Source organism: Phoenix dactylifera, chromosome 3 (assembly GCF_051530095.1).
Source record: "Phoenix dactylifera cultivar Ajwa chromosome 3, Ajwa_hap1_PhDact_Kaust_v1.1, whole genome shotgun sequence".
Lineage (NCBI taxonomy): Eukaryota > Viridiplantae > Streptophyta > Magnoliopsida > Arecales > Arecaceae > Phoenix > Phoenix dactylifera.
The window spans coordinates 37,349,091-37,420,886 of record NC_143192.1 but is presented as its reverse complement, the minus strand read 5'-3'; the positions used below and the strand labels follow the sequence as shown (position 1 = coordinate 37,420,886).

Genomic DNA, 71,796 nt, shown 5'->3' with positions numbered 1-71,796 from the left:
AGGAGAGGAGGGGGGGGGGGGGGGGGGGGGGGCTGGGGTTGGGGAGGGAGGGGGAGAGAATAGGTCTCCGATGACACTTTTTAAAGCGTCGTTGCGGAGGGGGTGTTTTGGCGATGGGGATGGAGAATGGGTCTCTAATGATGCTTTTTAAAAGCATCGTTGGGGAAGGGGTGTTTTGGTGATGGGGATGGAGAATGGTCTCTGACAACGCTTTTTAAAGCGTCATTTTGGAGGAGAACTAAATCCTTGGCCTCTGACGACACTTTCTAAAGCATCGTTGGAGGAATCGGCCTCTAATGACGCTTTCTAAAGCGTTGTTGGAGGAATCGGCCTCCAACGATGCTTTCTAAAGCGTCGTTTCTATTTTGGTTTCCGACAATGCTTTTTAACGTCGTCTAAGTCAGGCTCCCCACTAAACCGTTGATATCTTCCGATGCTATTTAGAAGCGTCGACAAAATTTGGTGCTAGTCAAATTGCCGATACTTCTCCCTAGCGTTGGCAGTTGGGTGTCAGAAATAACTATTTTTTTCATAGTGCAATTGTTGGAAATCGTATCCTAAATGTCAATCGTCAGCATGTTGATGATTGAATTTTGTAAATGAATTGACAAATTAATAAAGTGTTATTTCGCATTATTCATCATTTCATTTTACATCTTCAAATGAACTTTTATATGATGAAGTTCTTAGAACTTGTTTTATGATAAAGGAGGATTTATCTTAAAGTCCTTAAAACTGTTCACGATCAAATGATATGCTGTTACTAGGACGAAAGCATTATTGAGATTTGGTCGTTGTGTGATATATACGTTGGTTGTCCTCTTAATCAAGAAGTGTGGAGACACTGATATGTCACACAGGTGAAGTGTAGGAGTATATTTCACTGAACGTGATCAATTCCGAAACGCTTTACTGTCAAGAGATGTTCCGAGTAGATATGGATATAAGTTTGGCCTTCTGACCTGAGACCGCAATCTGTGACTAGCAAGCAACTCACTGTACTTTGGTACCGGACTACCTAAATTTCTAATTTAGTGACGGAAGGTCACCGAGTACAGTCAAGTACTTACGTAGTCAGTTGTGAGTCCAGATAGAATTGACCCCTCCGAAAACAGGAGATAATGCCTTGTGTTCAATTTAGCAAAACCTTGGCCAGGATAATCCTTGTGAGGAGTCACAGAATTTCTAAAGTTGAATCACATCATGGATGCACTTATTACAGAGTTGACAGAACTCTGAAGTCATCCTGGCATTTAGAAGTCATAGGGATAAATTATACGGTAACTATAGTCCAAGGATTCTTGAATGTTGCTTTGTTATCATTCGACCTATCCGGACGTCGGGTACCATTGCTAGATGGTCATTTTGATTAGTACAAGAAGTTATTCTTATCCTACAGACTTAGGTTTGAACCTATGGGGTCAACCACATAGAAGTTTTTAGGTTGATCAAATGGCTGATTGATGATTAAGAATCATTCAGAGGTAATTTGGTCAATTCAATTGACAAATTATTCTAAGCAAAAGTTGCATTAAAATAATTATTGAATTATTGGAGGGTTAATTAGTAATTCGATTACTAATAAATTTAATTTGATTGAATTATTGAACTTTAATTAAGCCAAATTGAATTAGATTCAATTTGGGCTAAATTAGGGTCTGACCTAATTCGATCGGGTTCGACCCGAGCCGATTGGGCATAACCTAATTGATCGGGCTTGACCCAATTGGATTGGGATTGACTCAAGTCAATTAAGAGTCCTTATTTGATGAGGATTAAGAGTCCAAATAATCAAAATTTATTATGGAGAAGAATTTCTAAAATTTAGGATCCTAGTTTTCTTTCTTGGAGAAAAAAAATACCTTATCCTTATCCCTAAAAGCAGTGGTGCCTATCCTCTTTATCCCTCAAATCTTCCTAAAAATATAGGAATCAAATCCCTAATTTGTAGGGACCGCATGACACATCAAGCAGGGTGGCGTGCAGCTAAAGTTTGGGATGCAATAACCATCTAATTTTAGGGATTATTGGCACAAGATTAAAAGAGAATTTGTTTATCTCTTAGCTTCCGATTCACCAAAATTTTTTGAAAATTTTATCAGCCAAATTCGTTGGCCAAAAGAGGTGTGAGGCGTGGGGGGTCTTTTGGCTATAAAAGGACCCCCACACTTAGGGTTTGTTGAGATGGTCTTTAGAAAGGGTTCTAAATTCTGAAAAAATTCTGAGAGCCAGCCACTTTCTCTCCTCCTTCTTCTCCTTCATCTCCATCCTTCATCCTCTCGAAGAAGAATCAAAAGTTGAGTGCTTTGAGGAAGAAAAGTTCAGCCACTGCAGCACCTCTGCACGAGCTAGCACTCCTGCAGTTGTGGATCTTCCTAGAGCTTCGCGTGGACTATCCGTAGAGGCCGAACACGTGTGCGGCTATACAAGGTGATCAAGGCATCATCAAAGTTCTCAAAGCAAAAAGGTTGAGATCTGATTACATTAAAAATTAAAATTAGAAATCAACTAGGTTGCTTTAATTCTGCATGACTACATGTTTGACATAGAATCATGCCTACTTATTTAGGATAAATATTTAAAGTTCTGTATTTTTGTTGTAGAGATATGATCTCTAGCATGCATAGAAATTAAATAGTTTAATTCATGCTTCCATTGTAAAATTTTTAAAAAATATATGCATGCGACCACCAGGGTTTCCAACAGTGGTATCAGAGCCAGGTTCAAAGTAGTTTAAACATTTATGCCTAAAACAAGTTTTCTAATCCTATCACCAGGCCGTCCGATCATAGGAGAAAGAAGGGTTCATAACCCTCTTTTGCCATTCAATGGGATCTCTTATGGCGTGTAGGGGTGCCATTGTGATTCAATCCTTGAAGATGAATCACAAAAAGAAGATTAAAAGTAGTTTTAATCTTTGTAATTAAATCTAAAATAATGGATATATTTAGATCAGATTTAAAAGAGATTTATGATTGATTTAATTGCTATTTTTACATGATTAATTAGATCTGAAAAATAGAATGCATGTGATGCATGAGATCTAGGTAAATTCATGTTGATGTATATGTGATATAAAGAACATGAATAAATCTGAAATCATAAACTTGTTTAGATTAGATCTAAATAAAAATTATAATTCATTTATTTTCTGATTTTGTATGTCAAATCAAATCTGAAAATAAATGCATATGATGTATGTTGTTTAAGTTAATTCATATGAGTTTGTATATGTGATATATGGATATAAATCATCTAAGATTTAAACATAAATTAAATCTGAATTTTAACATGATTAATTACAAATCTCAGATCTGAAATATAAGTTTTAAGAACTGAAACTTTGTAGTTAGTATGTAATTAAGAATAATGTAATGATCTGAATTTTCATAAACTTATACTTAATTAAGAATTAAGTGATGATGAAAATCTAGATCTAGAATTGTGAACTCAATTCAATGACATTGCATAATTCATGGAGCATTTGGGTTAGCTCAAATCAAGTTATTAAGATTGGGTTAGACCTAGGGTTAGAATCAAACATGATTCAATTAGAGTTAATTGATCAAATCTAATTAAGTAGTAACTAGATTAGGTCAAGAAAACTCTAGGTCAAATACAATAGTTGTAGATTGATCAATTCCATATCTTCGATTAGACCAAGATAGAATTTGATTTAGGCTCTGTGGTTGAGCCCGAGTCATTAGGGTGGTTAAAATCAAAATTGATTAACCAATCGGTGTCTAAGGTAAGTTTGGCAGACTCGACCAGTGGTTTTTAATTGGAAGCTACTCGCATTGATGCGTTTTTATCGAGTTAATGGCATATCCGTTCCACCGATCTCACCTACCTGGCCGATTTGGTCAATCATTTTTGATTGGATCATTTAATGATTCGAGTTAACCCATGCCTGTAAGAAAAATTAGTTTGACTGATTTAGGTGCTTCCTTAACCGGTTTGAATCTAATTCTTTATAATCTGACTTGGTGAAGTCAGTGGGAGAATTTAGGTTAACCGGATCCTCTTATCTATCCTAATTTAATCCTTTAAAATTATTAGGTCCTTAAAATAAAATAGTTATGGGGATAACTAGGTTATAGCCTTTCATTAAATTAGATGATAATGAGTCCAATGTTTCGATAATCATTGGAGGCGCCACACGCCTAGTGTTTATCGGGCATTGGAATTGTCATTTGATATATGATGAGTCGAGTGTACCTTCAATAGGTGGTCAAGTGGGTTAAGCCACACTCAGGCTTGGTCATCTATTAGTTGATTATACGGAATCCTATTATTTAATGGTTGGACCTAACTAGAATCTTCGGTAGAGGTGCCACACGCCTGCCAAAGAGACTGAGGCAAAGTTATCACTAAAAATTATTTGGTAAAACAATTGGTTCAGAACCTACCAATAGGTGCATATGAGTTGGCCGAGCTACACTCGGGCCCATATGCGATCAATTGGGTTCTAGTGCACATTAAAGATTTAAGTGTAATTCTTCGAATTTGAGGTAGAGGTTACAAATTTGTATAAAATAGTGGGAGGACCTTTAAACTAAAGTCCAAATATTTAGGGTATTGTCAATTCATATACTGATAGCCAATTTTCTTTTTTTGCAGAAATTGCTACTAGTTTGTCACTTCGTTCATTGTTGGATAATAACAAGTTGACTAGACCTAATTTCAATAACTGGCTTAGGAAACTTAAGATTGTGCTAGAGCATGAACAAATCCTTTATGTGATAACGGATCCAGCACCTGAGCAGCCTGCTGGTAATGCACGGGGTATGATCAGAGAAACTTATCAGAAGTGGCTCAATGACCGTATCACTGTTCGATGCAGTATGCTTGCTGCAATGAACGACGAGTTCAGTTGCCGGTTCAAGAATGCTCAGCCCGAAGAAATTGTTCAAGTGTTGAATGAATCTTTTGGCACTCCCGATGACGTTGAAAGGCACAAGACTAGTTGTGTTATTTTCAGCGAACGGATGAAGGATGGGGCATCGGTGACTGATCATGTATTGTACATGATTGAGTTGATCGAGCGCCTGAGCACTCTCGATTTTTTCTTTCATGATCAATTGGGAAAAGATGCTATACTGAACTCTCTTTCTGGTTCGTGCCACCCATTTCTCACCAATTTTCGTATGATGAAACCGGTAGTAAATTATCACCAATTGTTGGGTTTACTACAAACTTTTGAGGAGAATCACCAACTCCTAAAAGGATCGGTGAATTTAGTGGGAGGTTCGTCCAAGGGTCGTGGTCTCTTTAAGAAAAGGAAGAAGAAAAACAAAAATCAAAAGAAAAAAGGTGCATCATGCTGCAGAGTCAGACTAAGAACAAGAAGGCTGATCAGAGTAAGGCAGAGTGCTTCTACTGTAAGAAGCAAGGGCATTAGAAGAGGAATTATCCTCTGTACATTGCATCTCTTGATCCAAAAAAACCTAAGAAAAGTGGAAAATCAGTTGCCAATCAAGGTATTTATATGATAACGTCTTGTAATTTTTCTATTTGTAATAATTTGACTTGGATATTGGATACCGGTAGTCTTTTTAATATTTGTAATTCGTTGCAGGGACTTCAGGTCAGTGAGAGGTTTGAAGAAGGAGAAAGATTTCTGAATGTTGGAGATGTAAGACCTGTTCCAGTTCTAGCTTTAGGAATTTTTAAACTTGTATTTAGCTCTCATGTAAATATCCTTAGTGATTGTCACTATTGTCCAAGTTTTTTATTGAATGTCATTTCTATAGGCCTTTTGGCCAAAAATGGTTATGAAATATCAATAAAAAAGGATTATTGCAATATCATTTGGAATGGTGTTGCTGTAATGAATGAAATTCTGAGTAATGGCATTTACATTTTGTCACAGCCTGTTCATATAATGTACAAGTCCAATAAGCATCCTAGAATAGATAATGTCACGGATGTTTACCTTTGACATTATAGGCTAGGTCATATTAACAAGAACAGGATGAACATGTTAAATAAAGAGGGAATCCTCAATGTTAATGATTGTGAATCATTAACAACCTATGAATCATGCTTTTTTGGTAAGATGACCAAGTCACCTTTTACTAAAAAAGATGAACGAGCCAATGACTTATTGATCCTAGTACATTCTGATGTATGTGGGCCAATTAGCACAAATGCTAGAGGTGGATATGCATATTTTATTACTTTCACGACCTTTTGAGGTATTGTTATGTCTATTTAATGAGACATAAATTTGAAGCATTTGAAATGTTCAAATTGTATCGTAATGAAGTAGAAAAACAAATTGGAAAGAGTATTAAAACTCTTCGATCAGATCGAAGGGGTGACATATCTGGAAGAGAATGGGATTCTTTCCCAATGGACTCCTCCTGGTACACCGCAGTATAACGACGTGTCAGAAAGGAGAAATCGAACTCTATTAGATATGGTTCGATCCATGGTGGGGTTTGCTGATCTGCCCATATCCTTTTGGGGATATGCACTTGAGTCAGCCTGTTATATACTTAATAAGGTTTCAAGTAAATCTATGAATAAAACACCACATGAGATGTGGACGGGACGGAACCGGTACTCTCTCACCTTAGGGTTTGGGAGTGTCCAGCGTACGTCAAACGTTTGAAGACAGACAAACTTGAACCCAAGTCTGACAAATATTTCTTTTTCGGTTACCCTAAAGAAACTAAAGGATATTATTTCTACCTTGCTGAAGAACAAAAGTTGTTCGTAAGCAATAGAGCTGTTTTCTTAGAGAAAGAATTTCTTAGTGAAGGAACAAATAGCTCTAATATTGAACTTAGGGAAGTTTAACATGTAGAAGATCTGACAACATCTACTGAACCAATTGAGTCGGATTTGATTAGATCAGATCCAGAACCCATCTTAGATGCACCATTAAGGCAATCAAGTAGAGTACCACGTCAGCCGGATAGATACTATGGTTTCTTGGTCCGGAATGGGGATCCTGTCGAACTTGATGAAAACGATGAGGATCCGATCACCTACATGGATGCAATGCAGAGGTATGACTCTGATGCATGGCTTGGAGCCATGCAATCCGAAATGAAATCCATGAAGGTCAATGATGTATGGACATTAGTTGACCCATCCGAAGGGATTAAACCCATAAGGTGTAAGTGGATTTACAAAAGAAAACGAAGCGCAGACGGAAAGGTGGAGACCTATAAAGTCCGTCTGGTTGCCAAAGGATATCATCAGCATTATGGTATTGACTATGATGAGATGTTTTCTTCCGTCGCAATGCTCAAATCTATTCGGATTATCCTTGCGATAGCAGCATATTTAGATTATGAAATCTGGCAAATGGATGTAAAGACCGCTTTTCTAAATGAAGATTTAGAAGAGGAGGTGTATATGATGCGATCTGAAAGTTTTATATCTACAGATAAGTCTAAGGTGTGCAAGTTTCAAAAATCCATTTATGGATTAAAGCAAGTTTCACGGAGTTGGAACATATGATTTGATAAGGTGATCAAATTGTATGGCTTCATTAAGAATGAAGAGGAACCTTGCATTTATAAATGGGAAAATGGTTCAGTTGTTATATTTCTTATTTTGTATGTGGATGACATTCTTCTAATCGGAAATGACATTCCTACATTACAAGGAATAAAGATTTGGCTATCATCTCAATTTGCCATGAAGGATTTGGGAGAAGCATCTTACATCCTAGGGATAAAGATTTATAGAGATAGATTTAGAAGATTGTTTAGATTATCCCAATCCACATACATTGATACTATACTGAAGAGGTTCATGGAATTAACCTCTCTAAGAGGGATTGTCCGACAACCCCTCAAGAAAGAGAGAGTATAGATAGAATTCCATATGCTTCGGCAGTGGGATCTATAATATATGCCATGACATATACTAGACCAGATGTGACATACTCAGTAAGAGTAGTGAGCAGATACCAGTCTGATCCAGGTAGCAACCACTGAAAGATTGTAAAAACCATCCTTAAGTATTTGAGAAATACTAAAGATCAGTGGCTTGTCTACGGTGATTCTGACTTAAAACTTGAGGGATATACCGATTCAAGTTTTCAGTCAGATCAAGATGATAGCAAGAGCGTGTCAGAATATATCTTTACTCTTAAGGGTGGGGCCATCTGCTGGAAGAGTTCCAAGCAGCATACAGTGGCAGATTCTATATGTGAAGCAGAATACATTGCAGCATCTGATGCCACCAAGAAAACTGTATAGTTGCGGAAGTTCATCACTGAGCTTGGAGTGACACCCTCCATTGATGGTCCAGTGACTGTATTTTGTGACAACACTAGAGCCATAGCTCAAGCAAGAGAACCCAAAGCACATCAGCGGACCAAGCATATTCTACGTCGCTACCATCTGGTTCGAGAGATCATCGAACGAGGTGACATTGATCTTTAGAAGATTGATACAAAAGAAAATCTAGCTGACCCATTTACCAAAATCCCATCAAAGAGTTCCACGAACACAAGTCGAAGATGGGTATTAGATACTGTGCCGATTGACTTTAGGCTAAGTGGGAGTTGTTGGAAATTGTATCCTAAATGTCAATCGTCAGCATGTTGATGATTGAATTTTGTAAATGAATTGACAAATTAATAGTGTTATTTGGCATTATTCATCATTTCATTGTACATCTTCAAATAAACTTTTATATGATGAAGTCCTTAGGACTTATTTTATGATAAAGGAGGATTTATTTTTGAGTCCTTAAACTTGTTCGCGACCAAATGATATGTTGTTACTAGGACGACAGTATTATCGAGATTAGGTCATTTTGTGACATATACGTTGGTTGTCCTCTTAACCAAGAAGTATGGAGACACTGATATGTCACACAGGTGAAGTGTAGGGGTACATTTCACTGAACGTGACCAATTTCGGAACGCTCTACTGTCAAGAGATGTTCCGAATGGATATGGGCATAAGTTTGACCCTCTGACTTGAGACCGCAACCTGTGACTAGCAAGCAACTCACTGTAGTTTGGTACCGGACTACCTGAATTTCTAATTCAGTGATGGAAGGTCGCTGGGTACAGTCAAGTACTTACGTAGTCAGTTGTGAGTCAAGATGGAATTGACCCCTCCTGGAAATAGGAGATAATGCCATGTATTCAATTTAGAAAAGCTTTGGCCAGGATAATTCTTATGAGGAGTCACAGAATTTCTAAAGTTGAATCACATCATGGATGCACTTATTACAGAGTTGACAGAATTCTGAAGTCATCCTGGCATTTAGGAGTCATAGGGATAAATTATACGGTAACCATAGTTCAAGAGTTCTTGAATGTTGCTTTGCAATTATTCGGCCTATCTGGACATCGGGTACCATTGCGAGATTGTCATTTCGATTAGTACAAGAAGTTGTTCTTGTGCTACCGGCTTAGGTTCGAACCTATGGGGTCACACGCATAGAAGTTTCTAGGTTGATCAAATGGCTGATTGATGATTAAGAATCATTCAGGGGTAATTTGGTCAATTCGATTGACATTATCTTAAGCAAAAAATGCATTAAAATAATTATTGAATTATTGGAGGGTTAATTAGTAATTGGATTACTAATAAATTTAATTTGATTGAATTATTGAACTTTAATTAAGCCAAATTGAATTAGATTCAATTTGGACTAAATTAGGGTTTGACCTAATTCGATCGGGTTCGACCCGAGCCGATTGGGCATAACCTAATTGATCAGACTTGACCCAATTAGATTGGGATTGACTCAAGTCAATTAAGAGTCCTTATTTGATGAGGATTAAGAGTCCAAATAATTAGAATTTATTATAGAGAAGAATTCCTAAAATTTAGGATCCTAGCTTTCTTTCTTGGAGAAGAAAGACACCTCATCCTTATCCCTAAAAGCAGTGGTGCCTATCCTTTTTTTTGGACAATTTTTGGCGTGAGGAAAGAGGAGGCGTGGGGCTATTTTTCAAAAAAATATGGCGCCTCAAATCTTCCTAAAAAGATAGGAATCAAATCCCTAATTTGTAGGGACTGCATGACGCATCAAGTAGGGTGGTGTGTAGCTGAAGTTTGGGGTGCAATAACCCTCTAATTTTTTAGGGATTCTTGGTACAAGATTAAAAGAGAATTTGTTTATCTCTTAGCTGCCAATTCACCAGAATTTTTTGGAATTTTATCAGCCAAATTCGTTGGCCAAAAGAGGTGTGAGGCTTGGGGGGTCTTTTGGCTATAAAAGGACCCCCACACTTAGGGTTTGTTGAGATGGCCTTTAGAAAGGGTTCTAAATTCTGGAAAAATTCTAAGAGCCAGCCACTTTCTCTCCTCCTTCTTCTCCTTCATCTCCATCCTTCATCCTCTCGAAAAAGAATCAAAAGTTGAGTGCTTCGAGGGAGAAAAGTTCAGCCACTGCAGCACCTCTGCACGAGCTAGCACTCCTACAGTTGTGGATCTTCTTAGAGCTTCGCGTGGACTATCCGTAGACGCTGGACACGTGTGCAGCTATATAAGGTGATCAAGGTATTATTAAAGTTCTCAAAGCAAAAAGGTATGAGATCTGATCTCATTAAAAATTAAAATTAGAAATCAACTAGGTTGCTGAAATTCTGCATGATTATATGTTTGACATAGAATCATGCCTACTTGTTTAGGATAAATGTTTAAAGTTCTAGATCTATTTTTGTTGTAGAGATATGATCTCTAGCATGCATAGAAATTAAATAGTTTAATTCAAGCTTCCGTTGTTAAATTTTTAAAAAATATATGCATGTGACCACCAGGGTTTCCAACAGCAAGCAATAAGCGCATCATGCTCTATCAATCCTATAATAGTAGATACAAACTACTATCAATAAAAGATGGATAGATGGGAATCCAAAAATAAAATATTTAAAAAATAAACAATAAGGGCACATAGCAAAATTCATAATGTTGGCGAGCCATGCAAGATATTATCCAATTCGCAGTACTATTTGCCTCTTTATAAACATTTGAAATGTCCGAAGCAAGCTATAAGTGCATCATGCTTCAACAATTCTATAATTCAAGACTAAGGTCATGGTGCAACTCGAACAACCCAAAGGTTAGGTGAAGGCGAGTTGAGCAGACTGGCGGAGGTGTAAAGAATTGGATCTCCTCCAAAGGTGGCTTGCAAAAAGTCTGCTTGCAAGAGAGTTTCCAACGGGAGACCAGCCCAAGCCTAAGTCAGATAGAGAAGCAACAATATGGAAAAAAGAGTTTTTAGTAGAGTGTGATTGTCCTTGGTTAGTATATAACCTCTATCCTTGAGGTACCCTGGCTGTCCTATTATATAAGTGAGCTCGTTTTGTTGTGATTTGGGCTGATGTGGCGTGCACGGATGGCTAGGTGACGACTAGTAGTACGGTCGCTCCGTGGGAGCCAATCCGCGAGGGCAGTGTGCAATGCTGGTCGGGCACAAGCTGTGGTGCTGCCAAGACTGGGGCTTGCCAGAGTTGTCGGTTGTTAAAACTGTCAATTTTTGTCGACATGTGCTGATTGTTATTCTCGGCTGATTGGCTTCTCGGCTGCTGGCTCTTTAGCTATTTGGCTCTTTGGCCGGGGGCACCTCGGCTCTTTGGCCTGCGTCGAAGTCATTCTCCACAAATTATGTTTGAGGTTAAGGAGGTCGGTCTGGCCCGAGGTCGAGGTGGCCAATATTTTTTTCATCACAAACCACTATCAATGAAAGATGGATTAGAAAGTCATCGAGCAACCATCATAGAATCATCCTCAGAACAAATTTGTGAAGCTCCTAATATGTATAGAGCATAATTCAGTCCTTCCTATGCAACATGCAACTCTGCCATTGAAACTGTAGTATTAAAAATTCTAACTCTATCTACTGCAATGTATCCATCATCAAAACTTTTGTGGTTTGCTAATGCCAAAGATACAAATTGTTCCACATTTTTCGCCCACTATTAGTCAGTCACTATAAATATTTTGACAATGTTACAACTCAAATGTTTAGATGGATCGACAAGAATGTCTACGGCTTCTCCTTCTCCCCTTACAGTAGTTACTTCGCAATTCTTTCATACGAGGAATTTATATGCTGCTAGGTGGATGTTATAATTGAAAGGTTCACTCGGTGTCTCTGTTCAAATTCTTGGTAGAAGGTTTTTGCAGTATTTCCAATGTCTTGTGTGAAGATGCCGCCAAAGCATTCTTCCCCAAGATGTGCATTTCTCAACGATTCGTAATTTAAAGACTCCTTTAAATCCGTGCACATGGGCTTCGTGGCATACATTATCTATCTTAGAAGATTTCCATAATAAGCATCCACGAGCGGCCTAATGTTTTTGGGGGTCTAAGGCCGTTTTGTTTTTAAGGCCTTTTCTATAGTAGGTTGGCCTTAGGCGAACTCACAGGAGGATCTTTTTTTTCTATTTTTTCTTTGAGGCTTTTTCTGCAGTGGGCCTTCTTTGGGCCGGGGCCATAGGCGACCGCTTCAGTCACCTAAGGATTGGGCCGGCCCTGTAAGCATCTTTTTTTCCCATTCAATCGCTCACATTGATGGAAAACATATGCATTCTTTGGCCAGACTTCCTATAAATGATAACTTTTGCAGATCGTGGAATTACACTCTTGAATTTTTTTCATTGCTGAACATATCAGACTGAGTTAAATAAGTCAAAGATCTAAATTGGAATTTGAGTCCTTTAATAAAAAGTCGAATAAGGTTGACTCATTTATGACTAGAATCTCCTAACCTGCTTAAGGCAGGTTGGCTGGCAGTTCGATCATAAATTGCCACCTTAATATAAATTGCCACCTTTTTAAGGTTTTTTCTTTGATTATCTTCCTTTTTATGTCTCGCTCGGACTTAAAATTTTATTCCATTGTATTGGTTTCCATGACCTATTTTCTTATAATACCAGATACATGTCTACATGTGTACAAACAGGGATAACTATGCAAAAAAAAAAAAGCCCCATCGTAATTGCGTGTAAAATACATGCCTAGTTGTAGGCAAGGGACTATTCTTTGACAAATAAGAATAAAAACTGCATAAGGGACCGAGCAGAAAATGGCAAACGTTGACAGTTCATTTACGACTCGTATAGGAAGACTAGGGTAAAAGTTACTAAATTAGTTGTAGTCTTCAAATTTTGTAATGATATTACAAACTTCTTTTGCAAACATCTCTACCATATGGAGAAAAGGCATTGCAGCAAGACGCAAGGCAATGCTTATGCTTGCTAATTACCATACCTATCAAAACCGTGGAAGACTGTTTGGCTGGCTGATTTTTCATTGACCCGGGTGGATGCTGCTTGTTTGCTTATTATGATCCATAGTTGCAGAGGCCATACTCATAGTTGATGAAAAAAAATCACTAAAATTTCTATTTTTTTAGAATCAATGTGGAAACTAAGCCTCAAAAATACTTGTGAGGGGCGTCCTGCATGTTTTCGACTAACACTTTGCAACTAACGTGGACGACCTCCAACCAGTTCAAAGTTTTTCAGTGATTCATCTCACCGTTCTATAGCTAATATCGAAGAAAGAGCTCGATCAGCTTTTAGGAGACACAGAAAAATATGGCATTAGGCTGAGGGACGGATCATCTAGCTCGAACAAACATGTCTTAAGCCGGCATCTCGCGCGGGAGGAGAAGAAAAGAGAAGGGGCCGGGGAGAGGAAGGAAGGAGAAGAAGAGAAGAAAAAAGGAAAAGAAAAGGAAAAGAAAAAAATTAGAAGAAAAGAAAAGAAAAAAAAGAGAGAAGAAAAGAAAAAAGAATTACATTATTTTATAACTTTATTATTGTATTATACTATACATATTATATTATATTACATTATATCATAATACATTAATATGTTATTTTAAATAATTTAATATTATGTTATATTATGAAAAATTAATTAATACTAATAATTATAATATTTTATATCTTTATTATTGTATTATACTATAAATATAATATATATTACATTATATCATAATATATTAACATGATATATTAAATAATTTAATATTATGCTATACTATGAAAAATTAATTTACTCTAATAATTGTATTACTATTATGCTATGCTATGCAATGTTATATTACTATATTATAATAATATTATTTTATATTACAGTAATATTATACTATATCGTATATTATGTATTAATACATATTATGTTTTATGTATAATACTATGCAATGTCCTTTATGGTAATTAATTTTGTCCTACCAAAGCACTTTTCCAGTTTGTTTACCAAACATATATTAAAGTGCCACAGCACTTTAGAAATGTAATTACCAAACAGCAAACAGCTTTTTATAACAGCTCTACTTCAGACAGCTCTACTTCCAACAGCTCTACTGCCAACAGCTTCCCCAAACATGGCCTTATTAATTGAGGAACGGTAGAAAAATCTGAAAATAGGAGTATTTTAGGAAACCAAAAATCACAAATTTACTTTCTCTCTTGAAATCATATTGTATCCATCTCATTTGCAATGGTAATTATTTGCCCATTCCAGCTCATTGCAGAAACTAGAGTTCCTCCGAATCTTGTATTTCTAATTCTTTTTTAAGCAAACCTCTACATATATAACAATGATTTATCGAATACTTTGTCCGTTGATTGGTAATATCGGGACCTTGTTGTTTACGATCGCCAACTAAAAGATATAATAATTATCGTTTTCTTGACTGATGGCCACTAAACGCCGCAAATTGACCCGTCGCAACCCTGTTTTGGATTTACTTTGGCTGCCACCTAACGCCAAGACCCAAGTCAGCGGATTTTACTGACGGACGTCCCACCACAATGCATGTAGTTCGGCAGCGGAGTCGCCGGTAACAAAACTTTGGTTAATATTGTCAACAATGCGGGCACGTCGGCCTGCCGAGTAGAAAACCGGGGAATACCAGCACCTTGGTTTAGAAAAAACTCGGAGAAAATACGCGATCTAATCACCTACCAAGCCATAAGCTAGCGAAGGGTAGCGCTGGTCAATTACCACACTCTACTGGTTTCGCATGAGGAAGGTAGCAAGCCTTGGAGTCCTTCATGCATGCAACTCTATAAATACCCATGCCGTCCTCCCCTCCAGCCCACACCTCATTCCTCACTTCCCGATCTCATCCTAACAACCATGGCTAAGACTAAGCTTGTTGCTCTTTCCTTCATAGTTTTGCTGAGCATCGGCCTCTCCGAGGCAGGCCGAGCCTTGACATCTTCAGGTGGAGGTGGTGGTGGCGGAGAGGGCGGTGGGGGAGGTGGGGGCTCTGGAAACGGCTCCGGTTCAGGCTATGGTTCCGGCTCCGGTTATGGTGAAGGAGGTGGATCCGGGGCTCATGGCGGTGGGTACGGAAGAGGTGGAGGCGGCGGTGGCGGAGGCGGTGAAGGTGGAGGTAGCGGATCTGGCTATGGGTCCGGAAGCGGGTACGGGTCTGGCTCTGGATATGGCGCCGGTGGAGCCCACGGTGGAGGCTATGCAAGCGGTGGAGGTGGTGGAGGTGGCGGCGGCTCCGGCGGAGGGAATGGAAGCGGAAGTGGATCGGGTTATGGATCCGGCAGTGGCTCAGGGTACGGCCAGGGGGGTGGTGCCCATGGAGGGGTCTACGGAAGCGGCGGAGGCGGCGGCGGCGGCCGGGGCTCTGGGTCAGGTTCTGGGTCTGGCTATGGTTCCGGCTATGGGTCTGGATACGGGAGTGGAGGTGGTGGACACCCTTAGTTGACTCCTAGATCTGCAACAGCCCGGTTGAAGCCCCTCCTCGTCGTAGTTCGCGTACCGCGCCACTCAATCTTTCTTTTCTGCGTGTTTATTTTGGCTATGGGTATCGTTGTAATAAGAAATGGAAGGGCTTCCGTCTCAAAATTAATAAAATAATGGTTATCCATAGTTAATTAGCTCCTGTGCCAGATTTTTTTGCCATTTTTTTTAAATTTAGCGGATGCATTGAATTAGACTACATAGTGATAGATACATACATATGAATAAAAAAATAAATATTTAAAAAATAAACAAAAAAAGGTAATATAATAAAACTCATAATGTTGGTTAGCCATATAAGATTCTATCCAATCAATAGTACTATTATCTTCTCTATAAATAAATGAGATGTCAATAGCAACACTAAAAATTATTTTTTTTCTGGCTCTTTTTAAAGCCTATACCGACGCTTATAAGCATCGGTAATTTTTCCGCCGACGCTTTCTAAAGCGTCGCAAAAGCGTAAGATAGGTGGGAGTGGGAAAAAAAATTTCCGATACTTTTGGAAAACGTCGCTAAAGGGTCGGTTTTAGCGACACTTTTTGGCCACTAAAGCCGACGCTTATACACGTTGCGCAATTAGCGACGCTTTAAAGCGTCGGCTTTTAATCACTAGTTTTTGTAAAAAAATAATTATAACTATGCTTTAAAGCATCGTTATAATTATTTTTTTAAAAAAATATATTTAAAAAGATTTTTTTAAAGGTCATTCTTCCAGCACCGTGGCGCCTTCCTTTTTAGCAAGCTCAATAAATCAGGATACCGGGGTTTCCAGCGGTGGAGCTTGGATGCCGCCCCCACCTCCCCCTCCCGCAGAGGTTCCTCAATGGCTGAAATCCCTCCCCCTGGCTCCTGAGTGCCACCCTACCCTGGGCATGTTCCAGGACCCTATCGCCTACATCCTCCAGATCGAGGAGGAGACCTCCTCCTGAGTACCAATCGAACCTGAATTTTACAATCAACACAACAACTGTTTCACGATGCAACAGATCCAAAACATCATAAACAAATCATATCACATGTTCCATCCTGACCAATAAATATAACAACAACCCCTATATAGTTTAAGAAAATTCCAACCACTAATCCGATTCAAATTAAACGAAAATCAATGAGAAAACTATCAAGAAACCAATATGAAGGACTACGAGAAAAGATTCAATAAACAAGAACAAGAACTCACCAAGATGATCAAGTTCTATGACGAGGGAGTCCACTCCAATCCTCTTGAAGAGCGACTTAACCTCCTTCGAAAATCTCCATTCCCCATCAACCAAAATGTAAGCGAATCAATGACATCATTAGAGAGAGAAATCAGAACTCACGAGCGCCAAGTCTTGGAGTAGATGGCGATGGGGTTCTCCGATATCGTCTTCTTGACGGACACCTCCAGCATTGAATCAAAAGAAGAAGAGGAAATCGATCGGAGGCGAGTGCGCCACCTCTTCATCCTTCGCCGCCGCGGAGGGCGGAGCGGAGAAAAAGGCGGAGCAGGGGAGGACAGGAGAGAGAGGTGAGTTGGAGAAGGTGATGGCGTCGCGCGTTCCTGAGAGCTGATCGGGGAGACCACCTGGAACATGCAGGGGTGTCAAGGGCCAAGGGCTCAAAGAGAGAAGGGGAAGGGGTTAGGGATTTGTAAGGAGAGGAGATTGGGGGGGGGGGGGGGGGGGAGGGGGAGAGAATGGGTCTCCGATGACACTTTTTAAAGCGTCGTTGGGGAGGGGGTGTTTTGGCGATGGGGATGGAGAATGGATCTCCGATGATGCTTTTTAAAGCATCATTGGGGAGGGGGTATTTTGGCGATGGGGATGGAGAATGGTCTCTGACAACGCTTTTTAAAGCGTTGTTTTGGAGGAGAATTAAGGCCTTGGCCTCTGATGACACTTTCTAAAGCGTCGTCGGAGGAATCGGCCTCCAACGATGCTTTCTAAAGCGTCATTGGAGGAATTGGCCTCCAACGACGCTTTCTAAAGCATCATTTCTATTTTGGTTTCCGACGATGCTTTTTAACGTCGTCTAAGTCAGGCTCCCCACCAAACCGTCGGTATCTTCCGACGCTATTTAGAAACGTCAGCAAAATTTGGTGCTAGTCAAATTGCCGATACTTCTTCCTAGTGTCGGCAGTTGGGTGTCAGAAATAACTATTTTTTCCATAGTGCAAGCAATAAGCGCATCATGCTCTATCAATCCTATAATAGTAGATACAAACTACTATCAATAAAAGATGGATAGATGGGAATCCAAAAATAAAATATTTAAAAAATGAACAGTAAGGGCACATGGCAAAATTCATAACATTGGCGAGCCATGCAAGATATTATCCAATTAGCAGTACTATTTGCCTCTTTATAAACATTTGAAATGTCCAAAGCAAGCTATAAGTGCATCATGCTTCAACAATTCTATAATTCAGGACTAAGGTCATGGTGCAACTCGAACAACCCTAAGGTCAGCTAGAGCCGAGTTGAGCAGACTAGCCGAGGTGTAGAGAAGTGGATCTCCTCCAAAGGTGGCTTGCAAGAGAGTTTCTAATGGGAGACCCGCCCAAGCCTAAGTCAGATAGAGAAGCAACAATGTGGAAGGAAGAGTTTTTAGTAGAGTGTGATCCTCCTTGGTTACACTACAAGAAAAACAAGATTTGGCGATGCTTTTTAAGGCTTTTACCGACGCCTTTAAACGTCAATAACTTTCTTCTGACGCTTTTAAAAGTGTCGGCTATGTCAGAGTGGAAAAAAGAATTGCCGACGCTTACGAAAAGCGTTGCTAAAGGGTGTTTTTAGCGACGCTTTTTAGCGACTCTTTAAAGCGTCGTTAGAAATATTTTTTTTTGAAAAAAATATATTTAATTTTTGTTTTAAATATTGCATCCGTGGTTTAGATATGGTGCATTGCAAAACCCACAAATATTTTTTCTTTTTTTTTTTTAACTAAAGGGAGGCTGAAACAAGCCACCCAAAAATTTTATTGCAAGAACAATGTTTACAGCAAAATATTTACAACAGAGATATCTGAAGAGTAGTTCTGTGATTGTGATACAACTACTTAATAGGGAAGACAACTATAGTGGGTAAAACCAAGACGGACAGCATCAACTAGAAGGGAGAAAAGGCCAAACAGCTCAGAGACAAGAACACTGCGATCTGAATTAACCACCGCATCCGTTGCAAGCAAGGAGGACAGCGGTGAGGAAGGTGGAGTAGAATTTCTTGTGGCTCCGTGTCGGCCGCCACCACGACGAACTCCGAAATACCCCTATTCAAAGTCTTGGTAGCTGCACACAAGATAATTTCAGCATAAACGAATGCGAGGATTGGAATTACTTAAGAGGGTTTAAAGTAAAGAGAGACGATTGGGATTGGAAACCTTCATTGGCGCCCTTCTTGAGCTGTTTATAGTTGGCTGCTTGCTGGATGAGATCCAATATGGTTATCGTCAGCTGGGCGTCCGCCAATGGGTAGGCCTTCAGGTTCACAGCCTCGGTGCTCTATTATTATTTCAAAACATAAAAATATATATGCTATTTTATTTTTTTTATAGAAAAAGAAAGAGAAGCATAGGTATAGGTGAAGATATTGAAGGGAAATAAAAAGAGATAAGAGAGGAAGGGAGGGGCATCACCATTTTTGTTCTTTTCTTGGGTTTTATTGAGCGAACCGAGTTGAAGGCTCGAAGCGATTGGATGGAGAGGGCGGTGTCTTGCTCGTGTTCCGCTTTGATTTGGGAGCGGAGGACAGGACGCTTCATTCCTACTATGCCTGAGAAGAGAAGAGAGAGGACTTCGGCGATGGCCGGAGAGGGGTTTTCAGTGTAGAGGGGTGCCCTAGGTGCCTCTTCGACAGCGGCGAAGAGGCGGGCGAAGGCATCATCGCCGGAGACGTTCTCTACGCACTGTTTCTCGACGCCACAAAGAGAAGTGGGGAAAAGAGGAGGGGGGTCGAGGATGAGCCGAGGACGAGGCCGCCGCTTGTGGTGATGGAGAGGAAGGAAGAGTAATAGAGGCAGAGGAGGGCGGAAATGGGGAGGGAAGAGAGGGATTTGAGGAGATGGCTTCTTGAATCTGGAGGGGGTTAGGGATTTTTTTGGGGGGGGGGGTGAGAGGGGGGTGCGGCGGCTGAAGGGGTTATCGCTTTTGAAAGCGAGCGACGGAGAGAGAGGGATTTGTTGGATTTGGGTTAGGGAGGAGAAGGAGGGGTTAGGGATCGCCCGCGGGGGGTGTGGGGGAGGTGGAGGGGGGGCGCGGGTTGAGGGGCGGCTGGCTGCAGGGGTTAGGGTTTAGGGGAATTAGATTTTATATTTGTGTTGGCGCCGGGTTGGGGGGGGAGGGGAGGGAATGGCCCCCGACGATGCTTTGCTTTGAAGCATCGTCTACTCGCCTTATCCGTCTGTTGCCCAAGGTGACAAGCCAAGAGGGGGGGGGGGGGTGAATTGGTTTTACAAAATTTTCAATCCCTTAATTAAGTTAGTTGATGAGTGAGTGGTTAAGCTAATATTAATTAAATGCGTGTAGTGGAGTTAAGTAAAAACACAATACAAACACACAAGAAGTATAGTGGTTCGGTGCTCTCCTAAGCACCTACGTCCACTCCCCAAGCGTCTCCTTGGGAATTCACTATAATCCCGCGGATTATAGTTGGATTATTTTTGAGGCTCACAATCCAAAAACCTCTACACTTTGGTTTTCCGGGATCACAAAAAACCTATGTTAGTTTTACGGGCTCACCAACAAACCCTCACCGTTGGTTTTATGGGCTCACCAACAAACCTTACAAAGAATAATAGAAAAAAAGTTTAAAGCTCTTAAATGAGCAAATATAACAAATATACACAAAAAGAAGAGAGTATAAAATAATTATCACTTTGTAGATTGCTCTTCTCTTCTTTGCCAAGTTTCCTTCTCTTCACAATGGGTTGGTGGAGCTGTTGAATACACCCTTAGATTCATTACAAGAAAAAGAAGATTTTCCAACGTTTTTTATGATCTTTACCGATGCTTATAAGCATCAGCTAAAGTTAGACCGACGCTAAACAAAGCGTCGTAGAAGTGTCGGCGATACCTGAGTGAAAAAAGTTTTTTCCGATGCTTTCAGAAAGCGTCGTAAAAGATCAGTTTTTAGCGACGCTTTTTAGCAACGCTTAAAAGCGTCGCTAAAAGCCTCAAAGCTGACGCTTATAAGCGTCGGCTAATGTATTTAATTTTTTTAAACAATTATTTTCTTTAGCATCCCTATTCCTTCTTACATCAATTCTGGACACCATCAATTCTGGACATGGCCAGCCCAAGAGTCCTCCTAGAAATGAATGAGCTTCCCACTTCCCAGCTTAAATCTCAAGCAGTTCTAAAATGGAGCAAGATTTTTACTGATAGCCTTCCAAATCCACGGAACATTGTCAAATTTTCATTTCACAGGAGGACTCAATTTTCATATCAAACAATATGCTGAAAGGACGGCTCTTCTCCAGCCTTCGCCTTGAAAACAAAATTCCAGTTCGCCAAGCAATGGAATCTAGCAATCTGGTGATCTTTTCCTTACCTAAATTATAGACCGACAACGATACCCATCGGTTCATTATAAACCTTTGCACAAGTGCTTTTAGAACTGCCTGCCACTTTCCTTCTCTTCCACATCCAGCCATGCAACATAGAGAATTATCGTCCAAGATTAGACAAGTGCAAAATAGAAATCTTAATGTCCCTGTTCATTTAAGATACCAGTTAATAGAATAGAATTGAAACAATTGATCAACGGATTGGGCCCTCCATAAGGCAGCCAATCGTACATTAGTAAACAAAAGTAAGAAGGAGATCAAGAACTCTAAGAAAGGATAGAACCAAAATTTTGTAGATCAAGTCAACGAAATCACCTTGCATTACTCCAAGGCACCGATTTTCTTCAAGAAAACATGTGATAATTAAGGAAAAGGGACAATAACCATGCACATAAAACTTTATTAAAGAAAGATAAGAAAAAAAAATACCAAGTGGCGGCCATCGAGACCTTCTTGAACCCTTCCTGCAAACAAAATGGAGAAGCCAGAGTTACTACTCTTATAAGACGGTCAATTAAAAAAGAAGAAAAGAGGGGCAGAGAAAAATGATATACCTCGATGATTCAAAATCTGATTCACGGGACTCGGCCTTTGTCCTTTCTTTTTAGAGTATATCTTGAAATGTTTCCCCATTACCTGAGGAAAAAAAGAAGAAAAAGTGAAAGCAAAAGGGGAAAAATAAGAAAAGGAGAAGGAGAAGCAGGATTTTGAATCAGGAGAGGTATATCTCCCGGTGAAGGAGAAGGAGAAGGCTTTTACCTGGTGAGAGTGGCGATGGTTTAAGAGTTTCAGGAGAGGGAAGACAATAAGAGGACTCTCGGTGGATTGATGTCAGCGCTAGAGGAAGGAGAAGAGGAGAGGAAAAAAACTAGGGCATCAATTGAGAGGGGGCTGATATTTAAATGGATTTGGCCTCCGACGACGCTTATAAGCGTCGTTGTAGGTCCAAACTTTAGACGACGCTTTTAAGCGTCGTAGATTCCGAAACTTTACCGACGCTTCTCCCTAGCGTCGGAAAAAAAGCGTCGGAAAATCTTCTTTTTCTTGTAGTGATTGCTCAACCACCTCCTTTTCGAAACTTGAATAAAGAACCTTGATGAAGAGTGCTAAGGCTTCCTTTTGGCTTGAATGAACTATTGATGTCTTTTCAAAAGATGCTTTCTCTGATGAATAGTGTCACTTTAAATACTTTTCCACATCTATTGGTCACTCCCTATTGGTTAAATTTGAAAAACTAGCCGTTACTAGCCGTTGGAAGGTCAAAAAGTATTTTTGCAGAACTAGCCGTTATGCCCTTGCTCGTGCTGGGATGAACCCAAACTTTATTAGAGTCGACTCAACTTACTGTTCATTGGACTTGGGGTCGACTCAACTTCCTCTAGGGTCGACCCAACCTTCACTGGGGTCGACCCCTGCTACAGTGGGGTCGGCCTTCTCAGGAACCACAGAAACTTACATTTTCAGCTGTTTTCACTGGGGTCGACTCAACGTTTCTTGGGGTCGACCCAAGCTACAGTGGGGTCGACTCAAGTTCCATTAGGGTCGACCCTCTCAGGGATTCCAGAGACATAGTTTTGAACAACATAACCTTAGGGTCGACTCATATTCAGTTGGGGTCGGCTCCATTGGGGTCAATCAAGTGTTCCTGGGGTCGGCTCAAGGAATCTTGGGGTCGGCCCTCTCAGTGAATTCCAGAGAGTTGTTTTCTTGAAGCTTCAAGCTGGGGTCAGCTCAAGATTATTTGGGGTTGGCTCCTCACCTGGGGTTGGTTCAAGGGTAAATGGGGTTGACTTACTATTTATCTTTGCCATTTTTGCAGGGATATGCCAGATGGTTCCATGGTGTGCCAGGGTCGACTCCACTTAGCTTGGGATCGACTCAATCTACATTTTTCTGCATCTTAAGGTTAGACTATTTCATATAAACAATGAGACATATTTCAAGTAAATTTTGAGTGTATACCCTTAACAGTGAAAATCACTGTTTTGCTATTAAGAGTATATTTTACTTGAAACTTGGTTGAATTAGAATTAAGAGTTCTCTATCCCTTTTCTACTACAAATTTTATCTCATTCTCTTAATATATTTTGAATGTATCGAGGGTGTCGTATTCATTAGTGATGTATCACATTAAACCGTATTATCAATTTGATATTCCCTGAATGGTTGTGTTAATCATCGAAATAGCATTATCATCCTCAATCTTCCCCTTTTTGATGATTACAAAACATTGAGAATGAGTAGATTGACACTTATATTAAGATAAGGGGTTTTTGTTTTATAAGGAGCTTAAGTTGCTGAATTTCAGCTTTTCAAATTTGAAGGTGAAGGCTCTCCCTCTTTCATCCAAATATTGCCAATTTGACCTTTTGATTTTTCTGCCCCTTTCTTTTGTATTTTATTAAAAATAAAACTTCAAAAATTTGAGATAAAGCAAATGTTTTGAGTTATGTATCGAGGCATGAGAAGTATGTGCCAAATTCAGAAATTTTGATAGAAAATTCAGATTTTCTTGTTTTGAAAATTTTTATTGTTACATATTGCTCCCCCTTAAGTGAATATCATCTCTCTTCCTATAATTTGCAAACTTATTTCTCCCTTACCCTATATCGCAACTTCTTTCTTTTCTTACTTCTTCCCCTTTTTGTTATCATCAAATTAAAGAGTGTATAGCAATAGAGACAATAAACGATAAAATTTAAATTTCATTGATCAAAATGAGGCATTGTAGTATACTAATGCCAAAATTACAGTGTTCTTCAATTAAGGTGCAAAGTACATCAACAAAGCAAAATGCATATGAGAACTAGATAAATCCTAGGTACTAATCATAATGGCCTCTTGTAGTGCTAACATCGGGCCTAGGAAAAATCTAATGGCTGTGATCTAGTCCTCATCCTCCTAGCATAGGTGGTGAGGGGAGGTCTGGCCTGATGGGACTGAGTCTGTCATGGACCTCGGTGAGCTGTATGACTCTGTGCCGAAACCTCTGACTCAGCTGCTCGAGGCATAGATGGACCATGAGCCTCCCTCTCTCTCTCTCTAATGTTGTCACCTCGTCTCTAAGGCTTCTAATCTCAGCAGTCATACTATCCATCCTGCGCATTATATCATCAGAGAGAGTCCTCACCTAAGCTGACACAAGCTCAGTCATCCTACTACAAAAACTTCTCTGTATATCCCGTAGGTGTGGATGATGAAGGTTCAGCCTCTGAAGGTGCTGTAGGATGATCCGCAGGTACCTCAGCCTCAGGGATAGAATCTCCAATCTCTGGTGCATCACCCTCTGGTGCATCTATTCCTGCTCCTCCACGCACCCACTATCCGTCCACCTTCTCATAACCCATGCGAACTAGGGACCGTGCAGTGTAGGTGTCAGTAAATAGTAGATGTCTGGATATCTCTCCCTCCACAGAGATGTCATGCTGCCTGAATATCAAGGTGAGTATCATACCATAGGGTAAAGAAACTCTCGATTTGCATATGGCCTCTCGCATCTGCCTGATCATCATAGCTGGAAGATTCAAGGGAATTCCTTGAATGACATGCTCCATAATGACCATGTCTCGCTCAGATATGTGATCAAATCTTCCACTCTTCGAAAATAATATCCGACCTATGAAGTTATGCAATAACCTCATCTCAGCTGATAGAGAGCTAGCTACCTCGGAAACAAGCAACAACGGCATTGTTTCATTAGAGGCTGAATATGTGGCAACAACCTCTTCTCAAGCCGTGTGGTTAAGAAGAATTCTTGCTGATCTACATCAAGAACCAAGAGAAGTAAATGAAATTTTCTATGACAACAAGTCAACAATTTCGATGACCAAAAATTCTACATTTCATGGAAGAACGAAACATATTGACATTCGGTTTTATTTCATTTGAGACTTAGTTGCAAGTTGTTAATTTGATAGTTCTGAAATTTTGTGGCACGAATGGACAGGTGACATATATTCACAAAATCTCTCCCATGTGAGAAACATGCATATCTCAAATTGAAGCTTGGTGTGTACAATTTTTAATCAAAGAGGAGTGTTGAAGATTGATTCAGAAATTTTCAGCAAGATATCAAGTGATGTTTATCGAGTTTCGGAAGAGTTTTAGTAGTAGTAAAATTCTTAGATAGTTTGTTTTTAGATGGGGCTTATCCCTTTAGTTTCTGTTTTGATGTAGTTATCTGATTGATTAGAGAGTTTGTAGATTGTAAGCCTTTAAAGAGGCATTATTAGTGTTGAGTTCAGGGGTGGAAATAACTCTCTCTGTTTTCCCTTGTTTTAGAACAATAAAAAAACACTTTTCTGTTTTATACCTCTTCTTCTCTATCCAATACTCTTTCTTCCCCCAATAACGCTGGCCGAGGTGCGGAGAAGCGGATCTCATTCAAAGATCACCAGCAAAAAGTACTCGGAATTTTGTCTTTCTAATTCTCTTTTAAGAAAACCTCTCCATATATAACAATGCTTCATCAAGTACTTTGTCGATTGATCGGTAATTTCGGGATCTCGTTGTTTACGATCGTCAACTAAAAGATATAATAAGTATCGTTTTCTTGACTAATGGCTACTAAACGCGGCAACTTGACCCTTCCCAACCCTGTTTTGGACTTTACTTTGGCTGCCACCTAGCGCTCAGACCCAATTCAGCGGCTTTTACCGGCGGACGTCAACGCTCCGTCCCACCAAATGCATGTAGTTCGGCAGTGGAGCCGCCGGTAACAAAACTTTGGTTAATATTGTCAACAATGCAGGCACGTCGGCCTGCCGAGTAGAAAACCGGAGAATACCAGCACCTTGGTTTAGGAAAAACTCGGAGAAAATCCGCGATCTAATCAGTCAGAAGCTAGCGAAGGATAGCGCTGGTCAATTACCACACTCTACTGGTTTCGCATGAGGAAGGTTAGCAAGCCTTGGAGTCCTTCATGCATGCAACTCTATAAATACCCATGCCGTCCTCCCCTCCAGCCCACACCTCATTCCTCACTTCCCGATCTCATCCTAACAACCATGGCTAAGACTAAGCTTGTTGCTCTTTCCTTCATAGTTTTGCTGAGCATCGGCCTCTCCGAGGCAGGCCGAGCCTTGACATCTTCAGGTGGAGGTGGTGGTGGCGGAGAAGGCGGTGGGGGAGGTGGTGGCTCTGGAAACGGCTCCGGTTCAGGCTATGGTTCCGGCTCCGGTTATGGTGAAGGAGGTGGATCCGGGGCTCATGGTGGTGGGTACGGAAGAGGTGGAGGCGGCGGTGGCGGAGGCGGTGAAGGTGGAGGTAGCGGATCTGGCTATGGGTCCGGAAGCGGGTACGGGTCTGGCTCTGGATATGGCGCCGGTGGAGCCCACGGTGGAGGCTATGGAAGCGGTGGAGGTGGTGGAGGTGGCGGCGGTTCCGGCGGAGGGAATGGAAGCGGAAGTGGATCGGGTTATGGATCCGGCAGTGGCTCAGGGTACGGCCAGGGGGGTGGTGCCCATGGAGGGGGCTACGGAAGCGGCGGAGGCGGCGGCGGCGGCTCGGGCTCTGGGTCAGGTTCTGGGTCTGGCTATGGTTCCGGCTATGGGTCTGGATACGGGAGGGGAGGTGGTGCACACCCTTAGTTGACTCCTAGATCTGCAACAGCCCGGTTGAAGCCCCTCCTCCTCGTAGTTCGCGCACCGCGCCACTCTTATCTTTCTTTCCTCTGTGTTTATTTTGGTTATGGGTATCGTTGTAATAAAAAATGGAAGGGCTTCCGTCTCAAAATTAAAAAAATAATGGTGATCAATAGTTAATCAGCACCTGTGCCAGATTTTTTTGCCCTTTTTTTTAAATTTAGCGGATGCATTGAATTAAACTACATAGTGATAGATACATACATATGAATAAAAAAAATAAATATTTAAAAAATAAACAAAAAAAATAATATAATAAAACTCATAATGTTAGTTAGCCATATAAGATTCTATCCAATAAACAATACCTTCTCTATAAATATATGAGATGTCAATAGCAACACTAAAAATTATTTTTTTCTTTTGGGTGCTTTTTAAAGCTTATACCGACGCTTATGAGCGTCGGTAATTTTTCTGCCGATGCTTTCTAAAGCGTCGCAAAAGCGTAAGATAGGTAGGCTTTTAATCACTAGTTTTTGTAAAAAAATAATTATAACTATGCTTTAAAGCATCGTTATAATTATTTTTTTAAAAAAATATTTAAAAATATTTTTTTAAAGGTCATTCTTCCAGCACCGTGGCGCCTTTCTTTTTAGCAAGCTCAACAAATCAGGATACCAGCGTAAGATAGGTGGGAGTGGAAAAAAATTTCCGACGCTTTTGGAAAACGTCGCTAAAGGGTCAGTTTTAGCGACGCTTTTTAGCGACTAAAGCCGACGCTTATACGCGCCACGCAGTTAGCGATGCTTTAAAGTGTCGGCTTTTAACCGCTGGTTTTTATAAAAAAATAATTATAACCATGCTTTAAAGCATCGTTATAATTATTTTTTAAAAAAATATATTTAATTTTTTTTTTTACAGGTCATTCTCCCAGCACCGGGGCGCCTTTTCTTTTAGCAAGCTCAACAAATCAGGATACCAAGGTTTTTCGCAGTGGAGCTTGGATGCCAGCCCCACCTCCCCTTCTCGCGGAGGTTCCTTAATGGCTGAAATCCCCCTTGGATCCTAAGTACCACCCTACCTTGGGTGTGTTCCAGGACCCCATCACCTACATCCTCAAGATCAAGAAGGAGGCCTCCCCATGAGTACCCATCAAACACCGAATTTTACAGTCAACACAACAACTGTTTCATGACGCAACAGATCCAAAACATCATAAACAAATCATATCACATATTCCATCCCAACCAAGAAATATAACAACAACCTCTATATGGTTCAAAAAAATTCCAACTACTAATCCGTTTCAAATAAAACGAAAATCAATGAGAAAACTATCAAGATATCAATATGAAGGTTTACGAGAAAAGATTCAATAAATAAGGATAAGAATTCACCAACATGATCAAGTTCTATGATGAGGAACTCCACTCCAATCCTCTTGAAGAGCAGCTTGACCTCCTTCGAAAACCTCCATTCCCCATTAACCAAAATGTAAGTGAATCAATCGACAGAGAGAGAAATCAGAACTCATGAGCACCAAGTCTTGGAGTAGACGACGATGGGGTTCATTGATATCGTCTTCTTGATGGACACCTCCAGCATCGAATCAAAAGAAGAAGAGGAGATCGATCGGAGGCAAGTGCGCCACCTCTTCATCCTTCGCCGCCGTCGAGGGCGGAGCGGAGCAAAGGGTGGAGCACGGGAGGAGGGGAGAGAGAGGCGAGTTGGAGAAGGTGATGGCGTTGCCCATTCTTGAGAGCCGAGGAGAGAGCTACATTCTTGAGAGCTGGTTGGGGAGACCGCCTGGAACATGCGGGGGTGTCGAGGGCCAAGGGCTCGGAGAGAGGAGGAGAGGGGGTTAGGGATTTGTAAGGAGAGGAGGGGCGGCAGCTGGGGTTGAGGAGGGCCAAGGGCTTGGAGAGAGAAGGGGAGGGGGTTAGCGATTTGTAAGGAGAGGAGGGGGGGGGGGGGGAGGAAGAATGGGTCTCTGACGACGCTTTTTAAAGCATCGTTGGGGAGGAGGTGTTTTGGCAATGGGGATGAAGAATGGGTCTCCGGTGATGCTTTTTAAAGCATTATTTTGGGAGGGAATTAAAGCCTTGGCCTCTGACGATGCTTTCTAAAGCGTCGTACGAGGAATCGGCTTTCGACGACGCTTTCTAAAGCATCGTTTCTATTTTAGTTTCCAACGACGCTCTAAGTCACGCTCCCCACCAAACCGTCGATATCTTCTGACACTATTTAGAAGCATCGGCAAAATTTGGTGCGCCAGTCAAATTGCGGATGCTTCTCCCTAGCATCGGCAGTTGGGTGTCGGAAATAACTATTTTTCAAGCAATAAGCACATCATGCTCCATTAATCCTATAATAATAGATACAAACTACTATCAATAAAAGATGGATCCATGGGAATACAAAAATAAAATATTTAAAAATGTACAATAAGGGCACATGGCAAAACTTGTAATATTGGCGAGCTATACAAGATATTATCCAATCAGCAGTATTATTCGCCTTTTGATAAACATTTGAAATGTCAAAAGCAAGAAATAAGTGCATCATGCTCCAACAATTCTGTAATTCAGGACTAAGGTCATGGTGCAACTCGAACGACCCTAAGGTTAGCTGGAGAAGAGTTAAGCAGACTGACCGAGGTGTGGAGAAGTGAATCTCCTCCAAAGGTGGCTTGCAAAAAGTTCGCTTGACAGAGAGTTTCTAACGGAAGACCCTTCTAAGCCTAAGTCAGAATAGAGAAGCAATAATGTGGAACGAAGAGATTTTAGCAGAGTGTGATCCTCTGTGGTTAGTGTATTACCTCTATGCTTGAGGTACCCTGGCTATCCTATTATATAGGTGAGCTCTTTTGTTGTGACTTGGGCTGATGTGGCGTGCACATATGGCCAGGTGACGACTGGTAGTACGGCCGCGCCACACGAGCCAGTCCGTATGGGCGGCATGTAACGTTGGTCAGGCACAAGTTGTGGTGCCACCAAAACTAGGGGTTGCTGCCAGAGTTGTCGGTTATTAGAACTGTCAGCCCTTGTCGATTTGTGCTGATTGTTCTTCTCGGCTGATTGGCTTCTCGACTGGTGGCTGTTTGGCTTTTTGGCTCTTCGGCCGGGGGTATCTTGGCTATTCGGCCTAGGTCAAAGTCATTCTCCACGGATTATGTTCGAGGTCAAGGAGGTCGGTTTGGCCTGAGGTTGAGGTGGCCAATATTTTTTCCATCACAAACCACTATTGATAAGAGATGGATTAGAAAGTCATCGAGCAACCATCATAGAATCATCCTCAAAACAAATTTGTGAAGCCCCTAATATGTATAGAGCATAATTCAGTCCTTCCTATGCAGCATGCAACTTTGCCATTGAAACTATGGTATTAAAAATTCTAACTCTATCTACCGCAATGAATCCATCATCAAAACTTTTATGGGTTGCTGACGCCAAAGATACAAATTATTCCACATCTTTCACCCACTATTAGTCAGTCACTATAAATACTTAGACAATGTTACAACTCAAATGTTTAGAAGGATCGACAAGAATGTCTGCGGCTTCTCCTTCTCCTCTTACAGTAGTTACTTTGCAATTCTTTCATATGAGGAATTTATATGCTGCTAGGTGGATGTTATAATTGAAAGGTTCACTCGGTGTCTATGTTCAAGTTCTTGGTAAAAGGTTTTTGTAGTATTTCCAATGTCTTGTGCGAAGATGCTGCCAAAGCATTCTTCCCCAAGATGTGCACTTCTCAGTGATTTGTAAGTTAAAGACTCCATTAAATCGGTGCACATGGGCTTCGTGGCATACATCATCTATCTTGGAAGATTTCCGTGATAAGCATCTAGGAGCAGTGGGCTGGCCTAAGGCGAACTCACAGAGGGCCTTTTTTCTTTCCATTTTGTCTTTGAGGTATTTTCTGTGGCGGGCCTTCTTTGGGCCGGGGCCTTAGGCGACCACTTCAGTCGCCTAAGGGTTGGGCCAGCCCTATTTGCATCCTTTTTTTCCATTCAATCGCTCACATTGATGGAAAACATATGCATTTTTTGGCTAGACTTCCTATAAATAATAACTTTTGCAGATCATGGGATTACACTCTTGAATTTTTTTTATTGCTGAACATATTAGAATGAGTTAAATGAGTCAAAGATCTAAATTAGAATTTGAGTTTTAATAAAAATCGAACAAAGTTGACTCATTTATGACTAGAATCTCTGAACCTGCTTAAGACAGGTTGGCTGCACTAAAAAAAATGGGACATTAGCGACGGTTTTTTTGGCCATTAGCGACGCTTTTAAGTGTCGGTAGAAACCATCCCGACGCTTTCCAAAGTACCGGTAAAGCATTGCCTATGCTACAATGGACAAAAAATTTTTCGACGGTTTCAAAAGCGTCGGACCTTAGCGACGCATTTTAGCGTCGGTAATTTACAATTTAGCGATGCATAAAAGTGTCGCTAATTTATATTTAGCGATGCTTTTAAGCGTCGGTAAAAAGCAACGCTTAAAAGCGTCGTTAAAGTGAAACTTACCGACGCTTTAAAGCGTCACTAATTGATAACGTCCGTGATTTTAATGACGCTTTAAAGCATTGTTAGCGTATTATTTTTTTAAAAAAAATTCAAGAAACATTTTAAAACTCTATTTACAAAATCAGAGGCGTACACACTAAACAAGATTATACTCATTGCACAATCAAACATATTTATCTAAACATTCATATTGTTAAATTACATTCATACTGTCAATTTACATTTGCAATGTACTTCGAAAAGCATAAAAAAATACATATAAAACTCCAAAATAAAAGCTTCAGGGATCGATGGGGTCACCATCTCTACGCGTAGATAAAGTATCAGGAATCTGTAATAAAAAAACCTTAAGAAGTTAAGAATACGAAATTTCTTAAGCTTTTTAAAAAAATATGATACTTATGTAAAATGTACAAGTAGCTGTAGTAATTTACCTGAAGAGGGACAAACTGATGCAATAAAGATGTAATCTGATTAATCTGATTGCTCAAAGATTGTATCTCTGTCTGGTGGCTCTGCTTTAACTCTTGTATTTCTGCCTTCAGATCATTAACCTCTGCAGTGCTACTACTTTGTCTAGCATCTTGAGTATATCTACCCACTGCAGACTGAGTGGGGGTAACTCCAACGCCATAACCCCTCACTCGACCATAACGCTATGAGCCCATCAATTCGGTAAACACCTGAGCTTCGACACCTCTGGTGTTGCCGATTGAAGATGGCTCTCCGATACGATCTGAAATAAGGGATGTAGCTCTGTCCTATATCTCTCAAAAACAATCAAATTAATTTTTGAAAAATTGAAATACATAAAAAATCATTGCACAAATTATTAATAAATACATACAACTATATCTCTCAACTCCTCTCGGACAAAGCTGCCATCTCGGTGGGTGTGAGTCATCTTATAGAACTCCACCTCACCAGGTTTCCTCCCATGGTCTTTCATCTACAACAAAAAGTTTATTGGAAGTGTTATATATCATGATACATGCTATATGATACAAGGATTTCAAAGAGTTTCAACAAAACTTATGAATTCAGCTCTGAACCTCGCATAACTCTTCGAGCCTGAAGTGTGAGGAACTGTCTGAGATGCTTGTGCGGCTCGACTAATGTCAGAATATGTCTACCACGGAAAAAGTAAACATTGTAATATATTAAATATATTAAACATTATATAAGGTATTGAGAGAGAATATACAACCTGTCCTCTCTCGAAAAACCAATAGTGAACAAGCTCCCTCCACTGATGATGGTATACATCAGGAGGACAAACACGAGCAACCTCCTCCTCTGTCATACCCTCGCGCTTCCAGTCGGCCTTCAACTTCGACTTATATTCTTTCCATTTGCGGTTGAGGGACTTTAGTACTCAATCATGGCTTTCTGGAGGGAGCACAAACTTTTTCTACATCAAAGTAAAGAATGTTATAACAATATTAAATCGAAAAATTAAAATTATAATAGTAAGCAAATTAACATACAGTAGGTATCAAATTAACAATATTAAATTCAATTCTTTACCTGTACAACTTTAAGAAGCTCAACTTTATAAGAAGGAAGCATATCATTCCACTTATGATAGTTGAGCGAACATAACTGACCCCTACGTGCAACTGATCCTAGAAAACTAGATAAAAGGCTTCCAGCCCTCTTGATAAGCTGCCCTAGTTTGTTGCATTCGATGACTATCTTCTCATCCTCACGAAGCTACCACACATCCCGTGCTCGAGAGGAACCCCGTGTCATCCTCACTCTCCCCTGTTCATCTATAAAAAATAATAAAATATCCATTAAAACGTTGGTGACAAATTAATTAAAATAATTAATTGTAAATGAACCCAATATACGCACTTTAAATCAAATTACCCTAGATATGCAAGTCTTCCATAATCTCCTAGCCTGGATCGTGCTGAGACTGAAACTCACGCTGAGACTCGGACTCGTGCTGCTGGGGACGCTGGGATCGCATGGACTGAGCAGAAGAAGATCCCATCTGAGACTGCTGGAACTCTACATCTCTGAATTGTTTTCATCTCTGAATTGTTTTCCTCGAGGCATTTTGTTACCTAGTATAAGCTTTGCCAAAGTCCTCACTTGCATGTCCTTGCAGACACAGCATTTCTTCTTTAGTGCCCAGGCATAACCTAACCTTATTCATATTATGACATGGCAGGTTGACCTTTGTTTTTTGGAAGGACATTATGACATGTCAGATTGTCATTCATACCTGCATCCATAACAAATCTGTCCTGGTACTGCATGGTCGCAACCAGATTAGGATGTGAACTAGAGCTCTGCCTGGAATTTAGAGTGTCCAGAGGTTTTTGAATTCAATGTTAGGTCACATTTGAATAGTGTTATTCAGAAATACATTTGAACAATCAGGCGAAAGAGCAGTGCATGCACACAGGGGGTAGATATTTATTAATTTGATAATTATAAAGTTTTCCATAATTTTTGTGCCCAGATTAAGAGAGTCTTGTTGACGAGATATACCAGGTAGGTATGGCCTAAATCTGGAGCATTGCATAATCAGAAACATGACAAACTTCCTTGCATTAGTATCATTTTGTACCCCTAAATAAAAAAATCGCTGATGGGTTTGCAAAATTAGATAACAGGATGCAGCAGTTGCCCGATTAATGAAGCTTAAAGTAGACCAAGGAGTAGGAAAATTCAACAGCAGAGCAACCCAATAGTAATAAAAACCTATTAAATGTAACGAACATGCTTTTTAAAATTCGCAGTTTCCCACCTAGTGTGAGGGGGTGCTACTTTAATTTCCGTGTGCGGTTGAGTCTTTCTGTCGAATGGGTGTTGAGCAGTGAGGATGAGTGACAGGAGGGCGAGATTGGCCAAGGATTCCTTCAGCAGTGAGGATCGATGCTCAAGACCTACAAAGACTCGTACGCTGATCGGCCCCCTTCCAGGAGAGTAGAATCTTACAAACTCCTCCTATAACGGATAAATGAATTTAATGATCAGATTATAAATTCATGAAACAAGAGAAACTAGAACAAAATCCCTAAACAATCTGATTATAAAAACAAAAGAAAATCCAAAACATCCAGAATTTAAAGATCGAAGCAAGAGAAGAAGATCCCAAACCTGGCCTTGTCCCTGTCCTTGCCGGCTCCAAACTTCAAACGCCGCGTGAGTGCTCTGCGGCGGAGGAGGAGGAAGATGCCCACGGAGAGGAGGCCAACGGAGAGGGGGAGGAGGGGAAGGAGATGCGGTGGAGGAACGCGATTTGGGGTCGCTCGGCGGAGGGGAATGGCTGAGATCGGTGAAAAGGGTTGAGGAGGGAAGAGTAGGTCGGCGTGAGCTAGCTAGGGATTTAGGGATGCGGAGGGACGATCGATTTTTTTTGTGGAAGGGATGAAGTCCGACGATGCTTATAAGCATCGTCGTATTTCTCCGTTATGCCGATGCTTATAAGCGTCGGAAATAAATATTCCGACTCTTATAAGCGTCGGTAATGAACCTTATACGCCGACGCTAAAAAAAAGCGTCGGCGGAACATTTTTTACCGACGCTTCTTAGAAGCGTCGGCGGTTACTGTCGCAAGAAAAAAAATCGCCGACGCTAGATACGATATGGAGTCGGCAAAAACCATTTTTGTTGTAGTGCTGGTGGTTCGATCATAAATTGCCACCTTTATATAAATTGCCACATTTATAAGGTTCTTCCTTTGATTATCTGCCATTTTATGTCTCGCACGGACTTAAAATTTTATTCCATTGTATTGGTTTCAATGACCTATTTCCTTTTAATACCAGATACATCTCTATATGTCTACAAACAGGGATAACCGTGCAAAAAACAAAAAACAAAACCCATCATAATTGCGTGTAAAATACATGACAAATAAGAATAAAAACTGCATAAGGGACCAAGCAGAAAATGGAAAGCGTTGACGGTTCATTTCCGACTTGTACAGGAAGACTAGGGTAAGAGTTACTAAACAAATTGCAGTCTTCCAATTTTGTAATGATATTACAAACTTCTTTTGCAAACATCTCTACTGTATGGAGAAAAGGCATTGCAGCAAGACGCAAGGCAATGCTCATGCTTGCTAATTACCATACCCATCAAAACCGTGGAAGACTGTTTGGCTGGCTGATTTTTCATTGACCCGGACGGATGCTGCTTGTTTGCTTATTATGATCCTAGTTGCAGAGGCCGTCCTCATAGTTGATGGAAAAAAAAAACTAAAATTTCTATTTTTCTAGAATCAACGCGGAAACTAAGCCTCAAAAATACTTGTGAGGGGCGTCCTGCATGTTTTCGACTAGCACTTTGCCAGAGCAGGTAGGTGACATCCAGTTCAGAGTTTTTCATTGATTCATCTCACCGTTCTATAGCTAATATCCGCAAGCCGTTCCGCGGCAGTTTGGTTACTCCAATGCTCCTTGTTTTCCACTAAAGCGGACGACCTCCAACCCACCAATTCATCGAAAAGTTGAAACAAAACCACCCGGCGATTAACCCATTAAGCAAAGGTGGTCGCGCAATTTTGTCAATATTTGAGGCACGTAAGTCCGCACACGGGGCCTGCCACTAGAAACCACGGCCAGCTTGTTCTGGCAACAGCTTGGAGTAAACCCACCCGTCCATAATATACCAAAGAAAAGCAATGGAAAAATTTAAATGACGCTGGTCAAATGATAACATTCTACTACTCCCCTTTCTCGTTTCGAAACAATAAGCCTTATCCTCGCTGCGTAAATAAAGCAAATAAAGGAGCTGGGACACTTGCATGTCTTCAGAGTCGTGCATCCAACTCCACAAATACCAAGGTCTTCGTCCTCTCTGGCATACAACTCATTCTACCTACTCTCCTTCTGTGGCTCGTTCGAAGCTTCTTGCACTTTCCACCATGGCGTCGCTAATTAAGCACATTAATTGGCCTCTCGATATTTGTCGAGCTGAATAAAATGAAAATTATGGATGACGTTTTATACCAACTACTATGTCCTCTTCGAGAACTTGCATTTCTTTTTTTCCCAGAGAGCTCTGACGTTTTATTTCTCCAGACCCAAGTCAGCGGATTTTACCGACGGACGTCCCACCACATGCATGTGGTTCGGCAGTGGAGTCGCCGGTAACAAAACTTTGGTTTAGAAAAAACTCGGAGAAAATCCGCGATCTAATCACCTACCAAGCCAGAAGCTAGCGAAGAATACCGCTGGTCAATTACCACACTCTACTGGTTTCGCATAAGGAACCACGTAAGGTTTGCATGCCATGGAGTCGTTCATGCATGCGGCTCTATAAATACCCATGCCGTCCTCCCCTCCAGCCCACACCTCATTCCTCACTTCCCGATCTCATCCTAACAACCATGGCTAAGACTAAGCTTGTTGCTCTTTCCTTCATAGTTTTGCTGAGCATCGGCCTCTCCGAGGCAGGCCGAGCCTTGACATCTTCAGGTGGAGGTGGTGGTGGCGGAGAAGGCGGTGGGGGAGGTGGTGGCTCTGGAAACGGCTCCGGTTCAGGCTATGGTTCCGGCTCCGGTTATGGCGAAGGAGGTGGATCCGGGGCTCATGGTGGTGGGTACGGAAGAGGTGGAGGCGGCGGTGGCGGAGGCGGTGAAGGGGGAGGTAGCGGCTCTGGTTATGGGTCTGGGAGCGGCTATGGTTCTGGCTCCGGATATGGGGCCGGTGGTGCTCATGGTGGAGGGTATGGTAGTGGCGGAGGTGGCGGAGGCGGTGAAGGGGGAGGTAGCGGATCTGGCTATGGGTCAGGAAGCGGGTACGGGTCTGGCTCTGGATATGGCGCCGGCGGAGCGCACGGTGGAGAATATGGAAGCGGTGGAGGTGGTGGAGGTGGCGGCGGCTCCGGTGGAGGGAATGGAAGTGGAAGTGGATCGGGCTATGGATCCGGCAGTGGCTCAGGGTACGGCCAGGGCAGTGGTGCCCATGGAGGGGGCTACGGAAGCGGCGGTGGCGGCGGCGGTGGCTCGGGCTCTGGGTCTGGTTCTGGGTCTGGCTATGGGTCTGGATATGGGAGTGGTGGTGGTGGACACCGTTAATTAACTCCTAGATCCGCAACCGTCCGCTTGAAGCCCTTCCTTGTCGTAGTTGGCGTACCGCGTCATTCAATCCTTCTTATCTGCGTGTTAATTTTGGTTATGGGTGTTGTTGTAATAAAAAATGAAAGTGCTTCTGTCTCATAATTTAAAAAAATGGTTATCAATACTTAGCTCCTGTGCCATTTTTTTTTAAAATTTTCGCGGATGCATTAAATTAAACTCTATATGGATCGATATATACGTGAGAATCCAAAAAATAAAATATTTAAAAAATAAATTAAAAAAAGGTCGCATAACAAAACTGATGATATTGGTTAGCTATATAAGAAACTAGGCATGAGTTATTAAAATTGGACACTTCTCGCAAGGCGGTTTCTCCCTCCCATGTGATGTTGGAGTTTAATATAGTTTGCAATCAACCTCTTTTTGTTTGAGAGAGAACTGATAGGCTATAATTCGAGATTGGGTATCGCCTTTGAACAAGGTTGAGGACTATGTACAGTCACGTTAAAAAGGTAATCCAATCTACTATGGGTGGCAACCGGTCCAATCCAATCTACTATGGGTGGCAACCGGACCGGGTCGAGTTGAGCTGGATGCATAATGGATCCAAATTTGTCGACCGTCTACTTCATTAAACAAGTTAAAAATTCAGATTTGCACCTAATTTGTTTGTTAAATTGGGAACCTAATCCGACTAAACAAATCTCAGTGAATTTAACAAATTAAATAGATTTTAACAGATTAAATTAATAAACTTAAATAGGTTAAGCATGTCGGATTAAATTGAACGCATCAGTTAAGTAGTTTTTGAACAGAGTTAAATAGATCGAACGATGACCTAATTCAATTATTAAAAGGTTAAAATAGCTTAAATGGATCAAAAAAAATTCAACCTATTTAATAAACAAGTCTCAACAAATTGAACCATTTATGACCTAAATTTATTTATGCCAACTCCAAATATGGTTAAAGCAAGTCGGTCACAAGTGAGATTGATGAGTTGAATCATTAATTACGCACCTAATATCTACATTAAGAGAAATAATTATTTCAAGAACTTTATCTTCTTTAGTTTAACTGTTAGATAAGAAACAATATGTGTTTGGTTGTAGTGTAGAAAATTAACAAATATTTGGGGCTCTCCTAAGAATAGGGTTTGGCCTTTCCTTTGATGTAAATAAAAGATAATCCAGTCTCCAGATATCACCATATATATGAACTTGAATAATCCTCCAAAATATTCCAAAAAACGAATCCATAAGGGTCAATTCAAATGTTTCTTCATGGGTTTTGACTTACATAGGGTTCTACCTTTCCTTTGAAGTAAATAAAGGATAACCAGTCTAAGGATATCTTCGGATATATGAACTTGAATAATCCTCCAGGTTATTCCAAAAAACGAATTCATAAGAATCTATCCAAATGTTTATTTTTTCATTTTGAGTTTTGACTTACATATTATTCACTATGTTACTGCATCTCTGTCGGTATAATAAATTTTTCAACACTTTTACATATTTAGTTAAAGTCAGTCTACCCTATAGGTATGACAAGCCCACAAGCCTCTCAACTGTTGTGCCTTAAACCAACCGATTTTTCTCATATTAATTGAAGTACTTGGCTTTGTTCAATTTGTTAACAAGGATAAAAAATTCTACCACTTATAACTTTTTTTTTTTTTTGATAGCATAGTACTAATAAATGCTTTTGAAAAACTATCCCTTAAGATGGTTGTTTTGGCAGTTGTTTTCTCAAAAACTAAAAATGAAAAAGAAGTGCCCAAAGTAGCTTGAGATCCGCTTCGATCTCTCAATGCAGCCAACGCACAACTCAGAGTAGCTAAATCCAAAGGTGATATGGATAAATTATATCATCAGTTGACCTAGTGGATCCTGTTGTGGTTCAAATCTGGCTCGAGGGTGACCATGCCGGAGGAGTCGAAGGAGCTGCCGGAGTATGGAAGGAGAGGACGGAGGCCATCTCCTACGCGGCGATGTACTTGTACAAAGCCTCAGCGGTGGGGTTCCAATGAGGGCCCTCCGACGCTCAAGTTAGAGGGAGGCATATTTGGTCCAGCCCAAAAGTCTCTTTATGTTACCTTACAGGGCTATTTATAGTTCCTGTGGAGGTGTTCAGGTGGTGGAGATATGTCCCGTTTCCATCATGAGTGGGGATGGCGTGTAGCCAGAGCTTACTTGTGGCACACGGTGCAGTCCATTCTTGGAAACGGTGAGGCGTTGACAGTCGTAGAAGGGTATGGTCCTTGGTTGATATATCGTAACATGACCGACAAGCCAAGCATGATGTTGTGAAGCTACTGCAGGGCATGGCCGCAGCATGTAGATGACAAGGTCGGCCTTCTAGAGTTGGCCGTCTGAGCTCGGCTTTCTAGAGTTGGCCTTCTGAGCTCGGCCTTCTGAGGTCGGTATTCGGAGCTCATGCCTTCTGAGGTCAGCGTTCTGAACTCATGCTTTTTGAGCTCGGCCTTTTGAGCTCATGCCTTCTGAGCCCGGCCTTTTGAGGTCAGCCTTTTGAGCTCGGCTTTCTGAGCTCGGCCTTCTGAGGTCAGCCTTCGGAGCTCGGTCTTCGGAGCTCATGCCTTCTGAGCTCATGCCTTCTGAGCTCGGCCTTCTGAGCTCAACATTCTGAGGTTAGCTTTCGGAGCTCATGCTTTCTAAGCTCGACCTTCTGAGCTCGGCCTTATGAGGTCAGTTTTCTGAGCTCGGCCTTCTGAGGTCATGCCTGTCGAGGTCGTGCACGCCGAGATCATGCTTGCCGGGGTCACGCTTGTCGTCAAATTCGAATGCTCTAATTGTATTTGTGGGGTGGTCCATTTTTTCTCCAACACTACCCTCCGACTTTCGAGTTTGAGCTACTTTTCGCCTCGAACGAAGGAAGTAGTCCAATCGTCGATCGTTCTGTAATATAGCCAAATATCTATGAAGATGTATGTGCCAAGTAGGGTGTACCTCTCGTGCAGTCGGAGCTAACGGCCTTCAGCTAAGCTGTCCAAGCCGAGCTAAGCAACCGTGCTCCGAGGTCGACTTCAGTGGTCTTCTTTGGCTTGTGGTTGACTCAGCAGGTTGCTCCCACTTAGATCGGGGTGCGTTGTTATAGGAAGCGTCAAATAGCGTTGAAAGATGTCGAATGTCGTCGAAAGGCATCAAAAGGTGTCGAAATGGCGTCTCGAGCTTGGTCAGGGCATCGTCGAGTAGTTTCCGAGGTCGAGGGAGCTTTAGCTCGCGGTCGACTCAGCGGGTCATCCAGATCTTGGTCGAGGCATCCCGATCTTGGTTGGAGCATCCGAACTTGGTCAGGCATCCCGAGCTTGGTCGGGCATCCGAGCATGGTCGGGCATTCGGATCTTGATCGAGGCATCCCGAGCTTGGTCGGGGCATCCGAACTTGGTCGGGAATCCGAGCTTGGTCGGGCATCCGGAACTTGGTCGGACATCCGAAACTTGGTCGGGCATCCAAAACTTGGTCGGGGCATCCCGAGCTGGTTGGGGCATCCCGAGCTTGGTCGAGGCATCCAAACTTGGTCGGGGCATCCGAACTTAGTCGGGCATCCGAACTTGGTCGAGCATCCCAAACTTTGTCGAGGCATCCGAACTTGGTCCGGCATCCGAGCTTGGTCGGGGCATTCCGAGCTTGGTCGGGGCATCTGAGCTTGGTCGGGGCATTATCGGAGATACATACAGAAAACGGGCCTCGTTTGTTGGCGATCGTGCGTCCCTACTCGGAGTAGGACGATGTTGGAGATAGAGATACCCGTAGGTCGTCTTTTGCATTCTCTAACTTGAAAATAGGTAAAATATTGAAATTATTTAAAGCCTAAGTGGCGTTCTGTGCCTTTTAGAGACATTTTAATAGCTCCCAAGCTTCAAAGTCCCTCAAGACTTGGCTCAGCACCGGCCTTCTATGGAGGCGTTCTGCGCTCGGCCTTCTGAGGTTGGCCTTCTGCGCTCTGCCTGCTGAGCTCTGCCTTCTGATCTCGGTGGAAGCTTCGGTGATGACGACGCTCTGCAGGAGAGCGACGTCGCGAGCGCCGTTCTGAGGACTTACACCTATGAAGAGGGAGTATATGCTGGTCTCTTACTTGTGACAGGCCTTGAACGGCCGTAGTGAGCATTTGGACTTGTTGCACTAACATGTCTAACTGTTCAGGGTGGATCCGCGGAGCTTGATCTGCCGGAGGCATCGTGATATAGCCTCTGAACCCACCAGACCGCAACCAGTTCGAAGACCCAACCTCCGCTAGCTCATGGCATTGGACGGAGTCCTAGGCATGCAGAGAAGGTGTCCGTTGCAAGGGAGCTGTGTCTTCGTCGAAGATTCTGTTGCAAAGATGGGGGGAGCGGGACGGCATGCAGAATGGGGAGGAAGAAGAGAGTCCCCACCTCGAGGAAAACATTCGATTTAGACGGAAGATGTGGGAGGGAGAGGAACTCGAGTGCCGACGTGACAACCTTTTATTTTGCTAGTCAGTTGTCAAGGGATCGATCCATAAATGAGAGAACGAGCGAAGGAAAAGGCAGCGTGAGAGTAGAAGTGGTGTTTGGGTTAACTCTCGCCCGAAGAAGAGTCCTACGTGCATGGGTTTTCTTTCACCCAAAGAGAGGTTTGAATAAAATATTTCATTCCCATCGTTCTCTTCTTCTTCTTCTCCACAGCTGGGACCTACCATATCGGTGGTGGATTCTGGATCGAGCGACTAGGACTTGGCGCACAATGCCTGGAGGCATTAGAGGCTCCTCTGCTCCTTAATCTCATGATCACGACTCGGGTCCTTCCTCTAGTGCCAAATATGTTGTGGTTCAAATCTGCCCAAGGGTGACCATGCCGGAGGAGTCGGAGGAGTTGACGGAGTGTGGAAGGAGAGGACAGAGGCGACCTCCTACATGGCGATGTACCTGCATAAAGCCTCACCGATGGAGTTCCGGTGAAGGCCCTCTGACGTTCAAGTTAGAGGGGAGGTATATTTGGTCCCCCCCAAAAGTCTCTTTTATTTTACCTTACAAGGCTATTTATAGTCTCTGTAGAGGTGTCCAGGTGGTGGAGGTATGGCCCGTTCCCATCATAAGTAGGGATGGCGTGTAGCTAGAGCTTGCTTGTGGTACATGGTGCAGTCCGTTCTTGAAAATGATGAGGCATTGACAGTCGTAGCAGGATATGGTCCCTGGTTGATATGTTGTAACGTGGTCGGCAAGCCAAGCATGATGTTGTGAAGCTGCTGTAGGGCATGGCCGCAGCATGTGGACGATGAGATCGGCCTTCTGGAGTTGGCCATCTGAGCTCGGCCTTTTGGAGTTGGCCTCCTGAGCTCAGCCTTCTGGAGTTGGCCTTCTGAGCTCGACCTTCTGAGGTCAGTCTTCTGAGCTCGGCCTTATGAGGTCGGCCTTCGGAGCTTATGCCTTTTGAGCTCGGCCTTCTAAAATCGCCCTTCTGAGGTCGGCCTTCTGAGCTCATGCCTTTTGAGGTCGGCCTTCTAAGATTGCCCTTCTGAGGTCGGCCTTCTGAGCTCATGCCTTATGAGGTCGGCCTTCTGAACTCAGGCTTCTAAGCTCGGCCTTATTACGTCGGCCTTCTGAGCTCATGCTTTTTGAGCTCGGCCTTCTGAGATCGGCCTTTTGAGGTCGGCCTTCTGAGCTCGGCCTTCTGAGCTCATGCTTTCTGAGCTCGGCCTTCTGAGCTCGGTATTCTAAGCTCGGCCTTTTGAGGTCAACTTTCTGAGCTCATGCGTTCTGAGCTCGGCCTTCTGAGCTCGGTCTTCTGAGCTCAGCCTTCTGAGGTCAGCTTTCTAAGCTCATTCCTTCGGAGCTCGGCCTTCTGAGGTCAGCCTTCTAAGCTCATGCGTTCTGAGCTCGGCCTTCTGAGCTCGACCTTATGAGGTCGGTTTTTTGAGCTCGTCCTTCTGAGATCATACCTGCCGAGGTCGTGCATGCCGAGATCATGCTTGCCGGGGTCGCGCCTGTCGTTAGATTCGGGTGCTCTGATTGTATTTGTGGGGTGGTCCATTTTTTCCCCAACAGATCCCAATGTTTTTTTCTCTTTTTTCTGAAGAAGAAGAAGAGAAAGGAGACCCACCTACGTTAGTAAATCAAAATAATCCGATTACCTCGGCATGCGAGGCAAGCAAGTCATGCACATGATGGGTTGGGGCAAGACATAGGGGGTAGGGGAGAGGATTTTGTAGTAAATTCTTGCAGCCATGGAAGTAGAGGTTTCTTCTGTCTGGGTTTAGACAGATTTATTAATTGAGAGGAGAAATCTGAAAATAGGAGTATTTTAGGAAACCAAAAATCACAAATTTACTTTCTCTCTTGAAATCATATTGTATCCGTCTCATTTGCAATGGTAATTATTTGCCCATTCCAGCTCATTGCAGAAACTAGAGTTCCTCCGAATCTTGTATTTCTAATTCTTTTTTAAGCAAACCTCTACATATATAACAATGATTTATCGAATACTTTGTCCGTTGATTGGTAATATCGGGACCTTGTTGTTTACGATCGCCAACTAAAAGATATAATAATTATCGTTTTCTTGACTGATGGCCACTAAACGCCGCAAATTGACCCGTCGCAACCCTGTTTTGGATTTACTTTGGCTGCCACCTAACGCCAAGACCCAAGTCAGCGGATTTTACTGACGGACGTCCCACCACAATGCATGTAGTTCGGCAGCGGAGTCGCCGGTAACAAAACTTTGGTTAATATTGTCAACAATGCGGGCACGTCGGCCTGCCGAGTAGAAAACCGGGGAATACCAGCACCTTGGTTTAGAAAAAACTCGGAGAAAATACGCGATCTAATCACCTACCAAGCCATAAGCTAGCGAAGGGTAGCGCTGGTCAATTACCACACTCTACTGGTTTCGCATGAGGAAGGTTAGCAAGCCTTGGAGTCCTTCATGCATGCAACTCTATAAATACCCATGCCGTCCTCCCCTCCAGCCCACACCTCATTCCTCACTTCCCGATCTCATCCTAACAACCATGGCTAAGACTAAGCTTGTTGCTCTTTCCTTCATAGTTTTGCTGAGCATCGGCCTCTCCGAGGCAGGCCGAGCCTTGACATCTTCAGGTGGAGGTGGTGGTGGCGGAGAAGGCGGTGGGGGAGGTGGGGGCTCTGGAAACGGCTCCGGTTCAGGCTATGGTTCCGGCTCCGGTTATGGTGAAGGAGGTGGATCCGGGACTCATGGCGGTGGGTACGGAAGAGGTGGAGGCGGCGGTGGCGGAGGCGGTGAAGGTGGAGGTAGCGGATCTGGCTATGGGTCCGGAAGCGGGTACGGGTCTGGCTCTGGATATGGCGCCGGTGGAGCCCACGGTGGAGGCTATGGAAGCGGTGGAGGTGGTGGAGGTGGCGGCGGCTCCGGCGGAGGGAATGGAAGCGGAAGTGGATCGGGTTATGGATCCGGCAGTGGCTCAGGGTACGGCCAGGGGGGTGGTGCCCATGGAGGGGGCTACGGAAGCGGCGGAGGCGGCGGCGGCGGCTCGGGCTCTGGGTCAGGTTCTGGGTCTGGCTATGGTTCCGGCTATGGGTCTGGATACGGGAGTGGAGGTGGTGGACACCCTTAGTTGACTCCTAGATCTGCAACAGCCCGGTTGAAGCCCCTCCTCGTCGTAGTTCGCGTACCGCGCCACTCAATCTTTCTTTTCTGCGTGTTTATTTTGGCTATGGGTATCGTTGTAATAAGAAATGGAAGGGCTTCCGTCTCAAAATTAATAAAATAATGGTTATCCATAGTTAATTAGCTCCTGTGCCAGATTTTTTTGCCATTTTTTTTTAAATTTAGCGGATGCATTGAATTAGACTACATAGTGATAGATACATACATATGAATAAAAAAATAAATATTTAAAAAATAAACAAAAAAAGGTAATATAATAAAACTCATAATGTTGGTTAGCCATATAAGATTCTATCCAATCAATAGTACTATTATCTTCTCTATAAATAAATGAGATGTCAATAGCAACACTAAAAATTATTTTTTTTCTGGCTCTTTTTAAAGCCTATACCGATGCTTATAAGCATCGGTAATTTTTCCGCCGACGCTTTCTAAAGCGTCGCAAAAGCGTAAGATAGGTGGGAGTGGGAAAAAAAATTTCCGATACTTTTGGAAAACGTCGCTAAAGGGTCGGTTTTAGCGACACTTTTTGGCCACTAAAGCCGACGCTTATACACGTTGCGCAATTAGCGACGCTTTAAAGCGTCAGCTTTTAATCACTAGTTTTTGTAAAAAAATAATTATAACTATGCTTTAAAGCATCGTTATAATTATTTTTTTAAAAAAATATATTTAAAAAGATTTTTTTAAAGGTCATTCTTCCAGCGCCGTGGCGCCTTCCTTTTTAGCAAGCTCAATAAATCAGGATACCGGGGTTTCCAGCGGTGGAGCTTGGATGCCGCCCCCACCTCCCCCTCCCACGGAGGTTCCTCAATGGCTGAAATTCCTCCCCCTGGCTCCTGAGTGCCACCCTACCCTGGGCATGTTCCAGGACCCTATCGCCTACATCCTCCAGATCGAGGAGGAGACCTCCTCCTGAGTACCAATCGAACCTGAATTTTACAATCAACACAACAACTGTTTCACGATGCAACAGATCCAAAACATCATAAACAAATCATATCACATGTTCCATCCTGACCAATAAATATAACAACAACCCCTATATAGTTTAAGAAAATTCCAACCACTAATCCGATTCAAATTAAACGAAAATCAATGAGCAAACTATCAAGAAACCAATATGAAGGACTACAAGAAAAGATTCAATAAACAAGAACAAGAACTCACCAAGATGATCAAGTTCTATGACGAGGGAGTCCACTCCAATCCTCTTGAAGAGCGACTTAACCTCCTTCGAAAATCTCCATTCCCCATCAACCAAAATGTAAGCGAATCAATGACATCATTAGAGAGAGAAATCAGAACTCACGAGCGCCAAGTCTTGGAGTAGATGGCGATGGGGTTCTCCGATATCGTCTTCTTGACGGACACCTCCAGCATTGAATCAAAAGAAGAAGAGGAAATCGATCGGAGGCGAGTGCGCCACCTCTTCATCCTTCGCCGCCGCGGAGGGCGGAGCGGAGAAAAAGGCGGAGCAGGGGAGGACGGGAGAGAGAGGTGAGTTGGAGAAGGTGATGGCGTCGCGCGTTCCTGAGAGCTGATCGGGGAGACCACCTGGAACATGCAGGGGTGTCAAGGGCCAAGGGCTCAAAGAGAGAAGGGGAAGGGGTTAGGGATTTGTAAGGAGAGGAGATTGGGGGGGGGGAGGGGGAGAGAATGGATCTCCGATGACACTTTTTAAAGCGTCGTTGGGGAGGGGGTGTTTTGGCGATGGGGATGGAGAATGGATCTCCGATGATGCTTTTTAAAGCATCATTGGGGAGGGGGTATTTTGGCGATGGGGATGGAGAATGGTCTCTGACAACGCTTTTTAAAGCGTTGTTTTGGAGGAGAATTAAGGCCTTGGCCTCTGATGACACTTTCTAAAGCGTCGTCGGAGGAATCGGCCTCCAACGATGCTTTCTAAAGCGTCATTGGAGGAATTGGCCTCCAACGACGCTTTCTAAAGCATCATTTCTATTTTGGTTTCCGACGATGCTTTTTAACGTCGTCTAAGTCAGGCTCCCCACCAAACCGTCGGTATCTTCCGACGCTATTTAGAAACGTCAGCAAAATTTGGTGCTAGTCAAATTGCCGATACTTCTCCCTAGTGTCGGCAGTTGGGTGTCAGAAATAACTATTTTTTCCATAGTGCAAGCAATAAGCGCATCATGCTCTATCAATCCTATAATAGTAGATACAAACTACTATCAATAAAAGATGGATAGATGGGAATCCAAAAATAAAATATTTAAAAAATGAACAGTAAGGGCACATGGCAAAATTCGTAACATTGGCGAGCCATGCAAGATATTATCCAATTAGCAGTACTATTTGCCTCTTTATAAACATTTGAAATGTCCAAAGCAAGCTATAAGTGCATCATGCTTCAACAATTCTATAATTCAGGACTAAGGTCATGGTGCAACTCGAACAACCCTAAGGTCAGCTAGAGCCGAGTTGAGCAGACTAGCCGAGGTGTAGAGAAGTGGATCTCCTCCAAAGGTGGCTTGCAAGAGAGTTTCTAATGGGAGACCCGCCCAAGCCTAAGTCAGATAGAGAAGCAACAATGTGGAAGGAAGAGTTTTTAGTAGAGTGTGATCCTCCTTGGTTACACTACAAGAAAAACAAGATTTGGCGATGCTTTTTAAGGCTTTTACCGACGCCTTTAAACGTCAATAACTTCTTCTGACGCTTTTAAAAGTGTCGGCTATGTCAGAGTGGAAAAAAGAATTGCCGACGCTTACGAAAAGCATTGCTAAAGGGTGTTTTTAGCGACTCTTTAAAGCGTCGTTAGAAATATTTTTTTTTAAAAAAAATATATTTAATTTTTGTTTTAAATATTGCATCCGTGGTTTAGATATGGTGCATTGCAAAACCCACAAATATTTTTTCTTTTTTTTTTGAACTAAAGGGAGGCTGAAACAAGCCACCCAAAAATTTTATTGCAAGAACAATGTTTACAGCAAAATATTTACAACAGAGATATCTGAAGAGTAGTTCTGTGATTGTGATACAACTACTTAATAGGGAAGACAACTATAGTGGGTAAAACCAAGACGGACAGCATCAACTAGAAGGGAGAAAAGGCCAAACAGCTCAGAGACAAGAACACTGCGATCTGAATTAACCACCGCATCCGTTGCAAGCGAGGAGGACAGCGGTGAGGAAGGTGGAGTAGAATTTCTTGTGGCTCCGTGTCGGCCGCCACCACGACGAACTCCGAAATACCCCTATTCAAAGTCTTGGTAGCTGCACACAAGATAATTTCAGCATAAACGAATGCGAGGATTGGAATTACTTAAGAGGGTTTAAAGTAAAGAGAGACGATTGGGATTGGAAACCTTCATTGGCGCCCTTCTTGAGCTGTTTATAGTTGGCTGCTTGCTGGATGAGATCCAATATGGTTATCGTCAGCTGGGCGTCCGCCAATGGGTAGGCCTTCAGGTTCACAGCCTCGGTGCTCTATTATTATTTCAAAACATAAAAATATATATGCTATTTTATTTTTTTTATAGAAAAAGAAAGAGAAGCATAGGTATAGGTGAAGATATTGAAGGGAAATAAAAAGAGATAAGAGAGGAAGGGAGGGGCATCACCATTTTTGTTCTTTTCTTGGGTTTTATTGAGCGAACCGAGTTGAAGGCTCGAAGCGATTGGATGGAGAGGGCGGTGTCTTGCTCGTGTTCCGCTTTGATTTGGGAGCGGAGGACAGGACGCTTCATTCCTACTACGCCCGAGAAGAGAAGAGAGAGGACTTCGGCGATGGCCGGAGAGGGGTTTTCAGTGTAGAGGGGTGCCCTAGGTGCCTCTTCGACAGCGGCGAAGAGGCGGGCGAAGGCATCATCGCCAGAGACGTTCCCTATGCACTGTTTCTCGACGCCACAAAGAGAAGTGGGGAAAAGAGGAGGGGGGTCGAGGATGAGCCGAGGACGAGGCCGCCGCTTGTGGTGATGGAGAGGAAGGAAGAGCAATAGAGGCAGAGGAGGGCGGAAATGGGGAGGGAAGAGAGGGATTTGAGGAGATGGCTTCTTGAATCTGGAGGGGGTTAGGGATTTTTTTTTGGGGGGGGGGGGTGAGAGGGGGGTGCGGCGGCTGAAGGGGTTATCGCTTTTGAAAGCGAGCGACGGAGAGAGAGGGATTTGTTGGATTTGGGTTAGGGAGGAGAAGGAGGGGTTAGGGATCGCCCGCGGGGGGTGTGGGGGAGGTGGAGGGGGGGCGCGGGTTGAGGGGCGGCTGGCTGCAGGGGTTAGGGTTTAGGGGAATTAGATTTTATATTTGTGTTGGCGCCGGGTTGGGGGGGAGGGGAGGGAATGGCCCCCGACGATGCTTTGCTTTGAAGCATCGTCTACTCGCCTTATCCGTCTGTTGCCCAAGGTGACAAGCCAAGAGGGGGGGGGGGGTGAATTGGTTTTACAAAATTTTCAATCCCTTAATTAAGTTAGTTGATGAGTGAGTGGTTAAGCTAATATTAATTAAATGCGTGTAGTGGAGTTAAGTAAAAACACAATACAAACACACAAGAAGTATAGTGGTTCGGTGCTCTCCTAAGCACCTACATCCACTCCCCAAGCGTCTCCTTGGGAATTCACTATAATCCCGCGGATTATAATTGGATTATTTTTGAGGCTCACAATCCAAAAATCTCTACATTTTGGTTTTCCGGGATCACAAAAAACCTATGTTAGTTTTACGGGCTCACCAACAAACCCTCACCGTTGGTTTTATGGGCTCACCAACAAACCTTACAAAGAATAATAGAAAAAAAGTTTAAAGCTCTTAAATGAGCAAATATAACAAATATGCACAAAAAGAAGAGAGTATAAAATAATTATCACTTTGTAGATTGCTCTTCTCTTCTTTGCCAAGTTTCCTTCTCTTCACAATGGGTTGGTGGAGCTGTTGAATACACCCTTAGATTCATTACAAGAAAAAGAAGATTTTCCGACGTTTTTTATGATCTTTACCGATGCTTATAAGCATCAGCTAAAGTTAGACTGACGCTAAACAAAGCGTCGCAGAAGTGTCGGCGATACCTGAGTGAAAAAAGTTTTTTCCGATGCTTTCAGAAAGCGTCGTAAAAGATCAGTTTTTAGCGACGCTTTTTAGCAACGCTTAAAAGCGTCGCTAAAAGCCTCAAAGCTGACGCTTATAAGCGTCGGCTAATGTATTTAATTTTTTTAAAAAAATTATTTTCTTTAGCATCCCTATTCCTTCTTACATCAATTCTGGACACCATCAATTCTGGACATGGCCAGCCCAAGAGTCCTCCTAGAAATGAATGAGCTTCCCACTTCCCAGCTTAAATCTCAAGCAGTTCTAAAATGGAGCAAGATTTTTACTGATAGCCTTCCAAATCCACGGAACATTGTCAAATTTTCATTTCACAGGAGGACTCAATTTTCATATCAAACAATATGCTGAAAGGACGGCTCTTCTCCAGCCTTTGCCTTGAAAACAAAATTCCAGTTCACCAAGCAATGGAATCTAGCAATCTGGTGATCTTTTCCTTACCTAAATTATAGACCGACAACGATACCCATCGGTTCATTATAAACCTTTGCACAAGTGCTTTTAGAACTGCCTGCCACTTTCCTTCTCTTCCACATCCAGCCATGCAACATAGAGAATTATCGTCCAAGATTAGACAAGTGCAAAATAGAAATCCTAATGTCCCTGTTCATTTAAGATACCAGTTAATAGAATAGAATTGAAACAATTGATCAACGGATTGGGCCCTCCATAAGGCAACCAATCGTACATTAGTAAACAAAAGTAAGAAGGAGATCAAGAACTCTAAGAAAGGATAGAACCAAAATTTTGTAGATCAAGTCAACGAAATCACCTTGCATTACTCCCAGGCACCGATTTTCTTCAAGAAAACATGTGATAATTAAGGAAAAGGGACAATAACCATGCACATAAAACTTTATTAAAGAAAGATAAGAAAAAAAAATACCAAGTGGCGGCCATCGAGACCTTCTTGAACCCTTCCTGCAAACAAAATGGAGAAGCCAGAGCTACTACTCTTATAAGACGGTCAATTAAAAAAGAAGAAAAGAGGGGCAGAGAAAAATGATATACCTCGATGATTCAAAATCTGATTCACGGGACTCGGCCTTTGTCCTTTCTTTTTAGAGTATATCTTGAAATGTTTCCCCATTACCTGAGGAAAAAAAGGAGAAAAAGTGAAAGCAAAAGGGGAAAAATAAGAAAAGGAAAAGGAGAAGCAGGATTTTGAATCAGGAGAGGTATATCTCCCGGTGAAGGAGAAGGAGAAGGCTTTTACCTGGTGAGAGTGGCGATGGTTTAAGAGTTTCAGGAGAGGGAAGACAATAAGAGGACTCTCGGTGGATTGATGTCAGCGCTAGAGGAAGGAGAAGAGGAGAGGAAAAAAACTAGGGCATCAATTGAGAGGGGGCTGATATTTTAATGGATTTGGCCTCCGACGACGCTTATAAGCGTCGTTGTAGGTCCAAACATTAGACGACGCTTTTAAGCGTCGTAGATTCCGAAACTTTACCGACGCTTCTCCCTAGCGTCGGAAAAAAAGCTTCGGAAAATCTTCTTTTTCTTGTAGTGATTGCTCAACCACCTCCTTTTCGAAACTTGAATAAAGAACCTTGATGTAGAGTGCTAAGGCTTCCTTTTGGCTTGAATGAACTATTGATGTCTTTTCAAAAGATGCTTCCTCTGATGAATAGTGTCACTTTAAATACTTTTCCACATCTATTGGTCACTCCCTATTGGTTAAATTTGAAAAACTAGCCGTTACTAGCCGTTGGAAGGTCAAAAAGTATTTCTGCAGAACTAGCCGTTATGCCCTTGCTCGTGCTGGGATCAACCCAAACTTTATTAGAGTCGACTCAACTTACTGTTCATTGGACTTGGGGTCGACTCAACTTCCTCTAGGGTCGACCCAACCTTCACTGGGGTCGACCCCTGCTACAGTGGGGTCGGCCTTCTCAGGAACCACAGAAACTTACATTTTCAGCTGTTTTCACTGGGGTCGTCTCAACGTTTCTTGGGGTCGACCCAAGCTACAGTGGGGTCGACTCAAGTTCCATTAGGGTCGACCCTCTTAGGGATTCCAGAGACATAGTTTTGAACAACATAACCTTAGGGTCGACTCATATTCAGTTGGGGTCGGCTCCATTGGGGTCAATCAAGTGTTCCTGGGGTCGGCTCAAGGAATCTTGGGGTCGGCCCTCTCAGTGAATTCCAGAGAGTTGTTTTCTTGAAGCTTCAAGCTGGGGTCAGCTCAAGATTATTTGGGGTTGGCTCCTCACCTGGGGTTGGTTCAAGGGTAAATGGGGTTGACTTACTATTTATCTTTGCCATTTTTGCAGGGATATGCCAGATGGTTCCATGGTGTGCCAGGGTCGACTCCACTTAGCTTGGGATCGACTCAATCTACATTTTTTGCATCTTAAGGTTAGACTATTTCATATAAACAATGAGACATATTTCAAGTAAATTTTGAGTGTATACCCTTAACAGTGAAAATCACTGTTTTGCTATTAAGAGTATATTTTACTTGAAACTTGGTTGAATTAGAATTAAGAGTTCTCTATCCCTTTTCTACTACAAATTTTATCTCATTCTCTTAATATATTTTGAATGTATCGAGGGTGTCGTATTCATTAGTGATGTATCACATTAAACCGTATTATCAATTTGATATTCCCTGAATGGTTGTGTTAATCATCGAAATAGCATTATCATCCTCAATCTTCCCCTTTTTGATGATTACAAAACATTGAGAATGAGTAGATTGACACTTATATTAAGATAAGGGGTTTTTGTTTTATAAGGAGCTTAAGTTGCTGAATTTCAGCTTTTCAAATTTGAAGGTGAAGGCTCTCCCTCTTTCATCCAAATATTGCCAATTTGACCTTTTGATTTTTCTGCCCCTTTCTTTTGTATTTTATTAAAAATGAAACTTCAAAAATTTGAGATAAAGCAAATGTTTTGAGTTATGTATCGAGGCATGAGAAGTATGTGCCAAATTCAGAAATTTTGATAGAAAATTCAGATTTTCTTGTTTTGAAAATTTTTATTGTTACATATTGCTCCCCCTTAAGTGAATATCATCTCTCTTCCTATAATTTGCAAACTTATTTCTCCCTTACCCTATATCGCAACTTCTTTCTTTTCTTACTTCTTCCCCTTTTTGTTATCATCAAATTAAAGAGTGTATAGCAATAGAGACAATAAACGATAAAATTCAAATTTCATTGATCAAAATGAGGCATTGTAGTATACTAATGCCAAAATTGCAGTGTTCTTCAATTAAGGTGCAAAGTACATCAACAAAGCAAAATGCATATGAGAACTAGATAAATCCTAGGTACTAATCATAATGGCCTCTTGTAGTGCTAACATCGGGCCTAGGAAAAATCTAATGGTTGTGATCTAGTCCTCATCCTCCTAGCATAGGTGGTGAGGGGAGGTCTGGCCTGATGGGACTGAGTCTGTCATGGACCTCGGTGAGCTGTATGACTCTGTGCCGAAACCTCTGACTCAGCTGCTCGGGGCATAGATGGACCATGAGCCTCCCTCTCTCTCTCTAATGTTGTCACCTCGTCTCTAAGGCTTCTAATCTCAGCAGTCATACTATCCATCCTGCGCATTATATCATCAGAGAGAGTCCTCACCTGAGCTGACACAAGCTCAGTCATCCTACTACAAAAACTTCTCTGTATATCCCGTAGGTGTGGATGATGAAGGTCCAGCCTCTGAAGGTACTGTAGGATGATCCGCAGGTACCTCAGCCTCAGGGATAGAATCTCCAATCTCTGGTGCATCACCCTCTGGTGCATCTATCCCTGCTCCTCCACGCACCCACTATCCGTCCACCTTCTCATAACCCATGCGAACTAGGGACCGTGCAGTGTAGGTGTCAGTAAATAGCAGATGTCTGGATATCTCTCCCTCCACAGAGATGTCATGCTGCCTGAATATCAAGGTGAGTATCATACCATAGGGTAAAGAAACTCTCGATTTGCATATGGCCTCTCGCATCTGCCTGATCATCATAGCTGGAAGATTCAAGGGAATTCCTTGAATGACATGCTCCATAATGACCATGTCTCGCTCAGATATGTGATCAAATCTTTCACTCTTCGAAAATAATATCCGACCTATGAAGTTATGCAATAACCTCATCTCAGCTGATAGAGAGCTAGCTACAAGGTTTTCTGAATAATCAAAATCATCTCTTTCAAGAATCAGCTGTAGAGCTCTCAACTTGTTTTCTGGTCTTTCTGGTGTAACACCTTTGCAGGGGAAATGAAGCAACTCACTCAAACTTGCTTCTGAAATCCTAACCCTTACTCCTCAGACCTCAGACACAAGCCCTCCTGGTCCAACTTTTAGGAAGGCATAGAACTCACGAACGAAGCCCGGGTAGGTCACCAAATCTAGGGAGCAAAGATACTCCCATCCTTGCCTTCGGATCCAATCCCCCAAACGGAACCCCTCTTGATCCAAAAATTCGGAATGGATCCTTCTCCCCGTGGTTACCGGTCTCCCCGCATATTTTGCAAGTTGAACTGAAGGGGAAGGAGGTGGAGAAGGCTCTACACGTGTCTCACCTTGTGGGGGCACTGTAGAAGATCTAGCATGTCTATCTACAATGGTTAGCCATGAGACTCTTCCGGATCTCTTAGCAACGGCTCGCTTGGGTCCCATTTTTACCAAATGCTTCCTTAGGTCTTGATCCAACGGCTTGGGGAAGCAATCTTCTACTGTTTGGAGGTGATTGGAAGAGATTGGAAAGTGGAAAATAAGGTTTTAGGAAGAGGACAAATGAAAACAGTGCCCTAAAATGGCTCTTGGGTCCCTCTTTAAAAATAGGGTCCCACCGCTGTGTCGACCCCAGATTTTTCTTGGGTCGACTCAAGGTGGGGTCGACCCCATTCTGGCTCGGGTCGGCCCCAGTTCAGGCTTTAAATTTTTTTTTAATTCTTCCTTTCTTCCAATCCTTACCAAATCTTTATGGGACATTGATATATGAGTAAGGAGTCTATAAATAACTAATTTGACTAATGTTTCATGGGTTTTTCAAAATGGGAGGAGAGTATCATGAGACAACTTGTTTCTCTTATTTGTTTTCAATCAAAAGGATCACATATGCCTAATTTCCTCCTAAGCATGCAAAATCTATCTTCACTTAAAGGTTTTGTGAATATGTCAGCTAAATGTTTCTCGGTACGCACATGCTCAATATATACATTCCTATTTTGTACATGATCTCTAATGAAATGATACCTTATTTCAATATGCTTAGCCTTGGAGTGCTGAACTGAATTTTTGGTAAGATTAATGGCACTAGTATTATCACATTTTATAGGAATATTGTCTAGTTTGATTCCATAGTCTTCTAGTTGTTGCTTGAGCCACAGTACCTGAGCACAACAGCTTCCGGCAGCTATGTATTCGGCCTCAGCCGTTGACAGTGCTACTGAATTCTGTTTTTTGCTAAACCATGATACTAAGTTATTTTCCAAGAATTGATATGTTCCACTAGTGCTCTTCCTATCTAATTTGCATCCAGCAAAGTCTGCATCAGAATATGTAAGCAAATCTAGACAAGAGTCTCTAGAGTACCATAATCTTATGTTTGTGGTTCCTCTTAGATATCTAAAAATTCTTTTGACAGCACTCAAATGTGATTCCTTAGAGTTTGATTGATATCTAGCACATATTCCTGCACTAAATACTATGTCAGGCCTACTAGCAGTAAGATAAAGCAAATATCCAATTAAACCTCTGTAGAGTTTTATATCTACACTTTTTTCTTTTTCATCTTTGTCTATCTTGCTAGTGGGGTTCATGAGAGTGCCTATTTTTTTGTGATTTTCATTTCCAAACTTCTTTAGTATTTTCTTTGTATACTTAGTTTGATGAATGAAAATCCCTTTCTTAGTTTGCTTGATTTGTAATCTAAGAAAAAAATTTAGTTCTTTCATCATACTCATCTCAAATTCTCCTTGCATTAAATTAGCAAATTTTTTGCAGAGATTATCATTAGTGGCACCGAATATGATGTCATCTACATATATTTGTACCACTAGCAAATTTTTATCTTTTCTTTTAAGGAAGAGTGTCTTGTCTACGTTTCCTCTACTGAAATTTTTATTTAACAGAAATTTGCTTAATCGATCATACCATGCCCTAGGTGCTTGTTTGAAGCCATATAATGCCTTATGTAATTTAAATACATGATCAGGGAACTCATAAATCTCAAAACCAGAAGGTTGCTCTACATATACTTCTTCTTCAATATAACTATTTAAGAAGGCACTTTTTACATCCATTTGATATAATTTGAAATCCATAAAGCATGCAAAAGCTAGAAGTAATCTTATAGCTTCTAATCTAGCCACGGAAGCAAATATTTCTTCAAAATCTATCCCTTCTTCTTGATTGTATCCCTTAGCTACAAGTCTAGCTTTATTCCTTATAGCTACCCAATTTTCATCTAACTTATTCCTAAAGACCCATTTTGTTCCAATTACTGAGTTATGCTTTGGTCTCTCAATCAATGTCCATGCATTGCTTCTTTTAAATTGATTTAGTTCTTCTTGTATAGCATTAATCCAATTTATGTCATGCTCAGCTTCTTCATAAGTTTTAGGCTCTATTTGTGAAACAAAAGAAAGATAGCTATTCAAGTTTCTAAGAGAAGATCGAGTTTTTACCCCTTGAGATGGATCATCAATAATTAAGTCTTTGGGGTGTCCATGTGCATACCTCCATTCCTTTGGCAGGTCTTGAGATTGTAGTGGCACACAATCATCCTCTTTTTCTTTTTCATCTACCTTTTCTTGATTTGGCACGTCATTGAGATTCAGCTTTTCAAACTCAATAATTCTTGCATCATCATCAAAAGAACTTTCTCTCCTAGCAGACTCACTATCAGACTCATCAAAAATAACATTTACAGACTCTTCAACTACAAGAATTCTTTTGTTGAATATTCTGTATGCCTTGCTAGATGTGGAGTATCCTAAGAAGATACTCTCATCTGACTTGGCATCAAACTTGCTTAGATCCTCCTTGCCATTGTTTAAGATAAAACATCTACACCCAAATACTCTAAAATATTTAGGAGTTGGTTTCTTATTTTTCCAAAGTTCATAAGGAGTTTTCTTTGTTATAAGACGTATTAAGACATGATTTAAAACATGGCAAGCAGTATTTATAGCTTCAGCCCAAAACTACTTTGGAAGATTTGACTCACACAACATTGTGCGTGCCATTTCTGCCCAGATCCTATTTTTTCTTTCAACAATCCCATTTTGTTGAGGCGTTCTAGGTGCTGAAAATTGATATGAAATACCATTTTCACTACAAAATTTTTTAAAGTGTTGATTTTCAAATTCAGTTCCATGATCACTTCGAATTGCAACTAAGGTGAGCTTCTTTTCAGTTATGATATTTTTATAATATTTCAAAAATATTGAAAATGCTTCATTTTTATGTGCAAGAAATGAAACTCATATATATCTTGAGAAATTATCTACTATAACTAGTCCATATTTCTTCCCTCCTAGGCTTGTAGTTCTAGTAAGTCCAAATAGATCCATGTGAATAAGTTTAAAAGGCCTAGTGGTTGATACTACATTTTTGGATTTGAAGGATGATTTTGTTTGCTTTCCTAATGTGCATGGTCCACAGATTTTCTTTTCAAAAATCAATTTTGGCACATCTTTTATCAAGTCCTTTTTGACTAGTTTTGATATTAGATCTATACTAGCGTGTCCTAGTCTACGATGCCAAAGTCAACTTGTTTCATTTCTCTTTTCTTCATTAGTAATTAAACATAATTCATTTTTCTTGGTTAAGTCATGAAGATCTACCATATAAATGTTTCCATGCCTATGTTCCATAAGTACAATACTATTGTCTTTAGGATTAGTGATTATGCATACTTAGGCTTCAAATGTGACCTTAAGACCTTTATCATAAAATTGACTTATGCTAAGTAAGTTATGTTTCAAACCATTAACTAATAAAATATTTTCTATAGAAGTGGATGGAGTGATACGAATTTTACCATTTCCAATGATAAGTCCTTTTCCATTGTCTCCATATGTTACCACTCCACCCTCCTTAGATTCCAAAGTGACGAATTGCTCTATGTCACCTGTCATGTGTCCTGAACAGCCGCTATTTAGATACCATCGTCTATCCCTTCTATTGGCTGTAAGAGACACCTGCAATCAAAGTCAAGGATATACTTTAGGTACCCAAACTATGTTGGGTCCTTTAGAGTTAGCCTTTAATGTTCCTTTTGGAACCCAAATTTTTTTGTATTTTAGCTTGCCTTTACATTTAATTTGTTATAATTGAATTTTCTAAAATTGCATTCATATGCTTTGTGTCCTATTTTATTGTAGCAATAACAGATTGTATTTTTATTTTTGGCTTTAACAAATATGTTCTTTAAGTATTTTTGCTTTCTATTCATTTTGTATCCAAATCCTGCTTTATCATATACAGCTTTTTGACTATCAAAAATCATATTTAGTTTGGTTGAGCTAAGTGTGAATTTGTCCACTAAGAATTTATATTTTTCTACATCTTCTTTTAGCTTGAGATTTTTAGTAATTAGATCTTTAGTTTTATTGGTAAACTTCCTACTTAGTGTTTCATAGTCATTAGATATTTTCAGCTTTTCTTTCACAAGGGATTGGTTTTCATCTTTTAGAATTTTATTTTTACTGATTAGCTTCTTATGCTCATCCATAAGATCTAAAAATGCATCATGTAATTCTTCTACTGTAAAATCACATTCAAGTTCCGAATCTACCTCATCATCAGTTGTCATGTAGCAAATTTGGGCCATCTCTTGTTGATCTTCCTCTTTCGAACTTGATTCCTCACTTTCACTCCATTCAGCCATGAGGATCTTCTTCTTAAATTTTCTTGTCATCCATTTTAATTCCGGGCAATCTATCTTGAAGTGTCCGGGCTTGTTACACTTATTGCAAGTTGGTACCTCTTTTTCTTTTTCTTTATCTTTTCCCTTTTCCTTGCTTGAGCTGCCTTTGAGGAAAGGCTTCCTTTTGTGGAGTCTCTTCTTGCCTCTCATGAATTTTCTGAATTTTTTTGCATGCATGGCCATTCCTTCTTCATCATATTCCTTCTCATCATCAGATTTTTCTGATTCAAGATCTTGTTTTGGAGTCGTACACTTCAAGACAATGGTTTTCTTCTTTTTGACCTCTTCTTCTGAATTTTGCTTCATGGTCAACTCATGGGTCATGAGTGATCCTAGAAGCTCCTCCAATTGTAGTGTGTTGAGGTCCTTTGCTTCTTGAATTGCAGTTACCTTGGCCTTCCAAACTCTTGGTAGAGACCTGAGAATTTTTCGCACCAATTCAGAGTTAGTATAAGATTTTTCTAAACTCTTTAATCCATTTATGATCTCTGTGAATCTAGTGAATATTTCAATTATAGATTCTGTGGACTCCATTTTAAACAGTTCATATCTATGTACTAGCATATTTATCTTGGATTCTTTAACTTGATTGGTTCCTTCATGTGTGACCTCTAGTATATCCCAAATTTCTTTGGCGGATGTACATGTTGATATTCTATTGAATTCATTTACATCCAGTGAGCAGTAAAGTACATTAATTGCTTTGGTATTCAATTGTGCTAGTTTTCTATTATTATCATTCCAATCCATTTCAGGTTTGGGAATGATTGTGCCCTCTAAACTAATTGTGGATGTATGTGGTCCTCTAATTATGATACTCCACAAGTCATAATCTAGAGCTTGTATGAATATTCTCATCCTTGCTTTACAATATGTGTAGTTAGTGCCATTAAACAAAGGATGTATATTTGTGGATTGCCCCTCGCTCATAGAACATCCTACTTGGGTTGTCATGATCTTTGACTCTTGATCGTGAGATCAACAAATACTATGAGAGCATCTTGCTCTGATACCACTTGTTGCCCAAGGTGACAAGCCAAGAGGGAGGGTGAATTAGTTTTTCAAAATTTTTAATCCCTTAATTAAATTAGTTGATGAGTGAGTGGTTAAGCTAATATTAATTGAATGTGTCTAGTGGAGTTAAGTAAAAACGCAATACAAACACACAAGAAGTATAGTGGTTCGGTGCTCTCCTAAGCACCTACGTCCACTTCCCAAGCATTCCCTTGGAAATTCACTATAATCCCGCGGATTACAGTTGGATTGTTTTTCGGGCTCACAATCCAAAAACCTCTACAATTTGGTTTTTTGGGATTACCAAAAATCTATGTTTTACGGGCTCACCAACAAACCTTCACCGTTGGTTTTACAGGCTCACCAACAAACCTTATAAAGAATAATAGAAAAAAAGTTTAAAGCTCCTAAATGAGCAAATATAACAAATATGCACAAAAAGAAAAGAGTAGAAAATAATTATCGCTTTGTAGATTGCTCTTCTCTTCTTTGCCAAGGTTTCTTCTCTTCACAATGGGTTGGTGGAGCTGTTGAATACACCCTTAGATTGCTCAACCACCTCCATTTTGAAACTTGAATGAAGAACCTTGATGAAGAGCGCTAGGGCTTCCTTTTGGCTTGAATGAACTATTGATGTCTTTTCAAAAGATGCTTCCTCTGATGAATAGTGTCACTTTAAATATTTTTCCACATCTATTGGTCACTTTTCATTAGTTAGATTTGAAAAACTAGCCGTTACTAGCCGTTGGAAGGTCAAAAAATACTTCTGCAAAACTAGCCGTTATGCTCTTGCCCGTGCTGGGGTCGACCCAAACTTTACTGGGGTTGACCCAAACTTTACTGGGGTCGACTCAACTTACTGTTCATTGGACTTAGGATCGACTCAACTTTCTCTGGGGTCGACCTAACCTTCACTGGGGTCGACCCCTACTACAGTGGGGTCGGCCTTCTCAGGAACCACAGAAACTTACATTTTTATCTGTTTTCACTGGGGTCGACTCAACCTTTCTTGGGGTCGACCCAAGCTACAGTGGGGTCGACTCAAGTTCCATTGAGGTCGACGCTCTCAGGGATTCCAGAGACATAATTTTGAACAACATAACCTTGGGGTCGACTCATGTTCAGTTGGGGTCAGCTCCATTGGGGTCGACTCAAGTGTTCCTGGGGTCGGCTCAAGGAATCTTGGGGTCGACCCTCTCAGTGAATTTCAGAGAGTTGTTTTCTTGAAGTTTCAAGCTGGGGTCAGCTCAAGATTATTTGGGGTCGGCTCCTCACCTAGGGTCAGCTCAAGAGTAAATGGGGTCGACTCCACTTACTGTTTATCTGTGCTATTTTTGCAGGGGTGTGCCAGATGGTTCCATGGTGTGCCAGGGTCGACTCCACTTAGCTTGGGGTCGACTCAATCCACACTTTTCTACATCTTAAGGTTAGACTAACTCATATAAACAACGAGACATATTTCAAGTAAATTTTGAGTGTATGCCACGATAGAGCTACATACCCTTAACAGTGAAAATCACTGTTTTGCTATTAAAAGTATATTTTACTTGAAACTTGGTTGAATTAGAATTAAGAATTCTCTATCCCTTTTCTACTACAAATTTTATCTCATTTTCTTAATATATTTTGAATGTATCGAGGGTGTCGTATTCATTAGTGATGTATCACATTAAACCGTATTATCAATTTGATATTTCCTCAATGGTTGTGTTAATCATCGAAATAACATTATCATCCTCACTGTCGATGCTTCTTCAAAGCATCGGCAGATTTTCGCCCCTGAGCCAAAATTGCCGACGCTTAGTCGGGATAAGCCCTTTTTCCTGTAGTGTTAGTATATAACCTCTATCCTTGAGGTACCTTGGCTATCCTATTATATAGGTGAGCTCGTTTTGTTGTGACTTGGGCTGATGTGGCGTGCACGGATGGCTAGGTGACGACTAGTAGTACGGTTGCTCCGTAGGAGCCAATCCGCGAGGGCAGCGTATAGCGCTGGTCGAGCACAAGCTGTGGTGCTGCCAAGACTGGGGTTTGCCAGAGTTGTCGGTTGTTAAAACTGTCAATTTTTGTCGACATGTGCTGATTGTTATTCTCGATTGATTAGCTTCTCGGCTGGTGGCTCTTTAGCTGTTTGGCTCTTCGACCGAGGGCACCTCGGCTCTTTGGCCTGCGTCGAAGTCATTCTCCACAGATTATGTTTGAGGTTAAGGAGGTCGGTCTGGTCCGAGGTCGAGGTGGCCAATATTTTTTTCATCACAAACCACTATAAATGAGAGATGGATTAGAAAGTCATTGAGCAACCATCATAGAATCATCCTCTGAACAAATTTGTGAAGATCCTAATATGTATAGAGCGTAATTCAGTCCTTCCTATGCAACATGCAACTCTGCCATTGAAACTGTAGTATTAAAAATTCTAACTCTATCTACCGCAATGAATCCATCATCAAAACTTTTGTGGTTTGCTAACGCCAAAGATACAAATTATTCCACATTTTTTGCCCACTATTAGTCAGTCACTATAAATATTTTGACAATGTTACAACTCAAATGTTTAGATGGATCGACAAGAATGTCTACGGCTTTTCCTTCTCCCCCTACAATAGTTACTTCACAATTCTTTCATACGAGGAATTTATATGCTGCTAGGTGGCTGTTATAATTGAAAAGTTCACTCGGTGTCTATGTTCAAATTCTTGGTAGAAGGTTTTTGCAGTATTTCCAATGTCTTGTGTGAAGATGCTACCAAAGCATTCTTCCCCAAGATGTGCATTTAAAGACTCCTTTAAATCCGTGCACATGGGCTTCGTGGCATACATCATCTATCTTGGAAGATTTCCGTAATAAGCATCCACGAGCAGCCCAATGTTTTTTGGGGATCTAAGGCCGTTTTGTTTTTGAAGCCTTTTCTATAGTAGGCTGGCCTTAGGCGAACTCACAGGAGGACCTTTTTTTTCCCTTTTTTCTTTGAGGCTTTTTCTGCAATGGGCCTTTTTTAGGCCGGGGCCCTAGGCGACCGCTTTGGTCGCCTAAGGATTGGGCTGGCCCTGTAAGTATCCTTTTTTTCCCATCCAATCGCTCACATTGATGGAAAACATATGCATTCTTTGGCCAGACTTTCTATAAATGACAACTTTTGCAAATCGTGGAATTACACTCTTGAATTTTTTTCATTGCTGAACATATCAGACTGAGTTAAATGAGTCAAAGATCTAAATTGGAATTTGAGCCCTTTAATAAAAAGTTGAATAAGGCTGACCCATTTATGACTAGAATCTCCTAACCTACTTAAGGCAGGTTGGCCGGCCATTCGATCATAAATTGCCACCTTAATATTAATTGCCACCTTTATAATGTTTTTTCTTTGATTATCTTCCATTTTATGTCTCCCTCGGACTTAAAATTTTATTCCATTGTATTGGTTTCCATGACCTATTTTCTTTTAATACCAGATACATGTCTTTATGTGTACAAACAGGGATAACTATGCAAAAAAAAAAAAGCCCCATCGTAATTGCGTGTAAAATACATGCCTAGTTGTACGCAAGGGACTATTCTTTGACAAATAAGAATAAAAACTGCATAAGGGACCGAGCAGAAAATGGTAAGCGTTGACAGTTCATTTACGACTCGTACAGGAAGACTAGGGTAAGAGTTACTAAATAAATTGTAGTCTTCCAATTTTGTAATGATATTACAAACTTCTTTTGCAAACATCTCTACCATAAGCAAGACGCAAGGCAATGCTTATGCTTGCTAATTACCATACCTATCAAAACCGTGGAAGACTGTTTGGCTGGCTGATTTTTCATTGACCCGAACGGATGCTGCTTGTTTGCTTATTATGATCCATGGTTGCAGAGGCCATACTCATAGTTGATGAAAAAAAAACACTAAAATTTCTATTTTTTAAGAATCAATGCGGAAACTAAGCCTCAAAAATACTTGTGAGGGGCATCCTGCATGTTTTCGACTAACACTTTGCCACTAAAGTGGACGACCTCCAATTCCAGTTCAGAGTTTTTCAGTGATTCATCTCACCGTTCTATAGCTAATATCCGCAAGCCGTTCTGCGGCAGTCTGGTTACTCCAATGCTCCTTGTTTTCCACTAAAGCGGACGACCTCCAACCCACCAATTCATCGAAAAGTTGAAACAAAACCACCGGGCGATTGACCCATTAAGCAAAGGTGGTCGCTCAATTTTGTCAATACTTGAGGCATGTAAGTCCACACACGGGGCCTGCCACTAGAAACCATGGCCAGCTTGTTCTGGCAGCAGCTTGGAGTAAACCCACCAGTCAATAATATACCAAAGAAAAGCTATGGAAAAATTTAAATAACGTTGGTCAAATGATAACATTCTACTCCTCCCCATTCTCGTTTCGAACGATAAGCCTTATCCTCGCCGCGTAAATAAAGCAAATAAAGGAGCTGGGACACTTGCATGTCTTCAGAGTCGTGCATCCAACTCCACAAATACCAAGGTCTTCGTCCTCTCTGGCATACAACTCATTTTACCTACTCTCCTTCTGTGGCTCGTTCGAAGCTCCTTGCACTTTCCACCATGGCGTCGCTAATTAAGCACATTAATTAGCCTCTCGATATTTGCCGAGCTGAATAAAAGGAAAATTATGGATGACGTTTTATACCAACTACCATGTCCTCTCTGAGAACTTGCATTTCATTTTTTTCCTTGAGAGCTCTGGCGTGACCTGGTGAGATAGCATATAATGAATACGGTGGGTCAAATATTATGTAACAACTCAGAACTTTATCCAAAATGACTAGTTGGTAAGTATTATTTGGATTTATTGATCCTGTATAAGTATCCAATCTCTATCCAGCGAATAACCGATCTAGAACTAAACACACGCCCGCACGAATTCTCGCATACTCCCTCCGTTAAAATCCTAACGTCCTCGTGAGGATGCGTCACCTAGTCTACATAGGTTATGGATCGGAACGGCTCTAATACCATTTATAACAACTCAGAGCCCCACCCAAAATAGCTAACCGGAAGGTACTATTTGGGTTTCTTGATCCTGTACAAGTACCTAAGATTTACCGAGCAAATAACCGATATGAACTAAACACACGCCCACACGGGTCCTCACATATTATTTCCGAAGTAAATTCTTGTAGCCGAGGAAGTCGAGGTATATTTTTTCCTGGTTTAGACAAATTTATTTATTGAGGAACAAAGGAGAAATTTGAAAATAGGTGTATTTTAGGAAACCAAAAATCACAAATTTACTTTCTTGCAATTTATTTCATTCTATCCGTCTTATTTGCTATGGCAATTATTTGGCCATTCCAGCTCATTGCAGAAAACCTCTCCATATATAACAATGATATATCAAATACTTTGTCAATTGATCGGTAATTTTGGGATCTTGTTGTTTACGATCGTCAACTAAAAGATATAATAAATATCGTTTTCTTGACTGATGGATACTAAACGCGGCAACTTGACCCTTCGCAACCCTGTTTTGGACTTACTTTGGCTGCCACCTAACGCCCAGACCCAAGCCAGCGGATTTTTTTGACGGACGTCCCACCGCATGCATCTAGCTCGGCAGGGGAGTCGCCGGTAACAAAACTTTGGTTAATATTATCAGCAATGCGGGCTCGTCGGCCGGGAAACGAGGCCTGCCGACTAGAAAACCGGAGAATACCAGCACCTTGGTTTAGAAAATACTCGGTGAAAATCCGCGATCTAATCACCTACAAAGCCAGAAGCTAGCGAAGGATAGCGCTGGTCAATTACCACACTCTACTCGTTTCGCATAAGGAACCACGTAAGGTTTGCAAATTGCAGGCCTTGGAGTCGTTCATGCATGCAGCTCTATAAATACCCATGCCGTCCTCCCCTCTAGGCCACAACTCATTCCTCACTTTCCGATCTTATCCTAACAACCATGGCTAAGACTAAGCTTGTTGCTCTTTCCTTCATAGTTTTGCTGAGCATCGGCCTCTCCGAGGCAGGCCGAGCCTTGACATCTTCAAGTGGAGGTGGTGGCGGAGAAGGCGGCGGGGGTGGTGGTGGCTCTGGAAACGGCTCCGGTTCAGGCTATGGTTCCGGCTCCGGTTATGGTGAAGGAGGTGGATCCGGGGCTCATGGTGGTGGGTACGGAAGAGGTGGAGGCGGTGGTGGCGGAGGCGGTGAAGGGGGAGGTAGCAGCTCTGGTTATGGGTCGGGGAGCGGCTATGGTTCTGGCTCCGGATATGGGGCCGGTGGTGCCCATGGTGGAGGGTATGGTAGTGGCGGAGGTGGCGGAGGCGGTGAAGGCGGAGGTAGCGGATCTGGCTATGGGTCAGGAAGCGGGTACGGGTCTGGCTCTGGATATGGCGCCGGCGGAGCGCACGGTGGAGGCTATGGAAGCGGTGGAGGTGGTGGAGGTGGCGGCGGCTCCGGCGGAGGGAATGGAAGTGGAAGTGGATCGGGCTACGGATCCGGCAGTGGCTCAGGGTACGGCCAGGGCAGTGGTGCCCATGGAGGGGGCTACGGAAGCGGCGGCGGTGGTGGCGGCGGCGGTGGCTCGGGCTCTGGGTCTGGTTCTGGGTCCGGCTATGGTTCTGGATATGGGAGTGGTGGTGGCGGACACCATTAATTAACTCCTAGATCTGCAACCGTCCACCTGAAGCCCTTCATTGTCGTAGTTCGCGTACCGCGTCATTCAATCCTTCTTATCCGTGTGTTAATTTTAGTTATGGGTGTTGTTGTAATAAAAAATGGAAGGGCTTCTGGGCTTCTGTCTCATAATTGAAAAAATAATGGTTATCAACAGTTAGCTCCTGTGCCATTTTTTTTTTTATTTTAGCGGATGCATTAAATTAAACTCTATATGGATAGATATATACGTGAGAATCCAAAAAATAAAATATTTAAAAAATAAATTAAAAAAAGGTCTGCATAACAAAACTGATGATATTGGCAAGCTATATAAGAAACTATCTAGTCATGGGGCATGAGTTAAGGGCTTACATGCATTAAAGGTCCTGAATTTGACCTCATGTGGCATGGAAATTTTAACCATGTCTGCTATTAACTGTCTCCAAATTGGGAGATTGGGATGCCATGGAACTTTTTGAGTTTGGTGCTGGACCTCCACCTCACGCTAAAATGAGAACCTTTTCCTATGTCTCTATCACCCCTTAATTTATGGATTTATTTCGATGGTTTGTTTCGAAGTTTGAAACATTGGAGTTTTTATTTACCAAAAAAAAAAAAAAAAGAACATTCGAGTTTGGAACTGGGGAAGAAAAAGGTTTCGTTGCCAACAATTATACAAAACTTGCGTGGTTTCATGTGAATCTTTGGAGTTTTGACTCGAGAAATGCGGAAGGTAGATAAAGTCATATCGAATTGTTTCAATATTTATTAAAATTGGACACTCCTCGCAAAGCGGTTTCTCTCTCCCATGTGATGTTGGAGTTTAATATAGTTTGCAATCAACCTCCTTTTGTTTGAGAGAAAACTGATAGGCTATAGTTCGAGATTGATTATCACGTTAAAAAGGTAACCCAATCTACTATAGGTGGCAAACGGATCGGGTCGCGTTGAGTCGGATGCATAAAGGATCCAAGTTTGTCGGCCGTCTACTTCATTAAACAAGTTAAAAATTGAAATTTGTACCTAATTTGTTTATTAAATTGGGAACCTAATCCGATTGAACAAATCAAAGTGAATTAAACAAATTAAGTAGATTTTAACATATTAAATTAATAAGCTTAAACAGGTTAAGCATGTCGGATTAAACTAAACAAAAATCAGTTAAGTAGATTTTGAACAGAGTTAAATAGATCGAATGATAACTTAATTCAATTATTAAAATGTTAAAATAGCTTAAACGGGTCAAAAAAAATCCAACCTATTTAATAAACGAGTCTCAGCAAGTTGAAAAATTTATGACCTAAATTTATTTATGCCAACTCCAAATATGGTTAAAGCATGTCACTTGCAGATGAGATTGATGGGTCGAATCATTAAATGCTGCACCTAATATCTACATTAAGAGAAATAATTATTTCAAGAACTTTATTTTCTTTAGTTTAACTGTTAGATAAGAAACAATATGTGTTGGTTGTAGTGTAGAAAATTAACAAATATTCAGGGCTCTCCTAAGAATAGGGTTTGGCCTTTCCTTTGATGTAAATAAAAGATAACCCAGTCTCCGAATATCACCATATACATATGGACTTTAATAATCCTCCAAATTATTCCAAAAAACGAATTCATAAGGGTCAATTCAAATGTTCATTTTTTCCTCATGGGTTTTGACTTACATAGGGTTCTGCTTTCCTTTGAAGTAAATAAAGGATAATCAGTCAAAGGATATCTCCAGATATATGAACTTGAATAATCCTCCAAGTTATACCAAAAAACGAATTCATAAGAATCTATTCAAATGTTCATTTTTTTCATCATGAGTTTTGGCTTGCATATTGTTTACTATGTTACGGCATCTCTGTCGGTATAATAAATTTTTCAACACTTGTACATATTTAGTTAAAGTCAGTCTACCCTATAGGTAGGACAAGCCCACAAGCCTCTCAACTACTGTGCCTTAAACTAATCGATTTTTCTCATATTAATTGAAGTATCTGGCTTTGTTTAATTTGTTAACAAGGACAAAAACTTCTACCACTTATAACAGCTTTTTTTTGATAGCATAGTGTTACTGAAAATTAGACCCGGAGGTGACCACTGGCTGAGAATGTGGAGCTCCGATGCGGATGGTACATCGGCGGGCTATGTCTTCCGAGGGGCCCGCAAAAAGTCGATGGCCGGGGCTTCCGGCACTGGCCTTCCGATACTTAAGTCAGAGGGGAGCTTTAGTGGAGAAAGAGAGATATTGCATGCGGGGGTCTCCGAGTCAGAATCCTCAAGAAGAACCCCCTTTAAAGAGGAAGAAGTTTTCCTTTTATAGGAGGGATACATATTTACCTGTGATGTGATCAGGCGAATTAAATGAGTTACCGTCATGATTGAGTGTGGTCGTCTGAATTAATACGTTCCCGTGGAGGACGGGACTAGAGCCAATGAGTTGTTGTGGGTGACCGAACGTAGTTGAGTGAGTCAATGAGTTGCCGTGGATGGCCTGAAATTTTGAGTAAGCCGGAGATCCGTGGAGACCATGTGCATTAATTGTTGATAGTCGTAGCAGGGTATGGTCCCTGGTTGATGTGTCGTGGCGTGGCCGGAAAGCAAAGCATGGTACGGTAAGACTGCTGCAGGGCGTGGCCACAGCATGTGAACGACGAGCTCGGTCTGCATGAGCTCGGTCTTCTGAGCTCGGTCTGCATGAGCTCGGCCTGCATGAGCTCAGTCTGCATGAGCTCGGTCTTCTGGGCTCGGCCTGCATAAGCTCAGTCTGCATGAGCTCAGTCTGTGTGAGCTCGGCCTGCATGAGCTCGGCCTTCTAAGCTCGGTCTGCATGAACTCAGTCTTTTGGGCTCGGCCTGCATGAGCTCGGCCTTCTGAGCTCGGTCTACATGAGCTCTGCCTTCTGAGCTCGACCCGCATGAGTTCGGTCTGCATGAGCTCGTCCTGCATGAGCTCAGGCTTGCTGTCGGATTTGGGTGCTTTAGTTGTATTTATGGAGTGGTCCATTTTTCCTCCAACATTACCCCCCGACTTTCGAGTTCGAGCTGTTTTTTGGCTCGGACGAAGGAAGTAGTCCAGTTGTCGATCGTCTTGTAATATAGCCAAATATCTATGAAGATGTATGTGCTAAGTAGGGTGTACTCTCGTGCAGTCGGAGCTAACGGCCTTAAGCCGAGCTGTCCAAGCCGAGCTAAGCGACTTTGCTTTGAGATCGACTTCTGCAGCCTTCTTTGGCTTGTGGTTGACTCAGCAGGGTGCCCCCACTCAGATCGGGGCGTGTTGTCATAGGAGGCATCGAATGGCGTTGAAAGGCGTTGAATGGTGTTGAAAGGCGTCGAATGTCATCGGAATGGCGTCGAATGTCGTCGGAATGGCGTCGGATGTCGTTGAAATGGTGTTGGATGTCGTCGAATGTCGTCGAAGGGCATCGAATGTCGTCAAATATCGTCGAATGGCGTCGAATATCGTCGAATGTCATCAAAATGGCGTCGGATATCATCGAAGTGGCGTCGAAGGGCGTCGAATGACGTCGAATGGCATCGAATGTCGTCGAACGGCGTCGAATGTCGTCGAATATCGTCGAATGGCATCGAATGGCGTCGAATGTCGTGGCGTCAAATGTCGTCGAATGGCGTTGAATGTCGTCGAAGGGCGTCGAATAGCATCGAATGTCGTCGAATGTCGTCGAAGGTCGTCGAATGACGTCGAATGTCGTCGAATGGCGTCGAAGGGCGTCGAAATGGTGCCCGAGCTTGGTCGGGGCATCATTGGAGACACATACAGGAGACAGACTTCGTCCGTTGGCGATCGTGCGCCCTTATTCGAAGCGGGGCGACGTTGGAGATAGAGATACCCATAAGTCGTTTCTTGGATTCTCCGACCTGAAAATAGGTAAAATATGGAAATTATTTAAAGCTAAAGTGGCGTCCTGTACCTTTTTGGAGACATTTTAATGGCTCTTGAGCTTCGAAGTCCCTCAGGACTTGGCTCAGCACCAGCCTTCTTAGCTCGATTTTCTAGGGGAGGCATTCTGCGCTCCTGCATGAGCTCGGCCTACATGGGCTCGGTCTTCTGAGCTCGGCCTACATGAGCTCGGCCTGCATGAGCTCGGTCTGCATGAGCTCGGCCTGCATGAGCTCGGCCTTCTGAGCTCGGTCTGCATGAGCTCGGCCTGCATGAGCTCGGTCTGCGTGAGCTCGGCCTGCATGAGCTCGACCTTCTGAGCTCGGCCTGCATGAGCTCGGCCTTCTGAGCTCCGCCTGCAAGAGCTCGGTCTGCATGAGCTCGTCCTGCATGAGCTCAGGCTTGCCGTCGGATTTGGGTGCTTTAGTTGTATTTGTGGGGTGGTCTATTTTTCCCCCCAACACATAGTACTAATAAATGCTCTTGAAAAACCATCCCATAAGATGGTTGTTTTGACAATTGTTTTCTCAAAAATTAAAAATGAAAAAGATGTGCGCAAAGCAGCTTGAGATCCGCTTCGATCTCTCCCAACGCACAACTCAGAGTAGCTAGATTGCATCCAAAGGTGATCTGGAATAATTATATCATCAGTTAACGTCAATTTAGTAGCATCACTATTTTATTAATTTAGACTCTTAATTATGCTTTATTTGTTCTCTTCCTCCTTTCACCTTCGCTTTCTTGCAATTAATACATAAAAAATGTACTTAGCCTTCTTATGAGTTGTCCTAATAGAAAACTTATATCGTGAAATCTAACATTTGCAATCATCTGTTTTAAGAAACATAGTAGCTAGGGATGTGCCACCAGTAGGGTTCAATCCAGAAGCCTACCTTGAAGGCAAAGTTTCTTAGAGAGGAATGCCAACTGTGGGACCCAAGTTCCCTTGGCATACATCTGCAACTGTTAGACAGGAAAGATGGCAAGGTCTTTCATAATTGAAACATGAGAAGAGCGAGGGAAGAACACGAGAAACATACACAACCTCTGGCCTAACAAGGACTGCATTCAAAAAATAAATGGTATGAAGTTTCTCTAACAGTCATACAACAAATAACCCAAGCACTTAATATCATGATCTATAGTTTCAGCCATGGAGGTCCTTTGTCGGTCCATGTAAACGAGAGAGAAAAAAATAAGCATTCGAAATGAGTACTCGGTCAACTCATTCGAAACCTTGCCGTCCCTCCTCCATGCATGATCTGCATGGCACTGGTCCTAATTCCCTGCACCAGAGAAAA

At 41.8% G+C, this 71,796-nt stretch overlaps 5 protein-coding genes across 5 annotated transcripts; all 5 read left to right on the top strand.

Moving 5' to 3' along the window:
• Positions 1-15,032: 15,032 nt before the first annotated feature.
• Positions 15,033-15,838, top strand: LOC120104421 (uncharacterized). The gene has a single exon (XM_039115558.3). It carries the CDS (start codon positions 15,081-15,083, stop codon positions 15,660-15,662), a length of 582 nt encoding a protein of 193 aa, XP_038971486.3. The 5' UTR covers positions 15,033-15,080; the 3' UTR covers positions 15,663-15,838.
• A 10,363-nt stretch (positions 15,839-26,201) lies between these two features.
• Positions 26,202-26,987, top strand: LOC120104420 (uncharacterized). The gene has a single exon (XM_039115553.3). The coding sequence runs from the start codon at positions 26,255-26,257 to the stop codon at positions 26,834-26,836; it is 582 nt and encodes a 193-aa protein (XP_038971481.3). The 5' UTR covers positions 26,202-26,254; the 3' UTR covers positions 26,837-26,987.
• Positions 26,988-36,679: 9,692 nt separating this feature from the next.
• Positions 36,680-37,567, top strand: LOC103699082 (uncharacterized). Its single transcript, XM_008781129.6, has one exon. It carries the CDS (start codon positions 36,714-36,716, stop codon positions 37,401-37,403), a length of 690 nt encoding a protein of 229 aa, XP_008779351.4. The 5' UTR covers positions 36,680-36,713; the 3' UTR covers positions 37,404-37,567.
• Positions 37,568-44,376: 6,809 nt separating this feature from the next.
• Positions 44,377-45,160, top strand: LOC103711695 (uncharacterized). Its single transcript, XM_008797936.5, has one exon. The coding sequence runs from the start codon at positions 44,403-44,405 to the stop codon at positions 44,982-44,984; it is 582 nt and encodes a 193-aa protein (XP_008796158.4). The 5' UTR covers positions 44,377-44,402; the 3' UTR covers positions 44,985-45,160.
• Positions 45,161-65,522: 20,362 nt separating this feature from the next.
• Positions 65,523-66,772, top strand: LOC103711696 (uncharacterized). Its single transcript, XM_008797937.6, has one exon. It carries the CDS (start codon positions 65,904-65,906, stop codon positions 66,594-66,596), a length of 693 nt encoding a protein of 230 aa, XP_008796159.4. The 5' UTR covers positions 65,523-65,903; the 3' UTR covers positions 66,597-66,772.
• Positions 66,773-71,796: the final 5,024 nt, after the last annotated feature.

Bases quoted from the DNA above. Each gene is read 5' to 3' on its own strand.
- LOC103699082 (XM_008781129.6), top strand. From the start codon at position 36,714: ATGGCTAAGACTAAGCTTGTTGCTCTTTCCTTCATAGTTTTGCTGAGC.
- LOC103711696 (XM_008797937.6), top strand. From the start codon at position 65,904: ATGGCTAAGACTAAGCTTGTTGCTCTTTCCTTCATAGTTTTGCTGAGC.
- LOC103711695 (XM_008797936.5), top strand. From the start codon at position 44,403: ATGGCTAAGACTAAGCTTGTTGCTCTTTCCTTCATAGTTTTGCTGAGC.
- LOC120104421 (XM_039115558.3), top strand. From the start codon at position 15,081: ATGGCTAAGACTAAGCTTGTTGCTCTTTCCTTCATAGTTTTGCTGAGC.
- LOC120104420 (XM_039115553.3), top strand. From the start codon at position 26,255: ATGGCTAAGACTAAGCTTGTTGCTCTTTCCTTCATAGTTTTGCTGAGC.